Source organism: Phaethon aethereus (assembly GCF_964289735.1).
Source record: "Phaethon aethereus genome assembly, chromosome: 5".
Taxonomy (NCBI): domain Eukaryota; kingdom Metazoa; phylum Chordata; class Aves; order Phaethontiformes; family Phaethontidae; genus Phaethon; species Phaethon aethereus.
The window spans coordinates 23,116,957-23,189,045 of record NC_138579.1 but is presented as its reverse complement, the minus strand read 5'-3'; positions in this window follow the sequence as shown (position 1 = coordinate 23,189,045).

Here is a 72,089-nt window from a genome sequence, read left to right as displayed (position 1 = left end):
AGGGCTGTCTGGCATCTGGCTTCCTCAGATTCACACTGCTCATGTGGGTTTCTGGGGTTAAAAACCTAGGGCCTGTTATTCTAACTTAATCAGGAGATTTCTATGAATGATAAAAGGCCTGCTCTAGAGCAAGGCACATTTAATGAGAGCTCTCAGAGAGTGAACATCCTATGTATACAACGTGCTGGAGATCTAAGCAGGCTTGGGACCCTGAAGTGTCAAACTGCAGAGTCATAAGGCAAAAACTCATGTTTTGCTTAAGTAAGTTTAGAGCTAACAGATAAAAATCCTAGAAGGACCACAGCTCCTTGTACCTGTTTTGTACACTTTTTCTCCTCTAACAAAGCCCTTTCTGCATCCCTTGAATGGCATTTAAAATTAAAAGCAACAGAGAACAAGGAAATCCTTTGTGATTTTGTCATTGTCAGTTCAAATGCTTGTTATAATTGGCATTCACTACTTGAGCATATAGCTAGCATAAGCAGCTAGATTGTGAAAAGTGTTACTATTTTTACTATTGACATCCGTCTAGAACTTTTCATCTTGAGAAATTATACTAGGTACATCTACCTTATTGCCTAATGAAAGGTCTGACTCTGCTCTCCCTTTTGCGTCTGAGGATAACTTCTTTTGTGAGCAGCCCCACTGGGACTCTTTCCTGCATAAAAGCAGAAGAAGGGAGATAACTGCAACATAACTGGTTTATAGTGTGCAGACTATGAGCAACAGTTCATTTGCCTGTGAATTATAGTCTCTCCTGGGTCTGAAATTAGCCATTACTGAGTCAAATACAGCAGCAATAAAGTGTTCCAGATTTTCAGTAATGTTCTAAGTGAGTAGTTATTTTATATAGGTGGATTGTTAAGCCCACTGTTCAGAACAAGGGATGGGGATTTGCTTTATCCCCTGGGAATTCAAATGAGTAATTTTAAGTAAGAAAAAGTAATTGCTCCCATCTGAGTAGAAGCCAGGTCCTCTACCATTATGATATTAGAAATTGGAATTTTCACTGGTAGAACACAGAAATGTCCTCTTAACAATGAAGTGAAAACTCCAAGGCTAACTTTTCGAAGATACCTTGGGCAACTGGAATATTACCAAACCATTGCCCTGAAACAGGGCAGACTGGCAAACACTGTAATTGCAGAAAGCAAAGGGAGCTAGTGCAAAGAGGACTGTGAGGAGGTGATGTTAAATACTAGAAGTGTGTTTATCAATCCTAGCATAAATAAGAGAACTGTATTGGGGTCCTGAGGAGCAGATTGGTGAAAAAAGGAGATGGAAAGACAGGCACAGAAAGCAAGTTTCTAAAAGACCAGGAGCTTTAGGTAATAATAGAAAAGCTTGAGAGTTCATCAAGGAAACTCTTTACTCCCACACCTGCCACTTGTGATTTCTAACAGAGATAAAGGAAAAAAAGTGTTTGTATGAGAGAAAGATGTGCTGGAGCTGATCAGGAATGTGTCAGAAGAAGAAAGCTAATCAATTACAATTAATGACAGGGAGATGTAAAATCTTTAAAGCCACCTGGGAGCTCTCTCAGGGCTGAAAGCATCAGAAAAGGGGAACTTCACCCCAGAGAGCAATGAAAGAAAACTTACTGCAGACCTGTGGGCTGGATCAGGCTAAATCATAAATAGTGACAACTGAGAAGAATGCAGAAGTCTGCTGTCTTAAAAATACAACATTGCCAAACAACCACTTGTGTGCCCTGCTGCCACTGCTAAACTCAAAGTAGAAAACATGATTCAAAACAAAAGTGAATCATGCCTTCAATTCTGTGAGCCCTCTATTGCCTCTTTCCTCCCAACACAATTCCTGTGTCACACAGATGAAGCTGTCTCTAATAGCTCGGCCTTGTTCGGTATTTTTGGAGGATGTAATCCAGGATGAAAACAGTGGTTGTTGTGACAGATGCAGTAGGTATTCATAAAGGATTTTCCCAATTTAAATGAACCCCTGGTATGGCAGAAGATGGGGAAGCTGGTTCAGCAATATTTTAAGTAACAGCTAATGAAAAGGAATGCAATGCTTTTTCTGAAAAGTTGCCCCAGAGTTATGGCTGCCTTGTGATTCCTTTTTGTTCTTAAAATAAATTTTCAGAGAGATGAAACTACATGATGTATATGGGCTACACTGTCAAACAAATGCAAGAGCTTCATTATTGTGCATAGTTAATTGAGTCAGTCAAAGCAGTGATTCATGTATTTTAGCTATATACAGATATATATAATTATGTAGGAACTATTCTATTCACCGGAACTCATAATGGCAACATTGATCTCCTTGGAGTCACCTGGGGTCAACAGCAACTCAAACCTCCTAACATTTTTGCACACATTCTGGTCTGCTTATCTCTTTCAGTTGTCCCAAGGCTGACTTGCTAAAATTCCTTTTATGGGAGAACACTACCTCTGAAACCCGAAATTTCTTTGGTGCTGAGATTTTTTGGATTGGTCTTTGCAAAGCTGCTAAGTATTTCTATCTTCATTGTGTTTAAAAAAGTATATCTACAGTTCTCAGCTAAGAGGAATTTTATTAACTACTGGTAAAATCCCACTGCCCGCTTGGTAGTAAAGGAAAACAGTAAGATCACAGACTGACAATAAATAGTAGTCCCTTTTATAAATATAAGTGGCCATGGTTACAGACTTCCACTGTGAATAGAGAGAAGCATTTGTATACTGCCTTAACAACAATCTCATTTGAGATTGAGCAATATTTCTTGAAGTAAATCACTGGCAATCGGGAAAAATATGCCCTAAATTGTCACTTTTCTATTCACCGTTCTTGCACAACAAAATACTAACCATGATCCAAATCAAACTCCTCTCTGTCTCATTTATATGGACAGCTTCTCCTCTGATGACAGCAAAACTAAAAGGCCCTAGTATATTATGCTTGGTCTACACTTGACTGAGCCTTGCGAAGAAACCCTCACCTATCCTTTCAGAAAATTGTACAGGGCCATATTTCCTCTTTTCCTTATAGTCTCTGTCCCAGGGAAAAGACCTAATGACAGTCCATAGCCGTAGCTCAGTTATATCAGTGTTGGTAACACCCTGCATTTTTAGATGAGAAACTGTGTAGTAATTGCAGATGTTCTGCCAAGAGCACATGCTGTACTTGATGACATATAAACAGATGATCAGGAACAAGCAATAGCAACAGTATGTGTGAGGCTGATAAAAGCTGTATCATAAAGCATAAGAATTGAGCTGGAAAAAGAAACAGAGAAGAACAAAGTGCTACAAGATGTAGCTAAAAGAGAGATAAAAGAATTCCTCCCACCTGCATAGTCCCAGGGGAGAAAAAAGCAAGAAAAAAAGTTGGGCAAGGGGAAGGGAGAAAGCTGATAGAAGGTTGGTGAGCTGGATAATAAAAATTATGAAATAAATTCTGGTAAAAAGGAAGAGAATGGGAAAAAAGTGACAAATTAGCATGCTGAGAAAGAAACCAGTGAAATAATTTAAATTTTGCACACAGCATGTATACTGATTTGACAAGAAACTGGTCTGTGATTCTTTTTGCATCTTACCATTTGAGACCAAACTGCTTAACTGTATGACATGGTACAGCTAAAAAGAATTTTCTTTCACATACTTCTAGGTGTTGTTATGACTGTTGTCACTATGCTGCATAGCCACAACAGAGAAATCCTGTTATTTATTAAGATTACAGGGTAATCTGGTTCTTAGTGTACCTTGTACATCCTTGTCCTATGCTCTCCTGCATTTTCCAAATGTGAACCTCAATGGGTAGAAGGAGGTAACAGGTTTGTGGAGATGGCACTGAATCTATCTGATATTTGGTTTTGCTGGATCATAATTTCTCAGAATGCCCCATTCCAGTCAATAGAAAATGTTACAGAATGTGACCATATGTTTAGATGGTATAAACCAGGGGATAGAATATGAAGACAAGCTAGCAGTGTCAGGCACTGAACTCTGGACAAGACCTGTATTTTCACTTAAAAAAAAAGAAAAAAAGGCAAGTTCATTTGTGGTGAGAAAAGAAAAATACCTGAAGCCCTAAGGCTAATTGCTAGTTGTAAAGTGCAGTCTGCTTCCCTCACCATACTGAGAGGCGCTTCAAATTTATTACTTGCTGTGTTGCTTTAGGGGCAAATTTGTGAAAGGGGTAAGAGCTTGAAATAATTCACTTAATGGACTCTCAGTCATTTAACCAGCTAGTTCAGATGGAAGCAGTGCTCTGATTAAAGGGGAACTGCTGATACAATGAATGACTTCCATGAAAGCCAAATGGAAATGGCTTGGAGAGGAAGGAGGGGAGTGGAATAGGAAAGATGAAGGTGGCAGCAAGATCACTCTAATGCAGACTACAAAAGGTGACAGACCAATCTATCATGGCCTGTAAAGTTAGAATGACTTTCTGGAGAAGACTGTGAAGCAGTAGAACATGACTAACAAGACTGTAACAATTCATGTGTTCAATGATTCAACTATATCCACAAATAACATTATGGACAACTCAAGAGACGACAGGTCTTCTGCATCTATAACAGCACACACTGTGTTTCTTTTGAGAGACTACAAAGCTCCCTTTCTCACTCATTTGATATATTCATACCTATGTGGAAAACAAACCCAAAACGCAGAAAATAGCTAGATTTTCCTGTTTTCCAGTCTCATCTTTTTACCCTTTTTCTGGTTTGTATGATCTGCAATGTTCAACAAGAACTCAGGGTAAGGACACCTAAGTGAAACTCCAGTGGGTAGTTCAGAGTCTCTGCTTGCGGTTGCCCAGCTCTTCAGAACCACATCCAGAAAAGGAGGCAGGACATCTTTCTGCTGCAGAGGCCTGCCTGACCGGTGGGAGCATCTCCTCTGTCAGTACTGGGTTTCTGACTAATAGCCAGACAGTTAGGGTTTCATATATCAAGGGACAACAACATGGAGTTGCAAGCCTCCTCCCCTTCCTCTTGCTCTTTCTTTCTTTCTGAATACACAGACAAACATATAAGGGGGAAATTTTTCACAATGAGAGTGGTGAAACACTGGCACAGGTTGCCCAGAGAGGTGGTAGATGCCCCGTCCCTGGAAATATTCAAGGTCAGGTTGGACAGGGCTCTGAGCAACCTGATCTAGTTGAAGATGTCTCTGCTCATTGCAAGGGGGTTGGACTAGATGACCTTTAAAGGTCCCTTCCAACCCAAACCATTCTATGATTCTATGATTCTATGATTCTGTGATTTCTATGATATATACTTGTATATGTTGACGAGTTTCTTTCCAAACACACAGATGTATATATATGTTCCATGTGTGTTTGTTTAATTAAACAATTTAAACTACTGCTTCGATATGACTATCTTTAAAGTAATTGAGACAGAATATAGGGATGCTTTATCTCTTTTCTGTTACACTTTTGGTTCTCTATTATCTATTTCACTGAGTTTACATGATTAAATTAGTCTCCTGCACTTCTGTTAATTCTGATTCAGTAACGTACGAGTTCTAGACTTCATCTTGTTGTCTACCAGAGTGGTAAATTACTGCTGCTTGTTTCACTCAGTTTTAAGAAAATACTTGTTCTTCCTTCTGACTCTTAAGAATGCAACATAATATGGACCTAGCAAGATATTGTTTCCTAAAATAATGACCTTTTTATGTACCAAACAGAGTGACCTTTAAAAAAAAAATCATTTAGGTAAATAACATCTTTTGAAAAATGTGAGATTTCTATGTCCTATGATTTTGCTTTGTTTACATTTTTTGTGAGTACTAAATAACACAGCCTTGATATTTTTTGTGAAATGAGTCCATCTGCAGAGTCTGACCTAGAACTTGAGTGGTCCTATATTCACTGCTGCTAACACCAAATTGGGGAAGAAGACAACAGCTCATTTGTGAACATCCTGCCTGTAGATTTTCTCTGTGTTACAAGACATGCATACACTTTTTACAGTACCCTGTCTATAATCTTCCAAATTCAGCATTAACCAAAGTAAGGTTGTGTAGTGACATCTGTCAGGTCAAGGATCTCCTGCATTCAGATTATTTATGAATATAACAGAGACAGAACATGCATATGTCTTAGTATTTACATCTTCAAGGAAGGTGAGGGACAGAAAGCTGTAAAGCTGTCTGCTGTTGTCGAACTTAGAGTAAAACTCCTCCACTAAATAAAATAACCTTGAGCTTTCAGCATCATCTTAGTTATTGTTTCTATATGTAATTATGAGCAGCGTGGAGATCAATCTATTTAAAGAACAAAAAAGTAGTGTAGAATCCAGAGAGAGGGGATATTTTCAGGTTGTGTCACACTGGAAGCAATTTAAATCCATCTGTGGGTTTTTAGGTTTTGTGCTGCAACCCTCTGTTAATTGCATTCTCAGTGGGAGGTGACAGAGTTGTTTCCATTCCCTTACACACTTCTGTCCTTCATCCACATCCCAGCTCCATTTAGACTCAGCTAAATTTAGTAAACAACTGTATTTAGTTTTCTTCACCTATTTTTACTGCAGTAAGTGATTTGGCAGTTTCAGGCCTTCCTTTCTCCAGGCACCTGGATGCTACTTCAAATGCAGTGACTGTGCTTGAATGGATCAGATAGGGCTTTTAAGAGCTTGATAAGGTTGTCATTCTTCATGCAAATGAGAATTTCTCTATTACTGACATGCTATTTTTCGTCTATGTTTCCAGAGAAAATGCTAGGATGTTGAGGAGATGACTGGGTTACAAATGAGTAGTTGACATCTGCACCCCCCTCTCCCCCCCAAAAAAATAAAAGAAAAAGAAAAGACACAGAGACAAAATAGCTTGGCAGGATAGCAACTTTATCTTTCCTACCTACAAGGATATCTCTGTTGGCTAGAGATGATATGTTATTTTAATTATCTTTTGACACATCACCCCAAAGGCAAGATGGGGAACTCAGTTACATGAATGAAAATGGGGAGCAAATTGATTGAACTTGGTAGTCGTAAACAACAGTGTAAAAGCAGTCAAAATGAGAATAGGAGGAGGGATTAGGGAACCATCCTCATTCTGATATAGCCTGACAGACTTCACTGGTGACTTGTGGCTTACCATGACATCAGTGAGAGGAGGAGGAGGGTCTGGATTTATTGAACAGATTTGGAGGGATAAATTTGCTGAGGAGAAATGGGCATTCTCAAAGCTGATCCTTTCTTTTTGCTCAATAAATAAATGTCTCTCAGTCATCTGAGGTAAGTGTGGGGAAGTACTGACATTGACTTCAATGCAGAGAAATCTGTAACCACTAAGTCTGTGTGTTTAGGTGCAATGATGAGCTAAGTTGTGAAGTTCATTAAGACACTCAGTCTTTCAGTGATCATTATAAGTCCCTCTTATGTTTTACATCATAAGTAGAATATAAAATATACCTAATACAGTTGTAACTCACTCTAATAGTTGTGCCACAAAAGCACCGATAGAACATGTAAAATACTAAAAAATGTTTATTTTTACATAAATGAAATGCAATCTTTGGGAAGAATTGCACCATAAATCCCATAACTGTCATGTACTAAAAACAAATCTCTGCTGAATTTAAGGGCATATATGTCCTTGTGCCCTGACACCATCTAAATGTGCCTTCATGTAGTAGTTCCCCTTCACAGATTTTCAGGAGATCAAGTTTCAGGCTGAATGTTGGCTAATCCAGCTACAAAAGGGAACAAGAGAAAAAAAGCTACCAGAAACTGTTGGCATGTATCAGCAATGTTGTGTGAACCTCATGGAAGTGGTCTGAAATGGAACCTGGACCAGCTCCTAGCTCCCTCCCTTCATTGCAACAGAGCTGGGAGGTGGTTCCAGGCCATTGTCCATCCCTACTGAGTCACAGCTACTGCTGCTGCTGATCCATTACCACTGGTGGTATCTGAATAAACTAATTTTGTATAGTCATCAACTAGAAAATATATCAATACCAATAAGAAAAAAAAACCCAAAACATTTGATATACATGCTGTCTCAAAAGAGTGTGTTTTTGGAAGATATAATGAGACAGCTATAAAACATATAACATGCTGGCACCTTTTAGATTTTCTGGGTCTTTTCACAGAACAGACAGTTGCAATATATTGCCTAAGAAAAGTGATGTGCCCAGGAGAAGTGTTTGTTTTTAAGGTGTTGACAACCCTCGGTTATAAGGTCGGTATTGCATCAAAGATAAAGGCCAGCGTACAATGGCTACAGATAAGTCATGTTCCTGCGGAAGTTTTAAGGTGTTGAAGTGAATTAAGATAATTCTATATTGTTTCTGCTCTTACTATTTAAAAATAATGTTTGTTTGCATTATAGGAGTAAAAGAACTTCACTGAGTTCCCAGTGTGCCCGGTGTTGTACAAACTTATAGCACAGGTACAGTCCCTCTCCTTGGGTCTTGCAGCTTACATGGTTGACACTCAGGCACACACACATTCAAAAGAATGCAAAACCCCAGAACCAGTCAAATAGGATGTTTTAGGAACAGGGCCAGAAAAATAAAGGGTATTGACAAACTTTTCTTGAAAGACTGTAGGATAATTTTCAGCTGAACTGCTGTGTGGGAGATAATACTTCCTGATCCCTGGTGACAGTCGTTGAACTTGTGGATCACAAAGATAGACATTGTCATTTCTGTCTTCCCTAGTATAAATGGAAAGGCTCTTCTTTTGGCTGCTGCTATCTCTTCCAGTTTGAAATGCAGCTAACCCTCTACCGGGGTAACGAACCAACTGATCAACTAAAAATACCTCATTCTGATGTGAAAATGTTCCCTGCTGAGCAGATTTCATAGCAGAGTATCAAGATAATAGAGGAGAGAAAAGGACAAACTGTACTTTAAGACAACAAAAGCATTTAAGTTCATGCTTTAATTTCAAGTAATTTCATAACCATATGAAGTGCTGTTGTTTCTCAGATTTCTTTCATCTAGTTCACTGATTACATTTTGTCTGGCATCAAGAGTATTTCACATTAAATTCCTTACTCTTTAATTGATGCAACACATCTTGTCTCTCTTTCTCTTTTTTCTCCTCTCTCTGCTGAGATTGGTTGACAGAATCATAACAAAAAAGTAATCAACACACACTTGAGAGAGTGAAAGTATGTCAAGGAAGGTAAATCGAAGCACTAAATCAGGAGCCTAAATTAAGAGAACTTAAAACCTTCTATAAAATGCTGGAAGATGTGGGGAAGGAAACATTTATGGAATTAACCTGCCTTGCTATGGGTGATCCAGAGCTCTACAGCTTTTCACACTTTGGTGTGTCTCTACCCCGTAATTAGGGTGGAAAGGAGAAAGATTGTTCTTTATGAACAATTAAAATAAAAACAATTATTAAACTGTGCATATTTTTCTTGTCATTATGCATTAAATGAGCAAGCACCAGTTTATATCTCCTGCTCACCTTTTTTCTCTCTTTTCTCTTGTTAAAAGGCACTAAAAGTCTTTTATTATACATGGAGAGATGGGAAGATTAATTACAGTGCTTCTAAAGTGCTTTGAGATCCTGAAGTGAAAGACGTTATTGCACCATGGCAAAAGAAGGAGATTCCTTTTTTTTTTTTAATTCCCTCTTCTGCTCACTGCTTTACAAAGTCTCTTTTATATTTGTGACTTCATTTCACCACCTGCCTGAAAGGGGGTTGAGTTTCACAGAATCATAGAATCACACAGAATCATTAAGGTTGGAAAAGACCTTTAAGATCAAGTCCAACCATCACCCAACACCACAATGTCCACTAAACCATATCCTGAAGTGCTACATCTACACGTTTTTTGAATACTAACTCATAAAGTAGAATATAATCTGCTGCAAAAGTTTAACACTAGAGATAGTTTTGTAACATATAGTCAGAATGAGAGATCTATTCTTTGATCTTGAATAATCTCACATTGTATGTAAGGTTCCCAGTATGAACTTCTGGAGCTTCTGAACCTAAATAATCTAAAACTTCTCTGGTGGGCTGCTGATATATCTCACAGTTATGAGATATTGACTCTGATCAAAACGTTGGCTTTATGTGACTGGAGCTGATAGGCTCCAACATCAGTCCTAGACTGGATAAAGCCAAGACTCTGGACCTTAATGTGATCTTTCACCTCTGAAATGCATATTCAAAGGTTTGGATGTGAACAAGCGCAAGGGAGGCCAGTGCCATCAGCTAAGTAGAAAGTTTGACTTCTCTTCACAAAAATGCAAGTACTTGGCTTTGTTGCTCTAGTGGCTTTTAAAATAGTTTTTGCTGTTGAGAAAGCTGCTGATTCAGGGCTCAGATACAAATTATTGAATTATTGAATTATTTTTTTTCAATTAAATGAGGTGTAATTGAACCCCAAGTTTATATTTTTACTTCTGTCTCCTGTAAAAATGGGTAGGTAATTTTTCTAAAATACATCAGATCTGTATATCCGAACATCCCCACTTCATATACATACATAGTCCTTTGAATGTTTGTAGAAGAGTCCTTCCTTTCCTCTTCAAAATGAAGGATGTTTCACTAGCTAGTCAGGACATGATGCAGAGTTCCTGTGTTAGGATTCCCTTCACAGGAGGGTGATATCTTCCATGTTGAACAACATATCAGTTACCATGGATAGTTATAGAAAAATGCATGAGCCTTTCCAGCTGAAAGAAAACTGCTTGCAGTGTTCAAACACTTCTGTCCTCCCATCCTGTCCACAGAATAAGGGGTCTGTAACACATCTATACCAGGATATTGCAACACCATCCTCCACAAGGGACAGGGGGAGAATAAAATAACTCATATGGTCTTACATCAGTCCATCACCAGTGGAAAATGTGCATTCATCATCTGCAATTTGTAATCATTTGCAGTAAGCCCAGCTGCCTCCAAGCTTGAGCTGTATGCAGTCAGCTCCTGCGATGTTTCTTTCTTTACATGGCTCTCTTCTACCTTGCTAAATCATCACTGACTTATGACAGTCCCTCAGCACATGAGAGTGTGGCAGCAGCAGCCACTGAGTCCAGCTGTGATTAGAGCTGTTTCTTTGGCACTTCACTGTAGGTGGCAACAGCCTGTAAGTCAATCACATAGGTGAACCCTTCAGCTGGCCAGAATGTGAGTAATATGTTGAGATACATCTAAACACAGAAGTGATCACAGCAAAGCATATCCATCTCTATGAAGAAGCTGAAGGAGCCCAGCAAAGCAGGACAGCTTGATTCATACATAGGTGTTTTCATACACACTGGCATAGCCAGCAGCACAGTCCTGTGTGCTGAACATCTAAACCAAGGATGAGTTTTCAGAAAATAGAGTAAGAATGAGGTCTCTTCTTCTTCTACAGTTTTATTTATTTTCTTCTCTATTCCCCAAAGAAAAGATGCACTTTATCGTAATCCTAGACTGACCTAAGACTTATTGAGAAAAAAAAGAACCATTGTTCTCGGTAGTCCTGCAGACCCTACTCCAGACTCCTTGCAATGTAAGATCAGGGCAAGACACAGTCAGTGACACCTCCTTAAGACAGGGAAAAGTATTCATCTGCACAGCATGTGAGCAGCACACTGTGATTCCAGTGGGCACATACAATGTGTGACTTGACTTGACCAGAGCTTAACAAAGCCATGGGATGATTTGTGGACAATAGTAGAGTTCCACAGAAAATATCCTAACTGTAAACCCCATGAGAGAAGTTATAAATCAAGATAAGAAATTATATTCTTTAATGGGCTGGCTTAAAAGCTCTTCAGACTCATTGTCTAACATTATACTACAGCCTATTCTATTACAGTCTTTGAGCCTTTTTCACATGTGATATTTTAATGGGGAATGTTTGTCTTTTTATTTTTTAAGAAATATAGAAGAAAGGTCTTATGTGAGCAGATCTGTATCCTAACAAAAACAATCAAAACTTGGTGTTTTCATACCAAAAAATTAATTTGTCCCTGCTGTTTCCCAGCATAATTTTTTGTTTTCCCTTTTCATCTGGGAGTTGTGTTTCTGACCTCCATAAGCAGAACCAGGACAGATCCTATGTTTGTTCTTATGCAAATTGTTCCATTGAGCAGCCCTGAACCTGGGCTGCTTCTGGGCCCAGGGTCTTGTGCCTCATAGACCTGAATGCCAGACAGGCAGTCTGCAAGCAAGTTGCCTATACAAATTATATGTACAATTGGCATGTAAGCTAACAGTCCTTTCAGAATATTACCAGAAGATAAGTTGCCTGGAAGAGGATGAGTTCAGCACAGCAGACTTCCTGTAACAGTACCTCAGAAATATCGAGCATTTGATATCAGGGCAAATGTTTTTCCCCTGGGCATCCTCTGTGAACCATATTATACTAATCCCAGCTGCACTCCTAAGGAGTAACAATGCAGGGTCATTCTGAAGAATTATATTTAAAAAGACAAAGAAAATATAATGTAGTGGTGTCAAAATGTATTTAACATACATATTGTACTTTTGTATTTCTGTTTTCAAGATGATGTGTATGTTTTATGTCTAGCTGCCTATGAGCCATCCCACCATCACTTCTTCCTACTTCTTTGAAAGAAAACAGAGTAAATATTAACTCATTAAATAATGCAAAACTGATTAGGATGTACAACTGGGGAAAAAGTGAGCCACAGTCTAAGAAATGATCCTTATAAATCTAGAGTTACTGCAAAGTGATTTGAAAAGAGTGGGATTTATTTCTTTTGCAAGCAGAGAAGTCTTCAATGTCTAGATTACAAAATAGACGTCCTATTAGCTGGGAACCTTCTCTAATTTACAGTTGTCAAAATCCCCGACAACAGTTTGATCTGTTTTAAATGAGATACAGATGGTTTCAGAATTGAGTTTGAATTTAGTAAATGTTAAATCTTGTTTTGCCATTTCATTCACTGATATACTTGTTTTGATTCAGTTCCTACCCAAGAGTCCTTGATCTGTCTGCTGTGAGTTTTGCCAGTGTGAAGAAACTCATGGCAAGACAATAACTGACATGTAAAATGGGGGGTTATTTTATTTTAGTGTAGTTTAACCTAAAAGTTGATTTAGAAATAACTCATTTAAAAATTAACTGCTTATTGTGGGTTTTTTTAATGAATATTTTTAGATATCGTCTGTCGAGGAAGACATTCTTTCAGGATTAATAATAACACATTGTGTTTATATCTGTTTGCTTGTGAAATATTTTGAAGCAGTTCAGAAAAAAATTTCTCAGCAGGGAAGGTCTTATCAAGTAAGAACTGGAGTGGTAGAAAAAAAACCTTGTAACAACAGTGGAAAATTAAGGGATGCATAATCTCTCAAGCTGCAATTTGATTAGGATATAAAGACACCCACAGACCCTTACACACACAGACAGAAAAACAGAGTATTTTTAATTTCAGTGGCAACTCATGATATAAATCTTCAGCAGTACTGGAAAAAGTATATTGAAATATGTTGATGCTCTAAAAAAATAGACCAAATGTCTTTCAAAATGGAAAAGAATTTTCCCTTGAAACTGAAACAAATCTTGGTGTGTTTGTATCTTCTGAAAAGCCACTGATTTTCAAATTCATTTAAATAGTACATATTGCATACATTAGAACTAAATTGCTAAACCAGACAGTAAGTTCATTTCCACATAGTCCAGAGACATATGTGCTCAGCTGACCAAATGTAAAGTGTAAGTGTGCTTGCCTTCATAATTTTTGAAAACTTGCAAGGCAGTCATAAATTAAAACTATATAACAATAATAATCTACATAAACTGTAGGAGACCTTGTTTCAAATAAATAAATTTAAGCAAATCATAACCTATGCATATTTATTTCATGAAAAAATGAATGACACATAGGTGAAAACGTAATTTATCAGAATTTACTCGCAAATTTTCTTCTAGAGCATTTGTCTTGACTCACACAGGATTACCGAATATCACTTCCTTTAGACAGCACAGTATTAGGCATATCTTGTTCCTTCTCTATTGACTATTGGTTTTTATCACAGAGAGCATTCACTCACTCTACCCCAAAACATCAAATATGGATATGTTCAACTGCATGATTTTTATTTCAGATTAAGGAAAATAATAAATACTTTATAAAAATACCAAGCAGTAATTCTTCACGGGCAAAATAAAACAGAGAGAGAATCTCTCAGTAGCATTTGTCATGTGACATGGATCCCAATATGACAGGTGGAGTTTTTGATAGTACTACTAGCCAACATTTCTGTCTGTGGAGAAGATAATTTTTTTTTTTTTTAGGTATGAATGCAGTTACAGGGACAATTCTAATACCACAGAGAAACCATGAGTAACTGTGAGGCTCTGAACTCTAGTGAGGATAGTCCAGAATGACATTCTTTTCAAGGCATAGCCATAGCAAGAAATACCACATGCCCAAAATGGTTTCCCTGAACCGTGGAAAGTAGCATTTCCCCTCCATGAAGTAAATAAGACCAAAAGTTTCAATCAGAACTACATCTGACAGTGTTTATTCTGAAGAACAGGTGATGTGATCTGGTTTAATATCTCATATGGCATTTAAATCTCACTGATTCTGTCCAGGAATGTCTACATGTTTCTAGGAGCCTCAAGTAGATATTATTTTAATTCTGATGGGCTGGGTCAGTGCAAGAAGACTGTAGACTGTTAAAGCACGTAGTATGAGCACATTAATCATGCCAAACTCCGCACTGGAGTCTCCACATCAGGGACTAGATTTTTTTCACTGCAACGTTAATTTTGTTTCTGATTGAAACCTGTGTCTCCAGAGAACCTTCCTCAGCTTTAACCTTTAATAACTCCAGTGTTTAAATCTCTCTTTCCTCCCCTACTCTGGGGTTGAGAAGGAAGTCCAGCAGATGTCACAGTGTCTGGTGCTTTCACAGTAACAACACTACGTTGAAAAGTATATGGAAAGAGCAGGAACAAGAACAGCATGTTTCCATCTTCTTTTTACTATAAGCATGTGATTAAATGAGAACTTAGAAGAGTCAGAGGTTCACTAGACGTTTGCTAGATTGCTGATTGTATGGTTTGCTGCTTCCGCCTCATTCTAGCCTGGCATCACCTGAAATGCAGTCTGAGATGTGTGCTCAGAAGCTTAAGTGTTAGCAGTTCGGTTATCCACGATGTGGGATCTAGCAGTCCTAGGTGATAGATCAGAATGGGAAGAGATCTATTACTAAGAACAGATGGCTCACAATTCTGTGCCCAGTCCTGACTGGGCTTACTTGGTATAGAGCCAGTGATGGGAATGATCATTTCTGATTTACAGTGCAGTATACACATGCAAAATTAGGCTTTATTGATTTAGTTTATTGGAATTGGTTAGTTGGGAAATGTTTTATACTCAGGTATGGGAAATAATTACTTTATTTAGCCCTGTTATAGAAAAGCTGAAGTTAAATTTGAACACAAGGCCATTAGTGCTCTCAATTAGAGAGAGATTCTTGTGCACAGTCCCCCATACAGCTCTGAAGGAGTTTTGTTTAGTGAATGTTAGGAATCTGTGGGCTCTTGGCTTTTTGCTGACAGTCGTGTATGGCAAAACCCAAGGGGACTACTCAAAGCTTTGCGAGGGAACTTCATAAACAAGAGTCCTTCATAAATGTGGGGCTTCCATCTCAGCAGTTTGCAGTCTCAGATACACATATTTGCAGGTGCAATGGTTGAGTTGATTCTCCAAAATGATCTGCCCTAAGGCTAATAAATTAGGTGCAAACTGATCTATAAATGGTCTTAATTTTCTTGTTCTTACAGTGATGATATTTCTAAATAAAAGCATATTTAAATATAATGGTTCTTGAGATTATTTGAGTTGGTTTTGCCTTTAACTAATCCTTATTCTGCAGTAATATAGATGCACTCTCACCATTGTGTGACCATAGTGAGTTACATTCACAAATTTGAATAGGCAAATACGAAGACAATTAATGTGACCATAAAATTTAGAGGCAAATCTGAAGCTCTTTTAAAAATTTTCACATGGATCAGTCTCTCTTTAAGAAGGAAACAAAACCTACCCATTAATGGATGAAGTAATTCCAGTGGCATTTCACTGCACCCAACTGTAAGAAAGGCTTGCTTGTTATTTAGCAAATGCTTTCTTTTATTTTCAGCTCCCAACAGTGTATCCCTTTGGGCTTTCATTAGGGTCTCTAAGAGGGACTAAAATGCTGAAATTATGTGCCTGAAAATTACAAATTATCAGAGAACTTCTCCAGTTCAATTTTCTGCTGTATTCAATGCAGCTGGAATGCAGCAGAGACTGTATTCTGATGTACTCTTCTCCCTCAAAAAAGTGGATTGGAACAGAAATTAAATCAATGGCAGCAACTGCAGTTCAACTCTGGTTTCTATCTATTTGAACTTTGTCATAAAAATCCTAGTACAACCAGCCCTGTAACCTAAGATGTAAAAGCTACAAAAGAGACAAGGAAGAAACTGTGGAAATACGTTTTTAGATTGGCCTGGAGAAACCTGCTTTGTGGCTGTATCTAACTTTTGGAATAAACTGCCAAAAGTAGTAGAGAAGTCAAATTTGAGCATTTGAATGATAAAACATACAATCAGTGCAGCTATAAGTAGCTGTATTATGTGGATGGAAAAGGATGTAAAATAAATGGAGCTAAAGGCTAACATGAACTCATTCTTTAAATAAATGTATAGAAGGATCAGTCATAACTTTGCTCTATGAAGGCAATGGTTAGGCTGGAATACACAATCCTGCACTCAGTGTGGACAGTATTTTGGCTTGTTCAAGTAGTATCAAGTATCAAGCTTGTTCAAGAAAATCAAGTAGTAGTACTGCCTGTACAAGGTTGATATTTCCTTTTGACAATATTTTATTTTGCCTGTGATTTCCTTCTCCAAGTCCTTATGCATGTACTTACAGAAGGATTGGGCCTTTAGTTTGTTTGCTTGTTTGTATTCACATTGGACACAGAAACATTGAACAAACCAACCAAAAATGAAGTGTATGTGCGGATCTGTGAGGATGATTTAGTCAGTAATTCTATCACTATCTTCAGGGCAATCCCATAGCTGTTTAGGTTCCATTGGCTATACTGAGTAGGGATCCGTTGACAAAAATGTGACCCAAGATACCTACAACATATAGAACAACTTGCATCTAGACATGTAAATTTATATGTTTTAGTCTCAAACTGTATCCTCTCACAGAAGACTAAACCACAGGCAGCTGCAAACTGAGACTATCTAGTTAAGTTTGTGGAAGTGTTGAAGCAGACATGGCTTCTATCAACATGGCAGGAGGAAGATTACCTTATCTGACAAACGCCTCCTGACAGGTCAATCCTCAGTTGTTTTATCAGATCCCTACAGTGTATTAAGATCAATGAGTGAGAGACCTTCAGCCAGCTCCAATGAGGTGATGCGGTAAATGATTTTACCGATAGATTTCAGCACCAGGACAGAAAGGCGCCTTGAGTAGATATTTTGCACAGACGAGCCTAGTATAGCATTTATGAATTAAAGATATACCTAAGGCATTTGACCTATCATTTCTCTTGACTGCCTCTTTAAGTGTAATGTCATTCTTTGTAATCACTGATTTTAATCATTGTTGGATTTTATAAGAGCAGTAATATCCCTTATATAAACATTTGAACAGGACTGCATATAGCATAAATTTATTACAGCTACCGCTGTGCAAAAGCAGCATGTTGGTCTTGGTTAAACAGTGAGACAAAGCATATCCCAGATATCCATCCATCAAAGGAAATACAGTTATGCTTGGGATGACCTTTTCTATCGCCGTTTAACAGGGGAAAGACCAGGATGGATTTCAGGAGTTAAATGAACTTGGAACTAATCTACTGCAGACCAAATCAAAATTTGACACTGTTATCTAACATCTGAGCAAATGCCACCTGAGAGAAATGTATTGAAGATATACAAATATACAAATTTGTCCCTGTGAATCTAATTGACTTGGTTAGGAAGCTGGTCTAACTGGAATTTTGGAATTTGCAGATCCTGCTGATATTAATATTGTTATCAATAATCCTGTTTCTTTAATCAACAACACTGCTAATGTATAGGGAATAACACGGTCTCAGATTCAACAGGAGGTAGACTAAACAGGAAATATTTGGATGACTTTAAAAGCCCTTTGGGAGAAAATATGTATACATCTTATGTATCCTTTGTCTTGAATGATCTCTATCTTCTGAAACACCTTAATGTAAAGGTGCAGGATCCGTTGGTGTTTAATGAGAAAAAAAAATCCGTCTTGGGAGAGAATGAAACCCTCAATTAGGAATGGAGTCTGTAGCTTACTAGTGTTCAAAGTGCAAATCTCCTCACCTCTCTTAGTCACACAGAGAATGACATTTTGTCTGGTTCTTTTTTAGCTGAGCTTTTGTTGACTTGTGGCAGAAGAAAAGTAAAGAAAACAAAGACGTTCTCTGAGCTCTTGAAGAACTCTGACTTCTCCTCGAGGCTCAAGCCTGTAAAGCAAACCTTACCATACACTGAGCTCAATGGATGTGCTTAAAGCATTTCCCCCTCTATTTTATAAAATGTGTTAATCTGATGTTTCTGAAGCAAGTAATTGAGTATGTTAGTGAGCAACTGGCTCTGCTTAAATTCACCTCACTTTCCCGTTACAGTACAGTCAGCTTTTCCTGTGTTTGAAGCCACATACGTATCTGTCAGTGCTGGATATAATACCTCTGGCTGTTCCACTTATCCCTCCAGAGCTCTGCCAGCACAGCAAGTCTGCAGCAACAGCTCCAGCAAATCCCCTCCCTCCAGACTTTCCATCTGAATTCCCAGCCATGTCTTCTGCAAAGAATTGGTTATCTCCTGTTCTGTCTGCAGATGGTGAGATGTAGGTAACTCTCTGTTGGAGGGTAGAATGAGAAGTCATATTTACCTATTATGTAAGGAAAAAGAAACCCAGTATAGTGAGTCCGTAACCAGTAACCGCTGAAGTCCCATAATTTTTCTTTAAAAAGAAGAGAATTAGAACTTCCTATATTCTACAATTAAATAGAAATTTAATTTCTGTATTCTACGATCATTAACTGTCCTGTGTTTTGTACAGGGAATCAATAACCATTTATTTTTCAAATTGATGTAATTTACGAACTTAAAGGTAGAAACACACATGCGTGCTAACACATATGTCTTCCCATTTTCCTGGAAATTTTGCTTCTTGTTCTATAATGTTGTTTCCTAAAATTAAAATATTCCAAGAGAAAAAAAGTAATAAAAGATTACTAAATTTTCCTCTGGAATGAGAAGCAAAAGTTCTGTAATCTAATTATTAAGTGTTATTTCATTTGGTTTCCACACAGAACTTGATAAAACACACAACATTCCTGTCAGGTGCCAGGCTACTGTCTTAAGATCTGCTTTTTTCCTGACATCTTCACATGATGTCAACGTTAAAATTTCTTTTTGTAAGCACAGTACTTAAGTTCAAAAAATCTATTAACCAAACTTTTGTTATTTTATACGCATTACAAGAAATGCAGCTTAACAATGAATGAATAATTTGCCATGTTGGGTGAATGAGTGTATAATTAGTCAGGGCTGGAAAATATTTGGAAGAGCTCAAAACAACTATTGCTATTCCATATGTCTCTGACTTGATTTTCTTACCTTAGTACTGTTACTGATTTTAACCTCAACTTGGTGGATGCAACCAATTAGGATGGTCAATAAAATGGTAGCTCAAAGGACTGGTCAGCTTATTTGAAGAGCAGAGACCTTGATATGTTTTTAGATAATCTGAAATATGAATTGTTAGTTGAGTTAATCTGGTGAGTGGCTCAGTAGTATATAAGCAGTGAATTCCAGTGGGATAATGCACATTGGAAAAACGAGATTTGAGGTAGAAGCAGAATGACTGATGTTAGGCTGCTTTTACTTGTCCATGGATTGTAGGAGCATAATCTGTGCCTAGGTGCCATTTTCTGTCTCTTCTCAGCTGGCAAAATCACATGTGTTTCCCTTAAAGGCTATCAATATTTTATGTTTGTTTCTGAGAGTTAAATGCCCCTATTTGTTCTGCCATGTATCTCTCTCTCTTTTTTCTTATTTGATATTAAAAATTCCGCACAACGATGTTTTGCATGGACAATTGCACAGTTTTCTGAAAAGAATGAATGTACAATCATCCCACATAACATGATGTTAAGGGCAATGAAAGTATTGGAGTCAGCATACGCCAGAAATAAATACAGAAAAGTCTGTGTTCAAAGTCAAAAACATGTTTGGAGACCATTTGACAATTCAGCAACAGGATGTAAGGCTCCTTAAGAGCCAGTTATATCCTAAACATCTAATAAGCAGAATAACAGAAGATAAGTAGTTTACTTGGAATACACATCGAGATGGTGGGAAAACTTTGTACGGACTCCTGGATATCGCTGTACAGGTAGCTCCAAAGTAATTTAGCAATGTTCCTTACACCCTGTAATTAATGATAAGTATATATGCTGCAGAATTAAGACATATTTAAAATAAAATAGATACTTAGGTGTTTTGGCTTTTTTCCCTTTCAATTTTCTCAGTCGTCAGTGTGCACTTGAGTCACATATTCGATTTTTCTTCTTCTTGTGTCAAGCAAGCAACTAAAACATCTTTTATTTAAAATGTTACAACAAATATTGTCTAGCACATTTGTCTGGTGTAGAAAATACACTGGAAGCTAGTGGTTGGTACTTTAGGTGCCTATGTCTTGTAGATGAAATCAGTAGGATTTGTGGGCTATTCTGAAAATTGATTTGCAGGAGACATAAATCCTAAAGCAGAGTCCTTAACAAGTTTTCTTCTTCCTTTGGATTAATATCACAGACATCACTGTATAGTTTTAGCAATCGTGAAGCTTAGACACTTCCAGGATTCTATTTACTCCCAAATTACATCATCATGTACAAGCTGATGACACAGTACTTGTCACATTAAAGACTACGTGCAGTTAATGAGTCTGTAACAACATAGACATCATAAATGATATTTCATGTAATGAAAACTTTCAAAATTCTGCTTTCTAAAGTGGAATCCAGGATAATTAATGAAGCTTAGTTTAGGGGTCAAATCTTCCTAATCAATAACATTAGCTGGATTCAATTTTTCATCCTGCTCACTTGCCCAGCCCTTATGCAAATGAAATTGATAGAGAAAAATTGTGGTGATTAAACAAAATTCTCTCTGCATGTGAAATATGTAATGAATGGGCACCCTGGTGACAGTTGTAACCATTGCTTTAAGTCTCCATTAAATACAATTTGAGAGATGGATTAAATAATGAGCATTGTTAATGGCTGATGTCGAAACCATGCTGCACATAACTAATTTTAGATACCTCAAACTGGAGATCAGAAGAATGAAAATAATAATGAACTATAGTGGAACTACTTGAGTTTCTGAGAGCGTGGGAGGAGTATACGATCCCTCCCAGTGCAAAAAGGATATGGATTTACAGCTGATGATTTTTAGGATAATTACACAAAGAACTCCCTGATCAATGTGTTTTTAATGCATTTGTTCCTATGCCATATGTGTCTGTCCTGAAAGATGAAAAAAATGTACTTAGCTCAGAAATCTACAGTGCGTCTACTGTTCAATGAATATGTTCTTTGTTCCTTAAGAAAAAGAAATATCTTTTTATTTAGTTTTCTTCTTCCTCTTTTTCTCTTCCCTTTCCAAAGAAAGTTTTCTCTGATTCATTGCAACCATAGACATGGAAAGAGAGGTGTTCTAAGATACTCCCATTTGCTTTTCATTGGCCTGACGTGAGTTTTCTGTTCAATCTCTAGTAATATCCAACTAGAATATTACACAAGGTGGAACTGGGTGCAGGTATGCTAGTGACAGAAGAGGTGAGAGGTGCTCAGTGTTTCTTTGGTCATACAACATGAAATGTGTACTCCATCAAATTTCATTTTGAACCTTTGCAATCCTCCTCTTTCCCTCATAAAATCACCCCAAGAAATAGATGTCGTCCAGACATATATAAACATACGGGCAGCATGTGAAAGACTTGTCTGATTATAGCAGTTCCTCTTATCTTTTGCACATTTGTATATTTTAGCATTTTAAAAGCTTGGTCTGACCTCTTGGAAAAAAAATCCAGAGAGCAGTGGTGCTTGGTTTAAAATCTTTACCAAATAAGATCTTCACTCTGGATTTTATCACATCTTCAGTAACCACAAATATGGGGAGACACAAACTAAGAAGAAAAGGGAAATTGTATCAGGTGAAATATAAGGTTCATTTGAACTTATTCCTCTCTCCATGTGAGGAACAGAAGATAGAGGAATTTAGAAGATAGAGAAAGCCTAAGGGAGAATGGCATAAAGCTGTTGGAGGGAGAATCAGGAGCATCTGTGAAGGTAGAAAAGGAAGAGATTTAGCAGGGAAACAGAGTAGATTTAACAAGAAAAAGGAGAATACGTCAGAGAGTGAAATAAAAACACAAAAAAAATGTAAACGAGGTAATGTGTACTCCACAGAATGCTGGTTAGGATACTGCATCATTTGCATCATCATGTCCCCAAAGTCAAAAACACAGAGGGCATGCCTGATTTTTCTAAAGTACTAAAGTATTCCCAGATCCAGTGGAGCTTAAGACTTTATTACAAACATTTTCAACAGCTCTGATTACAGATAATTGAAGCTGGTTTTTTTATTACATATAATCAAAGTGATCGTGTTAGAGTGAAAATTCTCTGAATTGGCATTGCCTGACCTCGTTTTCTGTGCTGTTTTTTTGTAAGCAGGAGAATGTAATTTATTCTTCCATAATAAAACCTTCCATTTTAAAAATGTTACTGGCCTGACCACTTATAAATAAAAATAATCTTAGTAGAAATGATTGCAAGACTCTATATGCAGCAGTGAAAAACACAATTAAAGACTTTTTCATTGATATGGCATAAAATTTCCTCCAGTATATGGTTTTCATTGTGCTCATTGTAATGGGCCCTGATTTTAATTGAGTTCTGGACAATATCAAAACATGAATAAAGAATAATAATATGACTTCTATAGTAATGTTCTTTCTGTATACTCACAGAAAGAAAGTCTCATAGAGTACATCTTAGGTCAGAGCTCTGCAACAGGCATTGTATTATCATTGTCGAAAGCATTTCTTTCCAGACACTAGGGACAAATAGATAGACAGTCCTAAGATACATGGATGATCCGGGTTTGTCTATGTAGTTTCAGGCCAGCTCTGAATGAGGTTCTGTCAAGACTAGATTCAGAGGCGTCAGCAAACATCGAGCTAGGCTCAGCTTGGAACAAACTCATATGCTTGGAGATATCTGTGCACAAGCCTATGCAGAACACATAACATTCTTAGTTTCCTCCCATGTATGTAGAAAAGAGCCTGAAAGTGGTGATGCTATGATTCTCATGAAAAATAATTTAAACAGTTCAGGTTTTATGGAAACATGCAGTAATCATGATAAAATTCTGAGAACTGGTTGCTCTGAAATCTAAGACAAGAAGCTTGAGGAGGAGAAGTCAATGTACTTTATAATGCAAGAAATTACATCTTGATGTGGTAAAAAAAGATGCTGAAAATATTTTAACTAGCTCTTCAAATAATTGTGACCTCTTTTTGCTTTGTTCTAGTAAAACATTCTGAAACTAACCTTCTTTATTAATTTGATTTAGAGGAATTGCAGACTTCTAATGAAGAACATTATTATGTTCAAAAATTTCTTAATAGAACATTTCAGCATGCATACCACTTAGGGCACCATATTTCTCAGAAGACTACTGTAGGGCTGTATTGGTGCACACACATTGAACTGCATGTAAATAATGATTTTAAGTATGCAAGTCTCTCAGTATCTATGCAACCAATGCTACACCCAGAATACTGTTATAAGCAAAAATATAATACACCTTACATGTAGAGCCAATAAATTCCTGTCCTAATTAAAATCCTAATAATCTAATTACAACACAACAAAAGCTATTAGTAATCTAACTGCAATAATACTAGTAGACCAAATTTATAGAGAAAAACCTCCTTAATAATAATATTTTAAAAATGGTTATGAAAGAGAACTTACCAATACCTATGTCTTTTCTAAAAACACTCTGGATTCTTAGGTTGACAATACCAGTGTTCCTGGAGCATAGAGTTGGTGGGGTGCCACAGGGAGTTGTCAGCATCCCTAGTTAACTTCAAGGGCTGTTGTCCATTATGCAGTAGCTACATATATTTGCAAAAGCTGAAAAGCTAACCACTTCAGGTTATTTCAGCTCAGGCAAATCCTACGACCTTACACTGCCATATGAGTAGAAGGCCTACAGCCTTCATTAGTATTGGCAAAAACTGTATTTGATGAGCTACACTAGTAAACAGCAAACATATCACTTCTATCCCACGATGTCCAACAAGCTTTTTGGTATAACGACATTAATAAAATTTTCATAAAATGATTTTTCTGAAGAGTAACAAGTATATTTACAAATGGATAACAGGCTGCAGCTCCTTTGGAAATGTGATTAAACATGTTAGTTAGAGGCTTGAAACTCTCTGAATCGTAGAATTCAGGAATTAACTGAAACTGGGGAGCGAATGCTCTTTTAACCTGGAATTGATACAGGTATCTAAATTCATGTCTTCCTGATATTCTTTCTGACAGAGATTCCAGAAATATATATCTGCTACACTCAGCTCATACTTATTAAATCTGTTAATGGCTGATGGAGAAATCAGCCTATTAAATATGTTTTCCTATTTGGCACAAGTACAGGTGGAGTAAGTTTTTCTTCATGCACCTTTGTACCTTGTTGCTTTCAAAGAGTAGATTTCACAGAATCACAGAATCACTAAGGTTGGAAAGGACCTTCAAGATCATCAAGTCCAACCATTAATCCAGCACCACCTTGTCCCCTAAAGCATGTCCTGAAACACCACATCCACATGTTTTTTGAACACTTCCAGAGAGGGTGACTCCACCAACTCCCTGGGCAGCCTGTTCCAACGCTTGACCACCCTCTTGGTGAAGAAATTTTTCCTAATATTCAATCTAAACCTTCCCTGGAACAATTTGAGGCCATTTCCTCTCGTCCTATGACTAGTTAGTTGGGAGAAGAGACCAACACCCTCGTCGCCACAACCCCCTTTCAGGTAGTTGTAGAGAGCGATAAGGTCTCCTCTCAGCCTCCTCTTCTCCAGACTAAACAAACCCAGTTCCCTCAGCTGCTCCTCATAAGACTTGTGCTCCAGCCCCCTCACCAGCTTCGTTGCCCTTCTCTGGACACGCTCCAGCACCTCAGCATCCTTCTTATAGTGAGGGGCCCAAAACTGAACACAGTATTCGAGGTGTGACCTCACCAGTGCCGAGTACAGGGGCACGATCACTTCCCTACTCCTGCTGGCCACACTATTCCTGATACAGGCCAGGACGCTGTTGGCCTTCTTGGCCACCTGGGCACGCTGCTGGCTCATATTCAGCTGGCTGTCAACCAGCACCCCCAGGTCCCTTTCCACCGGGCAGCTCTCCAGCCACTCCTCTGCCTGTAGCGTTGCATGGGGTTGTTGTGGCCAAAGTGCAGGACCTGGCACTTGGCCGTATTAAACCTCATACAGTTGGCCTCTGCCCATCAATCCAGCCTGTCTAGATCTCTCTGCAGAGCCCTCTTACCCTCCAGCAGATCAACATTCCCACCCAACTTGGTGTCATCTGCAAACTTACTGAGGGAGCACTCAATCCCCTCATCCAGATCATCAATAAAGATATTGAACAAGACCGGTCCCAGAACGGAGCCCTGGGGAACACCACTTGTGACCGGCCGCCAGCCGGATTTAACTCCATTCACCACAACTCTCTGGGCTTGGCCATCCAGCCAGTTCCTCACCCAGTGAAGAGTAAACCTGTCTAAGTCACGAGCCACCAGTTTCTCCAGGAGAATGCTGTGGGAGATGCTGTCAAAGGCTTTACTAAAGTCCAGGTAGACAACATCCACAGCCTTTCCCTCATGCACTAGGTGGGTCACCTGGTCATAGAAGGAAATCAAGTTGGTCAAGCAGGACCTTCCTTTCATGAACCATGCTGGCTGGGCTTGATCCCTTGGTTGTCCTGCAGATGCCCTGTGAACACCCTCAAGATGAACCACTCCATGATCTTCCCCGGTATGGAGGTCAGGCTGACAGGCCTGTGGTTCCCAGGATCCTCCTTCTGGCCTTTCTTGTAGACAGGTGTCACATTGGCAAGCCTCCAGTCTTCTGGGACCTCCCTTGTTAACTAGGACTGCTGATAAATGATGGAGAGTGGCTTGGCAAGCTCCTCCGCCAACTCTCTCAGTATTCTTGGGTGGATTCCATCAGGCCCCATAGACTTGTGGGTGCCCAGGTGGCTTAACAGGTCCTTAACTGTTTCCTGCTGGATTATGAGGAGTTTATTGTGCTCTCAATTCCCGTCTTCCAGCTCAGGGGGCTGAATACCCTGCAGATATCTGGTCTGGCTATTAAAGACTAAGGCAAAGACTGAGGTGACCTACCTATTTTATCCTTTATGATAAAGAATTCTATCACTTAATATTCATCTACTTAACATATGTTTTGTTCATCAATTCTTTTCTCTCTCACACTTTCTGAGCATTCAGAGTGCTATATCTTTTTTATTCTTAATCCTGAATCTTGTACTCTTATGTTCATCTCAGTTGGTAAGAAAACTCATAGCATCATAGAATGGTTTGGGTTGGAAGGGACCATAAAGATCATCTAGTTCAAACCCCCCTGTCATGGGCAGGGACATCTTCCACTAGACCAGGTTGCTCAAACACCCATCCAACCTGGCCTTGAACACTTCCAGGGGTGGGACATCCACAACTTCTCTAGGCAACCTGTTCCAGTGCCTCATCACTATAATTGTAAAAATTTTCTTCCTTATATCTAGTCTAAATCCACCCTGTTTTAGTTTAAAACCATTACCCCTTGTCCTATCACTACATGCCCTTGTAAAAAGTCTCTCTCCAGCTTTCTTGTAGGCCCCCTTCAGGTACTAGAAGGTTGCTATAAGGTCTCCCTGGAACCTTCTCTTCTTCAGGCTGAACAATCCCAACTCTATCAGCCTGTCTTCACAGGAGAGGTGCTCCAGCCCTTTGATCATCTTTGTGGCCATCCTCTGGCCTGCTCCAACTGCTCCATGTCCTTATGTTGTGGCCCCAAAAGCTGTACGCAGTACTCCAGGTGGAGTTGCAGGAGAGTGGAGTAAAGGGGCAGAATCACCTCCCTTGAACTGCTTGGTCACGTTTCTTTTGATGTAGCTAGGGTACTGTTGGCTTTTTGGGCTGCAAGCGTACATTGCAGGGTCATGTTGAACTTCCCATCAACCAACACCTCCAAGTCCTTCTCGGCAGGGCTGCTCTCAATCCATTTCCCATCCAGTCTGTATTTCTGCTTGGGACTACCCCGATCCATGTGCAGCACCTTGCGCTTGGCCTTTTTGAACTTCATGAGGTTCACATGGGCCCACCTCTCAAGCCTGTCAGGATCCCTCCAGTGTGTTGACTGCACCACACAGCTTGTTGTCATCTGCAAACTTGCTGAGGGTACACTCAATCCCACTGTCCATGCTGCCGACCAAGATGTTAAATAGCACCAGTCCCAATACCTACCCCTGAGGAACGGCACTCATCACTGGTCTCCACTTGGACATTGAGCTGTTGACTGCAACTCTTTGAGTGCAAGCATCCAGTCAATTCCTTATCTACCAGGTGGTCCATCTGTCAAAATGTATGTCTCTGCAATTTAGGGACGAAGATGTTGTGTGAGACAGTGTCAAATGTTTTGCACAAGTCCAGGTAGGTGATGTCCACCAATGCTGTAACCCCATCGTAAAAGGCCACCAAACTTGTCAGGCACGATTTGCCCTTAGTGAAGCCGTGTTGGTTGTCACCGATCACCTCCTTATTTTTCATGTGCTCATGGCAACTCAGCCAATAAATGTCTGCTGGAACTATCTTTGAATTTACTTATTTCTATTCTTAGAGTATCTGGGCTGATGAACAGGATAAGAACAAGATGGCTTTTTTATAAAAATAAAATAAAATCGATGTTGTGAAGAAGTATTCTATGCTGATTACATCATGAAGTTTCCCCTGAGATATCACAGGGCACTGAAACACTGTTTACACTTAAGGATATTAGCACTTTCTCGAGTATTTTCTTTTTTTGAGCCCTTTAAAGATCTTGTTTGGTCTTAGTCAGTTAAAAATATTTTTCGTCACTGTGCGCTGAAAAAATGCTATGTAAGTGGTTACTGGACGTGGATGTTGGTATACCTAGAAGAAAGCTTGGATGCACCAAATCTTTCTTTCTTGAGAGTGCCATCCTGAGATCTGAAGAATTATGTTAGAGTTGAGAAGGCTATTCCTTTGTGATCAATTATTTTCTGTAAAAAAAAGTGAGCTCTAAATAAAATGAATTTTCTGTCAGTGTAATCTTGTGATATGCTGGCTAGCTTTGAGAGGTCATTCCTACAGAATTCCAAAGCTGGACATCTGACAAATTCCCACGTTCATCAAAATTAGTAAGAGTTTCCTTCTATTAACTTCACAGAGACCAGTTTTCTCCCACTAGTTATTACTCATTATCCTTTGTTATTTGCATTGCAAGAAAATCCAAGTTTTTTGATAAGTCCTTGAAGAGGTCCATTAGGAAAGACACGCTATTTATTTGTCTGCTGTTTGCATTGTCTCAGAAAGATCAATGATTTGCTTTAATATCTTAATTTTTTAAATTCTTTCTAATGTAAATGCATTTATGCAGAACTTGACGTGCCTCTGTGAAATGTCTTCCTAGAATATGTTATCGTAAGAATCCCTTCTTTCTCTAGTATGATCAGGACTAAAAGCAATAAATACATAACATAGCATAAACAACATATTATACATAACTACACATACACAAAGCAATAAAAGCATGACATTTTAGACCTTCATGGATGCTTTTATATTAAGCTTTCATAAGAATCACATAAGAAACTAAGACCAGCAAAGAACAGAAACTGGATTCTAAATGCAGAGAATCACTTGTTCAGCTGAACTGACACACTATTAAAGTTTGAATTGACCTAGGGCAAGTACATTTCCTAGAATTCCATAAATAAATTAAAGGTGAGGAATCACTGTATAATGAAAGTCATTTAATTAACACGTCTTACCAGAAAAATGGGACATCACCTAAAATTCATGGATTTTTAGCTATGATGAGATAATAAATGCAATGAAAGAAATAAATGAAAAAACAAACACATAGTGGAAAGCAAACCTCTACTAATGAACTTTACATGAGAAAGAAACTAATAAGATAACAAGATTCTAGAACCTGCTTCTGATATTAATAAGAACAGAACAAAAATGGACTATATTAATATGATTACTAATAATATAATTTCTAGATATAGGGACAGTGTGAGATAGACTGATCTTAAATAAATTCATCCTCCTAATTTCATGCAATACAGTCTTTGTTCCTTATATCAGATAATTTAACCTAGGTTTAAAGTCTTTTTATATATATATAAATGCATATTTATATGTCCATATGAAGGGGATGTTTACTCTGTCAGGAGCTGTCGTGAGCAGGGCAAGAAAGTTTCCATTCAGTTTGATTCTACTATCTATTCTAAAGATCCTACCGTCTATCAGTGCTGGAGTATAGGACAGTACATTACCCTTGTTCATACTATCTGTTTATAATCTCAGACCTTTAGAAGAAAGCAGTGCAATAAAAACATCTGAATATAATCCCATGTGTAATGTAAAATATTACATTCTACTTAGAATGTGTGTCAGTAACAGCACACACGTAACTGAGGTAAAGGAATAGACTAGGTAAGACCTTGAACTTCCTTCTGGATATCCTTTGCTATAAAATGAATGCAAGTTGAGATTTGAATAAGATATGAGAAGAATAATTGTTTTTGTATGGCCACTAAGAGATTTGATTTAGTTTTCAACTTATGGTCAATGATGCCTGACTGCTATAGCAAAATCTTAGCTCTATTGTTGACAGTGTCCAAAATCCTGTCAAGAATTTTTCTGGTGCACTTGAAATTTTTACATCACCGTTTCTGATACAATGAAGTGACTTTTGTTGATGGTTTAGGTTATGAGTGTACAAGTGACTGTGAAGTAATCACTAAGAAACTATGAACTATTCTCTGATGCAAAGAACCTATCAAAAGAGATAATTCTAAAGTAGAGTGTTTGGTATTTTAATGAGATCACACTTGTTATTAAAGATCTAATTTACTCCAAAATGAAAGCAAATTTAAAGTTCGAGAGATATTTACAGAGTAGATTCTTCTCTTGCCCTTGATTAATGATGTTCTTTTGACTTTTCTCAAGAGAAAGAGCTGGGACTATCCTACTGCAGCCAATCATAAAATTTTACTAAATACCCATAATATTGTACAGTATCTAATCATATTATTGGATCGGTTTTTGTTCGTAAGTATGAGTACATGCTTTCAAACTATTTGTTCTAGAAACTGGGCTTTTTCTGATGACAAAAAAGCTTTTTAAAATTTTAATTGGTGGTATTTATTAAAGAAAAACTGGAAACACCTATGATACTGTTTTTTTATGAAGGAAAAAGCAAGAAGCAGAAAACAGTGTCCAAGTGGAAACAACTGCTGTTCTAGGCAATACTGAGTAATACCAATGACAATACGATTCATGCCCAGTAAGTGTGGACAGTGCCAATTCCCATTACTGAAGAATGAGTTGACGGATAAAGCAGAACAGTGGGATACGCTCCTGAGCCTATTTTCTCCTCCTGTTTCTGTCACTGACATATTCTCTAACCCTGAACAAACTGTTCAACTTTTTTGTCTTAGCTTTTTTTCTTTTTTTTTTTTTTTTTTTTTTGGTATGCATGTGTGAAGTGGGTGCTGTTTTATCCCCTTGCCTGAGACAGTAAGAACAGATTTGTAGACACATTCAAGACTGTAGTGTACTTTCATTTGTTTCTATCTTCCTTGACTCAAAGAACTGAGTATGTCTTAATCAGGGTTTCAGTTAAGGTTCATAGCAGCAAGTTTAGCATAGTGAAGTATACAGGGCTGGGATTTGAAATATTTAATTGATGTCTGTAAAGAATTTTGGGATCTCTGGAAGAAAGACCAATAGCACTGTTACCTGCCAGCAGCTCACCTTGTGCTACAGGGAACACGAAGTGAAGCCATCAGTGCAGAATGCTATACTGACAACCCAACCTTAAGCACTGCTGAAATAGATCTAACAATCTTACAATTGTCTTTATGTTAACACAGATTGAGTGTTAGCATAGACCAATGCATATGCTTCCTCATTGCTCACCTCTGAGCTACACAAACTTTTAAACTTCTAGATTCCAGTTTTGGAAACTCTTTTGCTTATACACAGGATTTGCAGGGGGTATCGTTAGCTTGTTGAAAGGGAACTGCTTTAGCTAAGGAACAGTTGATACAAAAGTAGGACAAAGTGAATGCAAGCAAAGATATTCTCACTATATTGAAGGTATTGCCAAATATACATATTCTAATAAGGTCTACCTTGCATTACAGAAATACATGTAGAAGCTATGTCAGAGATAAAATGTTGCTAGCATAGCACTAGTGCTACAAAAGACAGTAGGTATCATTTAAGAAGAGAGGAACTGTCTGACAAAATCTTGTAACTTACACTGAAGAGAACAGCATTGATTTGTTTAATTAGGCAAATCAGCAAACAGGTATATTAATCATTGATGTGAAATATCAACTATGTTATGAATTTTTATCTTTTTCTATACATATATATAACATAGGTTTACTAGGAGATATTTCTAGTGTCCTTGTCTTTCACTGCCACAGTCATCTTCATCCCCTAAAAACAATAACTTCGGCTGCAACAATATAAGCCCGTAATCAGGTTTCCTGATCTTATTTGTCCCTAGGAAGCATGAGCTGTATTTCAGATTTTCTGTTACCAACAATGTAGCTGGAAAATGCCAGAATCAAGGAGCTGTAGCTGACTTTGAAGCCTGCTCTTCACCTCACAGATGGTCTTAAGGACTTGAAACAATCTATTTTCCCTCTTCTTACCTTTTCAGTGCTGAGTGCTTTCACTCAGCATTGGGAATAGCCCTGACAGAATCATATTTACATGCAGAATAAAAAAAAATTACTAGTTTAAATACTTTTGTATAGATAGGAATTTTTAAAGGGGATAAAACCAACATTCTTAATTTCAACCAATTCAATGCAACTGCCAGGCAATGGATTCGTAAGTCATTTCTGAAGTAAATCCATGTAACCAAGAAATCTTATATTATTTTCCCTTTTCCTCTTCCTCTCTGATGCCATGCTTCTAACTTCTGTCCTAAATCAGCTTGTGGCTTTCTTGGGACAAGGCCTACCTCATACCATGGTTAGAATTACTGAAGTATACAACACATTACTTAACAAAACTGTCCCTGACTTTGTAGTGTAGATAATTATTAAGAGTAGCCAGTAGGCTGCATAATAGCAACTTTCTCTTAAAAAGCAAGTAGTCACTTTTGACTTTTCCAAACTGCTACTTCATCATAATGAGAATGCAAACCAGAATGTAATTCAAAAAGGACAGTGATGAGCGGGTTAAAAAGGATGTGCTCCCATTTAGCTGCTGTCATATGTTAGAGGAGAAAGAGTGAACAGTCTTTGCAAATGCAGCTAGTAATGTAGATAAATAATGGATGTAGCTAGTGGCCTGAATGCATTTAGAGAATCCCAGCTGCTCCACTCAGTGTTTAATAGGCTAGAGGTGCAATTTCTTGCTACATAAATATTCGATATAGTCCTACAGCCTTGCCACATAGGTGTAAACAACAATCAGCATAAAGAGGGACATAAATGTTTATTATAGGCTTCATTTTAGCTAACAGATGCTCAGTGAAAAGGCTGAAAGTTAAGGTTTTGGGAAAACTTATCAATCACAAAAAATGCTATGAAAGCAGCTTCATATATACGAGGATTTTATCTGCAGGAGATTTGTTCTGGTTATTGCAAGAGCAAGCCAGTTAGTAGCATACTTACATCAGTGCAGATATCTTGTGGTGGATAGAGAAAGCTGCAGTTTGGGATGATATGACTTTGATTCTCTATACTTATTTCCTGGAATTTTCCAAAACTCTCCCTTCATATGCAGCTTCACAAGAAACTTTACTTATGCTTAGCTATAGGGGAAGTAATGAGGATATTTTCACAAATCATAATTTTAGTGCAAAGTGACAAATTTGCCTTAACAAGCACATGTTCAAGGAACAGTGAAGTGAAGTGAACATTCACTTATGTTCCTGTTCAGCAGTTCCCGGTCCAGCTCCAGCAGAGGAAGAATGAACTACAGCTTAGATGCATATTGTCTTCTTTGATACCTGCATACTAAGGATGACCTTTATTAATTTTATTAGAAGTAGAGCTAGGCAAGTGTATATGCTAACTAAAGTGTTTTACCTGTCTGTCTTTCTCTTCACCTATAACCAAAGTCTCTTAAATTGTCCAGAGGCACAAGTAAGTTACTTGCCTTCTGTTGTAAGGAAATACTCCATAGCTTTGCTACTCAAACACGTTACCCAGTATGACTGTTGGTGTATGAGATCAGTATCTTATCTTGATGATTCAGCAGATCCAGAGTTGGTGTCAGGGGAATATTCTCCCTCCTAGGAGGAACTCATTATTCCAAAAAATATGTTAAATCTTGATAGTCATATTTTTAAAATAAATAACTAACGTCTACACTAGGAAGCAAATTATCAAAGTGCTAGTTTCTGTTAACCACCCCTTGGCTCAATTTGAACTTGATCTTTGGGAGCTTAACAGTCTTTTCTTATTAAGATTTATCAACAGACCTGTTGTCTGACTACTGCTCAGATTTTTTATGCAAATATACTGTTCAATCAATCAGTAATTCCTCACACATGGAGAACTACAACAGAGACTGTAAGGAGCAAAGGTGATGAATGAGAGTGAAAAAATTGATTTTATGTCTGAGCTCTGTAAAATTATTATTCATTTGATTATTTTTTGTTGACATGAATGTTAGTATGATTTCGTTAGTAGAAACATTGAAATAATTTCAGTGAGGATTTTTCTGGACTTGTGAGGTTTTTGCATGCAGTGTGTGACCTTTTACTTGTATATTTTTTCCTTCTGGGTTTTATTTAGTAAAGTGTATGTGTGTGTGTGTAAAGAAAGCAACAACCCTGAAAACCTACCTAACACATAGAATTTGTTTAACAAGGGCATTGTTGATAAACAGTATAGAATATAGTAATGTTGCGGAAGCTGTTGATTTCTCTTGACAGTATGCCCTGCATTTGTTGGAATGTGCTTTTAAGACCAGGTCATAAAAAAAAGTAATGCTGCCCATTTAAAAGACTGTCTGTTATATACACAGAGTTTTTTCTTAATTTAATAAAGTAAGCAAAGGAGAAGAAACAAAAACAAAACAAAACAAAAACCTTTCACCCTTTTCACTCTTTTCTTGCTCATTCTTCTATAGCACTTTTAGTCCAATTTCACTTCTTTCCACATTAGGTATTGACATCTTGCTACTCCAATATGTATGTAATATGTAATATGCAATATTAACATGTGTAGCATTAACCAGGCCCACTAGGGAAAGTTCCTTTTTCCTAATCCTAGAGAGAACAGATGTATGTGAATGCTTCTAAATTTAACTGATGAGTACAAAGTTTGCACTATGTCTACATGCTTTCTAGAGGTTTGGTGCACAGCAGTGGCAGTGGCCAGGCACTGTCAGGAGCAGCAGGGACAGACTGTTCACCCACTAGCAGCAAGAGCAGTAACAATGTCTGGGTTTTATGTATGCATGTTGCCCCTGTGCAGTCTAGGACACAGAATTCATGCTGATGATCTACACTGTTTTCCTACTTTCACAATTTTATATCCATGTTCTCTCCTGCCTTGCTCTCCTATGATATAAACATATAACAGGACACCAAGCCATTCGTCCTGCATCTTTTCAATAAACACAACCATCCCACAACCAGGACTTCAATCCTGTTGCCCAAATCTCTATCACTTTCTTGCTACACTACACATCTTTTTTTCAGGCACACTCCTTTCTTTCGTAGAGGGTGGTATAAAAAATTCTATACTTATATTGCTGATAGAGATGGAATTTTGGATCAAAAGCTATAAACCAATTTCAGCCAGTTTATTCTGATGTAGGTTCTGAATTCTTAATTATTGTCAAGAAACAAGGTTGCAATATGGCGGTCGTTAGGTGTGTCACAGCAACAGTAGACCATGAACTTAGGTCCTTCAACATGGAAAAAGCAATAGCTTTTGTTACATCATCTCATGGACATAATATCTTAAAATAAGTTTTTCTTAGCATGTATGGTTCTGATAGTTTTAGCTCTTAAAATTAAATTACCGATAGCCCTTAAAAATTAAAGATCAGTCCAAGATAATGGCGCTATGATTCAAATATGAATTTCCCCAAAGGTTTCAAAATTTTGAAGAGTTCAGATTATGCCTTTGGTTGAACTTCTTACAGAGTTTCTGGTAAACCAGGGAGCCTGGTCTGGGTCTGAGTGCCCATGAAGTCAGCCTGTACAGCACTGTGACTTTATTTTGGTCTATTCAAAATCCAAATAACGTAAAAGCATGCCTTTAAGCTATACTTAAAGATTTGGGGTGTTTTTGTTGTAGCTTCTTTAGAATTCTATAGAATATAAAAGGTTCCTGAGAAGGAATAGTTTCTTATTTTTTTGAAGTCAAAATACATTTGTACTTACTTTAATCTAAGATTTTAGAAAATTCTCTGCTCATCTCCCAAACCAGACTAGTGTTGTTGGGGTGGTTCACGAGTTTCTTCTCTTCTATGACGTAATTTCTAATAAAACATGCACATCTTGTTTACATTGTATGGAATAGCTTAGTCTGTCAGGTTGAGATTTCACGACATGAATAAATTCCCGTATGAAGCATGAGATCACCTTCAATCTAAAAAGCTAATACAGCCAGTAATAATTGTTTAGTTGGTGTAGGATTATGCAGTGTATATAGCTATAATAAATCATACACATTATCATTATCCCCTCATGTCATCTTCAGCTAATGTTAATACCTAATCAATTATACCAGACATCAGTCTCTTCCCTCAATTCTCTGTGAAAACAGAAAAAGTAATTCTGAGCAACCCAGAGCACCCTGATACAAACGTTATTTGAGTCCAGGAAATGTACTGATGTTACAACATTTTTATGTGGTTTTACACTTGGCATTTGTAACAGGTATTTCCTGATCAATATATATAAACTCTCAGGTTTTCCCAGCTAACTTTTTTGTTTTGTTTTGTTTTCCAGTTGACTTAATGGTAACAGTTCATTCTGTACAACAACATTGTCAATCTGCGATAAGATGCATGAAAGCTAATGGATTTTAAAAGCATTAAGAGTGAACACGGTCGAATAACAGCCAAGCAATTTAGTGTTGAGTGGATACTTAATTTCATTGCAAAGTGAGGGGTGCTATGTTCAATGTCACTGAGATCTCACTGTCAAAATTAGATGAATGGACAAACTGAATATGAATGAATCAGTAATTTTTCGTGGATGAAAAGTCTCTGCCTCTATTAAAAGTGTTTCTGATCACTACATTATTTCTCCACTGCTATTTAAAATTCAGATACGGTTAATTAATAAGGATTTATTTTATATATATAAAATGTTTTTACATGAGTATTTTTAGATTAATTTCAAAAAATGCTTGTGATTTTGTGATTCTAAAAATGTAATGGATGAGAAGTGAAGAGTATAAATTCTTCACACAGCTACAAACAATCTGGCCAGGAACAGTTATAATTTAGCTTGTAGTATGGCATGTACAAGGCAGTTCTGGCAGTGGTTCTGTTCTCAGGAGAAGCCATGACTGAGTTTAGATGAAGCTGCATCTCACCTTGCATTCCATGAACTTGCTTTTTTCTACTTCTAAAAATAAAAAAAAGCAAACAATAAATAAATTTTAAAAAATGTGGTAGAAAGTCAAGTCACAAGCTATTAATACTGACCACTTTTTCAATTCTTGACGCAAATACCAAGACTGGCTGTAAATATTCTGACCACGTTTCTTTGAAGAGATCACACAATAGATAAATTTGTGAGAATTTACTACAGTGTTGTTTTCCACATGTGTACCCTACAGGCAGGGTTATGTTGCTTATGTGACAATCAGTTTGGGACCAGGAACGATGGAGCAGCCATTAGTTCCTCTCATAGCCCCATATGCAGTCTCTCCACCTGGGGACTTCTGGGGTTAAGCCTAAGCAGGCAGGAGAAGGTGATGGTGGAGGAACCATCTTCACAGCTCAGGAACCAGGAGGACTTTCTGAGATGGCCGCTTGCCTCTGCTTCCCTTTGTCCTCAGTCTTGCATGAAGTCCCCACCCCTGCACTGAGCTGGAGAAACAGTGGTAAGGAGAATACATAGGACGGCAGGGCATCTGGCTGAACACAAGGCTGCAGAGCAGAGTGGTAGGCTGGTCACAAATAACCTTGGCACTAGGTGTCACAGCACAGACTCTCCAGGCCACACACAGAGTCTTAGTCTTCTCTGTCAATACAGGTCAAGAGGCAGATTAGCCAGTTATTCCTTATTTTATATGTCTCAATGACCAAACACTCGATAAAGGTAGAATAACTTGTTCTGTGTATGAAAATGCTTTCATAATAACTCCAAACCATAGTTTTTCCTTTGTATCAGTGGAACATCTTCTCCATCCAACAAAGAAAACTTAATGCAAGAGCAGTTGGATTAAAACCAGTGACATGACTGAGTGCTTGCAGTTCTGTTGCTCTTTCTGGATTTAGTCATCATTAGCCTCATTTGGGTCTGATTTCCTGAAGAACAGCCTGGGAACCAGTGATGGTCAGGAATGCACAAGCTGTGTGAAAAGTGCTTTTATATTTTGACCTAAAAAATGAATAGAAAGTCCAGGACAGAGAGGAGATTAAGATGATATGGTCCTAAATTGTTTTATGTTGAAATCTCAGAAGAATAACTCTAGAAATGTCAGGTCCAACTTAAACTTAAATTCTGTCTCTGCTTTTATGTCTTTCCCAATATACAATCCTGTCTACAACCTAATCTAAATATGTGTGGTGGTTTGACGTTGGGTAGGTGCCAGGTGCCCACCAAATCTGCTCTATCACTCCCCCTCCTCAGCTGGACAGCGGAGGGAAAAATATAATGAGAAGCCACCCCTGCAACCACCACTGCTACCAAAACCTTGCCATGCAAACCCAATACAATATGGCAAAAATCAGTGGTATCTTCTCCAGAACTTTAGCCCATGAACTGGATCCAGATCCCCTACTCAGTCTACCTCCAATAAAAATTTCAACAACAGAAATATAAGAATTTTTTTTTGCTATGATCCCCTCTTTCTGCAACATCAGAAAACTGTTGAAGATTGGGGTTTAATGGGTTTATTTTTTTCTTCTAACAGCACATTGGTAAAACAGAATGCATAAATATATGCATCATGGTATTCCATGTTTCAAGCCAAGCAGAATTTGCTACATTATAAATTTCTGGTCTTTCTTCTATTGCTCCAAAAGACTAAAAAACCTCTTTAATATTCTTCAGTCATCCCTGGCCCCAGAAGTGAGCATGGCAATGTGTTACTGACACAGCATCTCCCCTGTTTTCCTTTACCCATTTTTTCCTGTGCTGCTTGTGGTAGATGCACTCCGCAATCTAAGTTGACAGCAATGTCCAAAGTAACCTCACTACCCATTAGAGTAACTTCTAAAACATTCCATAATCAGGCATAGAAAGCATGTTCTGTGGCACTCAATAGATCCACTAAAGCTTAAGTGCTTCCGCTGCTAAGTGCAGCCTTTGTAAAGTGGAAAAAAAAATCCCAAAAACCCCTTTTTGCAACTGAAAAGCTACTGTAAACACGCTGGTCGTTAGAGTTGATGTGTAGTTTCCTTTTCACACTTTCAGCTGCAATTAAATGCTGCTTTGAAACTCTTCAAATCCATATAAAGGATAAGTATGTTATATTTTGAAGTCAGTGATTTAAATACAATGGCAAAGACACAGATTAAATAGAATTCCTAATTAAATATTACCTGATTACATAAAGGAAAGTAAGAAGGATAACAGGCTGTTTTAGGAATGAAACTATTTTTGGTCAAAATATTTGCTGGCCATTGCTGGTTTTATCAATGTTCTTGCTGTGTGGACCCATGCATTAAAAAGTTTAGGAGAACACTTTTTTCTCTAGAATCAACAACAGGTAAATGGTTTGTCTTTAGTGTGTTCGGATTAACCTTTGAAGTTGCATTTTGTTTCCCCAATGCTTTTTTTCAATATTTTAACAAGATTCCTCCTGCCTTCCTAGCTAGGAGTCAGTCTACTGCCAAAAGCTACCCAGACACTGTCAAAAACAGCATCTGTGTTCTTATACTTTCCACTCTTTTGCCTTTTTGTTGCTGTTGCCACACCTGTGTTGGATCTTGTAGCATTGTTTAGGCTGGATGAATCAATTCATCTTTCCTGTCTAATGGCAAGCTAATCTTTTTGGTTGTTGGAAATTATATTTTCTATTAGATCAGGTGGTTGAGATTACTCACCCTGCAGCCAGGTAGCTGTGAAGGGAGGCAGGGAGCAACAGAATAGCCAACATCTTTGGGCATAAGCCTCATTTAGAACAAATCAAGTATATTTACATATATTGTGGGTATTCACTTAAATATGTGGATTATTTACACCTATAAACGGTTGATACACCTCCACTGTCACTGGAAAGAACTGAACTCAGGAACTTTGGGCTATTTCATCTTGGGAAGCTGTATAATAAATATAGAGTATGAAATATGCATAGACAGCCTGTTGGTGTTATGATCAATTCTTGGGTTTGTGTGTTTCTCTTGCAGGGACAATAACCATGCTCAACTTATGATGTTTGATATATTTGAAAACTTAATCCGCTCTCTATTTGGGTTGTGGGTTTTGTTTGTTTGTTTGTTTGTTTTTTAAACTAAATATAAATGAGTATTTAAATAATTGGTGAGAGACAGTAAGTTCTGTTGCTAAGTTCTATTGATATAATTGGTAACATACTGCTTTACTTTTAGAGAGGTGTCTGGCCTAATATCTTCCTAACAAACAGACTGGTTCTGAAAAACATACAGGTGGGCACAAAGAAAATGTAAGGAATTTTGAACCAGAAGAAAATAAGCTGCTAGAACTCTCCTTGGCAAATATTTAACCGTTGATCTCGACCAGTATAACTAAAATGAGCCTATAGTGATTTGATTTTTTCTTTTGCTTATCCAGTTTGGTGTCATGTAAAATCTGAATACATTTGATTTCTAGTTATTAGATCATTTACTTAGGGCCAGAATGTTTCATAATTCAAGATAGCTCTTGCTGATTTACACAATTAAAGCTGTAGATAATCAGTTGTCAACATCATGAGATTTTTTTAAGTGCGTTTGACTGCATCTTTTAATGTTCCTGAAATCATAGCTAACTGAAACCAGAGATATCTGTGACATTTTCACATATATTTTACCCACTGGCAAGCTACATGTTAAATTAAGAGGAAAAGCATGGATTCAACATTTGCACCGCAGACATACATATTTTAAATATTTGTGAAATAAAACCATAATCAAAACTGTTATTCGTTGACAATTAATTAAAAACCAACATTACAGACCTTTCTTGATCAAATGAAAAACTATGCACAAAGCAATACAATGTGGATATAAACCTTGACAACAAATTCTATAAGGTTGTAGTGCTTAACTACAGCCTCCAACTAAGCACCACTTGCCATTTGGTAACCTACTAGATAGGACTCTAATGGAAGTTTTCTGAAAAGCTTTCTTCCACTAAGAGATTTCAACCAGCTTTCCAAATGTCACATTACACGATGGAGGAAGCTGAATGTGTAGTGCTCTGGCTGATTCTCACCTGTACTGAGACACGGAGCTTGAAGAGCAATTTACAGGTATCTGCTAGTGTGAGAAGAACCAAACTCTGAAACTACCCACCTGCACAAGGACGTTTCTTTTTTGACATGTTGCCTGAATGTGACTCATTTATTAAGCAATATTTTCTGCAGCATCAAAATTTTTTTTGTTAAAGCTTTTGTAACAAAAATGAACTTTTGATTGAAAAACAGTAAATGGCCACAAAAACTGTCTCTAAAAATCATCCAGGTTAAGAAATAAAAACTTACTTTTGTCCATATAAAATGCATTTAGCTTAAAGTACAGAGATACTTGGAGAAAATATGGGTTTGCATTTTTCATTTTATTTCCAACTTATTGTTGCTTTTACTCTAAAATAAAATCTGAGGTGGAGGATGTATTGTTACTGCTGTGGGTATTGCTTCATAGTATTAAAAAGACTTATTAGAGGGATCAGTGCAGAAAGTTAATACATGATTTTCACATGTCTGGGACTTTAATTTTCCACTGTTTTTTATCACTAAAATATGTGCAATCTAGTTAATTGCATCTGATAGGAAGGATTTGAAAGACAAAAGAACATGCTAGGTTAAGGCATGTGTTCCAAGTTTAAGAGGAAGAATGGCAGAAAGCTCAGATATAAGAACAAGAGAGAAAGGTGATAATGACTTTAGCAAACAAGCTTTCCACTAGCCAGACATGATTCCTGTTATATGTCAAATACATTCCACTCACAAACACGCTCAGTCCTCTGCTTACATTTTCTTTGGCCTGAAATGCAATTGCATCAATGAGTCTAAATGGAAATTTGCAGCTCCTTTGTTCTAGGCCTGCGTTAGTCCTTTTAGACTTACTGCGGTTTTAAAGTCCTGTTTAGTCAGGCTCAGTAAGTGTGGCATAATATGTTCAACCCAGCATGGTATTCCTAATAAAAACCCTCAAACTTTAAAACTTCAGCACTGAGTATCATGCCTAGGCTGGATGCAAATTTGCTGAGTTAATCTTTCTTAATTCCAGGACAGCTTTGTGCAAGATGCTATGTGAATATGTTACAGAAGTTGCTACTTACTACTATTTTTTCCCTCACTAACTCCTGAGATTTGGGAGTAGAGGAAAGGTCAACTTCAGATGCCCACGTAACTCCTCTTACTACTCTGAGAAAACTTTGTACAAATTGTGGTGCTGAGTCCAATCTGAAATCCAAACACTGTCTTTGCCTCAGATACGGAGTTTTGACCTACCTCATTTGAGTTTCTTAGCCTGAAAGAGAAAACTATATTCATGAAACTTTATTCAAAGCTGTAGAAGTTGAATTGGATAACTTCTCCAACTTTGCATCTGATCCTTCCATTTCTTTGGAGCAATTGCTCTATTTAATTGCCTCATCAATTCCTGACTTTGGTTTCCTGGTTTTAGTCAACTACACTTCATTGGAATAGCTGCTAAGGCAGTTTTAATCTAGCCAAACTCAGTTTGAGCAACTCCCTTACTAATGGTTTAGGAAGCTCTGCAGAAAACACGGAACAGATGGTTTCTGTATGTCCTGTTCTTCAGTACAGATTGTGAATATGTAAAGTGTTTTGCATCTGTGATCCCCATTTCTTGTAACAATCATTTAGGGCAATCATGACAAAGACTTGATTGTACCCACTTAGTGGAAACTGTGTCCTTGGCTCAGATATCAGCCATTTCATTTTTTCCAGGTTAAAGCACTAAGGGCAAAACATAAGGAAAAAATGATTGTTACATGTATTGAAAAAGGCCTTATTGATTGGTAATTACATAGGTTGGTACAACGTACATTCAAGTTGGAACTCAAGATAGGGGTTGGCAGCAAATAATTTTAAACTCAGTATTTTAAAATGACAACTGCAAAATCATTTGATTTTTTAAAAGAATTGTGATATTTTTAGATATAGGCCAGTTTCCACTATATAATGGTACATTTTAAAAAACTGGCTCCCTCAGGCTTGTGTGCTCAAAGATATTTTAATCCTTTTACAACCAAGACAAGTGTGTTGGCTGTTTATTTCTCCAAATATTTATTTTTCAGCAATTTATATACAAACCTACTAAAATTTTATTGTGTAGCCTGTAAATTGATACAAATCCATCTTGTAAAATTAGAGCAGAACTATGTGAATCATCAAAAAAAGTATATTCCGAAGCAAATATTAATTTTCCATATTTTTTTTTCCTATAAATGTTGAAGTACTTGATCGCTTTTACATCTGAAAGTCCTTAAAGGTTTACCTACAATAGTTCCTTAGATTACATTTCATGTAGTACATTTGATTGAAAACTACACTTTTAACATTCACGACCCAGGTTAGCCATGCGACTCACACAGAAGACTCTTAGGGGAAATTCAGTGAATCAAAATTTACTTGAGAATTATGAAGTCAGATTCCTAAACAAAGTTTTTGGCAAATATTTAGCAAAATAGAAACAGCACACCTGTAGAAATTTGTGCCACTCCCCACCCCCCCAAGATAATTATCTACAAAAGTCAGTGCTTACCTAACAAGGTTATTGCTGTTTCACACATACCTAAAGATGATCAAATAAGGTAGGGAAAAGAAAACCAAACTATTTTTACTTTATTTTTTTCTTTAGCACCATTTTTACTAATGTTGCACTGCAAAAATTTTACTATGTGAATTGATAGCAAAGGTATATTGGCAAAGTTTGTCTCTTTCCCTCTTTCACCAAAATGAAGGTTGTTCTATACACCTACTTCTGATTTCATAAGACTGAAGTTTCTGTCCTTCTAGCCTTCAAAAAGATAATTAATGTCTGTCCTAACAAACCTTGCTGTTAGGTGTGTTTCTTGATACCTGTGCTAAAATTCAGTATGTTCAGTTTTGCCTCACTTTCTTTTTACTCCTAAGACTTACAAAAAACCTCACAAAAACCAAACCATTCTTCTCATCTGGCAATCACACCATAAACTGGAAATAATTTATCAAGGTGTAATAATCCACTGCAGATTTTTTTGGTGTTACTTGATATTGCAGAGTTCCACAGAAATTACTCTTCAGTTAATTTAATCATATCAAGGAGCTTCTGAAGCTGTTCTGTTCTAAAATAAGTCAGAAAAAGATGATGAGGGTTTTTTTTTTTATTTTTTTTTCCATGTGTTTGTATAAAATCAGTTTTGGGAAGCCATATTTCTCTATTCCTTAATAGGTATAACTCCATGATTTCTAAATCTGATCTCCTGTGGTGAATTAACAGAGTAGAAGTATGTTGTATAATGTTACCTAAAACTGCACTAAGAGGTTCATCAAAAGATTTATTTTGCAAATCAACTACACTGTGATTAACATACTGATGGAAATTGTTGTTTATCCACACATTTCTAGCACTGAGGTACATTCAAACTGATATTGCATCTTTGGTCAAGTTTTCACCTTAGGCATCTGGTGCTTCTAAAGGTACTCATTAGTGCACCTAATAAAATTTGCGTGCTATGTTATGTATACCATAGGGTCTAAGATACCTAGAACTGTACATCACATCCTTTAATGAAAATAAGTTACATGGGCATCTGGAGATGATTTTTCTCCATTCTTAAATCCCTAGAGTTTGGGGGGGGAAGGGGTGGGGTGGCAAACGACCACCATTGAATTACTCTTTCACAGCATTTAATCAATAGTTACCTGTCTAGCAGACACATGCAATTTAGTTGACTGCCAATTTTCAGCAAACATTACATCCACAGTAAAATCATACCTCATTTCAATGCTCAAGGTTGTAGATGTACCTAGAAATCTTTTTCTTGTCAAAGTCGTAGTAAGCCTTGAATTGATCCTTTGTTTTCATGTATAACAGCTGCTATATGGTATTTAATCTTCCTCTAATTTGTAGCTAGAAAGGTTTCCTGTAAATTTGACTGCAAATCTTCCCCCCTCATGCTATTTTGTGTCCGTGCATATGTGTAGCGCTTTTCAACAGGGCAAGCCATGTTCTTTTCTGTTTGAATGGGGTTGTTTTATTATTTTGTGGTATTGGGAGTCCAGCACGGATCAGGAAATGTTTTCCATGGTGCTGCTGTGGCCTTTATTGTCCCGGTTGAGATGCTCTGGGACTAGTCTGCAGTGATACTCTGCTCAGGTCAATTTGCTTATATTGATTTGGATTCTTCAGTGTACCTAGAAGTACAGGCAAGTGCCAGCCTTCTAGGAAGTTCAGTCTGGACTCAGGAAAAAATGACTGTCTCATCAGTGATTCCTTTGGGAAAATAGATTTGGCATCCCTGTATCTTCTTGTTCCCACAAACCAGAAGAATGGACTCTTTGGTTTCCCATTTAGAAATTGAACATTTCCTTCCTCTACCCTCCCAATCTGAGACTGACCTTAGATTTGCTGTCAAAGTTTATGTCCCTCCAGCTTCTCTTTGTGCATGTCCAGATAAGTACCTTTAACTTTTTTCATTTTACATGAAGTGTCTCTTCTGTCTGTCATGCAATAAACCTCTGCAACTCTGTTTTTCTTAGTGTTTTAGTTAACTGAAAAATACTGGGGGAAAATCAACCCTGAATACTTCAGAATCAGCTCAAAATTAAGACCAAATCCATGCTGTCTTCTTTTTTATGGGCACTTCAGAGGAAATTCAGAAAAGCCAAGAGAATGTGCTAGATCCCGTAGGACTGCTGGTTCTGCATTTTTTCATTAAACAATCAAACAAAACAATATTTGACCAAAGCAGTTCAGCCCACTCTTTTATTAAAGCAGAAAAAATAAAGGTTGCCATAAATCATAGATAGCTTTTGGTTTGTTTTTTTTTTTTAGTATTGAAGTTTATTTGACCAACCTTAATGACAAGAATGTTGTTTGGTTATGTAAGATCATGGAATTGTATAATAGCATATTCTATATTTGAAACATATTTGGTAAGCTATAAGTTTGATAAATTTAGATTGTGTGTACATTGTACATATCTGTGTTTTGACAGAAATACTCCTAGCTAATATATATATCACGTAGTTTGTATGCAAACCTAACCAGGCCAGTTCTGCGTGAGCTTTGAGATATAGGATTGAGCTTTGGGATTGATAGGATAAATCTTCCTCTCTTCTCTCTTAAATTTACCCTGGTACTATCTGTGTTAAATTCTAGTCAACAGAAACACACCAGTAGATATTCTTGTGGCTTGAAATCTGTCTAGTTTGTAAATTTATCATATGAAAAATGACATAATTAGAATTAGTAGCTTGAAAAGGGAAGTTGCTGTTGTAAATTTTAATGTTCATAAAGCACTATGAGGTTGTTATGTAGAGGGAGACTCTCCCTCAAACAGAAGTGATTTTTTTTTTTTTTAATTTTGTTGTCAATCAAAAAGGAGCCATTTTGGTGAATGACTCAATAATTTTTCTGTTTAAAAAGTCATATTCCTTTTCCTGCTCAACTGGTAGAGTTTCAGATGATAATAGAACCATTCCAGGCAATAGATGGAATTAGAGTTTGAATTTTATATCTTGCATTTAAGATTCAAAGTGCTTTGCACTTATGCATGATAAGAATGTTCTTAGCTGGCATATATTTGTAGCTCCCAAGATAAAAAACAGCCTTTCTTTTTAGTTTTGTAGGAAAGTAAAACTTGACATGAAATTAAATCATCTAGATTACAGAGAGACACAATGGTTATGAAACACTGCAGTACAGTGGTCAACACACTTGGCAAATTCCAAAATGAAGTCGGATTGTTTAGCACTCGATCTGCTCCACACTTTCCCAGCTCCCTTCCCCTTAGGGGAGGGCGACAAGGCATTGCTACTTATTTGTGTTTTGGTCTATTTAATCAAGATACTGCGGCAGCAGGAAATTACTTTCTTAAAGTAGTCAGCTTGGGCACACTGGAAGGATTTACATAAGACTCAGCAAGGAGCTTGAATGGTTTCCACTCTATTGGGGCAGCTTGTTAATTCTCTTTCTTCATCCAATCATTTGTATAATTTTTCAGCTGTTGCACTTTGATTTTCCTCTGTCATTTCTTCAGATCTGTGAATATTTTCCCTATGTCTAAACTTTCACTTCGGGCTTATCTTGCACAGAAATATTTTTCTCCTCAAGTTTGTTTTTATAAAGAAAGCAACAGGTAAAGCTAATGCTAATGTTTATCACTCCTTTTAATCCTTCTGCTGGAAGAATATAAAAAGCTATGTTCATTTAGAATTGTAATTTATATATGTAGATATTGGACTTTGGTCATGGGTTTGTCTACATGACACCAGGCCTGCTGAAAACAGATAGGGTACACCTGTCTCAAAGGAGGAAAAGGATCTTTGCACAAGAGTTAGCAGTGCTCACTGAAAGAGCTTTAAAACAGATTTGAAGGGGGAAAGGGATAAAACCAGGGTCACTAGAGATAAGCCTGGAGATGATACACCAGTGTTTGAAGGAGTTGTGGTGAATAGAATTAAATCCAATTGGTGGTCAGTCACAAGCGGTGTTCCCCAGGGCTCAGTACTGGGGCAAGTTCTGTTATAACTTTACCAATGATCTGGATGAGGGGATGTGTCCTGGTTTCAACCAGGATAGAGTTAATTTTCTTCACAGAAGCTGGTGTGAGGTTATGTTTTGGATTTGGGATGAGAAAATGTTGATAATGTGCTGATGTTTTAGGTTGTTGCTAAGCAGTCAAGGACGGTCTGGCTTTTCATGCTGGCCTGCCAGTGAGAGGGCAGGGGGTGCACAGGAAGCTGGGAGGGGACACAGCCAGGACAGCTGACCCAAACTGGCCAAAGGGATATTCCATACCATGTGACATCATGCTTGGTACATAAAGCTGGCGCGAATAAGAAGAAAGAAGGGGTGAAGGGACGTTGGGAGTGATGGTGTCTGTCTTCCCAAGTAACGACTACTCGGGATGCAGCCCTGCTTCCCTCGTGATGGCTGAACACCTGCCTGTCCATGAGGAGTGGTTGAATGAATTCCCTGTTTTGCTCTGTTTGCATGCGCAGCTTTTGCTTTACCTATTAAACTGTCTTTATCTCAAACCATGAGTTTTCTCACTTTTACTCACTCTTCCAGTTCTCTCCCTGTCCCACCGTGGGGGACTGAGTGAGCAGGGGCATGGTGGTTAGTTGCTGGCTGGACAACAGGATCGAGTGCACCCTCAGTAAGTTTGCAGATGACACCAAGTTGGATGGAAATTCAGTCTGGAGAAGAGGAGGCTGAGGGGAGACCTTATGGCTCTCTACAACTACCTGAATGGGGGTAGTAGCGAGGTGGGTGTCGGTCTCTTCCCCCCCAGTAACAAGCAATAGGACGAGAAGAAATGGCCTCAGTTTGCTCCAGGGGAGGTTTAGATTGGATATTAGGAAAAATTTCTTTGCTGAGAGAGTGGTCAAACATTGGAACAGGCTGCCCAGGGAGGTGGTGGTGTCACCATCCCTGGAGGTATTTAAAAGAGGTGTAGATGTGGTGCTTAGGGACATGGTTTAATGGTGGGCTTGGCAGTGCTAGGTAAAAGATTGAACTTGCTGATCTTAAAGGTCTTTACCAACCTAAACGATTCTATGATTCTATGATTCTATGGGCCAAAATTTGTTTTTTATTTGGCAAATCATAGTCAAATGTCCTCAATCCTAGTGAAAATAGCTTATTCCATTGAAAGTAGAGACCCTTAATCACCTGGGACTCATGACGCCTGACAATAATATAGAAATTTCAGGGAAATGAGGGAGAGCCTTGTTTTGGAAATTAAGTTGTTGTCAACAGAGCTATGAGATGGAATTTTTTTTCTTTTGTCATTTGTACATTTCAGAATATAAATTATTGGTTTTATGGGCAACCCATGATTGTTCTCAGTCTTCTATGGGAGTAAAATTTCACTGGTATTTACATTTACTTTTGTAATAGAATTAATATTTTGTTTCATTTAATCTAATTGTCTTTTTAAAAGTCAAATGACGTTATTCTTAGGTGAAGAAGAAATAGTCCTTTTTGAGGCACTTAAAAATAACATCAGTTATAAAAATAACTTATCACTTTAACACAATTGGCCAAAAAGCTAAATTTGTTCTTGATTATTGTTCATAGTAATTATCTTTTTCTTCAGTGGCACTTTTTTTCCATCACCTTTGGGTGAACTGTGAAAAACATGGAAGTTTTAGTAAAGTCCCATGTGATCTGGAGATGACTGACTTCTCCCTAGGTCTTACTCTGTTCATGCGGATTAGTAAAATGAGCTTATAGTCACCTGTTTCACCCCATGTCCTCTCCTCTCTCTTCAGATGTTGACCTTTTTGTCCTGCTCTCAGCAGCAGTCCACATTAAAGCATTTCTTTCTCCCTCATGCCACCCCACATGTTTAAGACATTCTTTGAGGCAAAGTATCTACCTTATCTCTTTACGTTCAAATCCATATTTGGGTAAAAACGTTCCCCCCACTCAGACAGTTAAATTCACATTTTGTGTTTCAACTCAGACTTAAAGGTATCAATTAGATTAGTCATATTTTTGTTGTTGCTGAGGAAAAATCCTTTCAAATAAATCTGAGGAGTTTTTTTACCCTTTTTTTTAATACATATGTTAAATGACCTTATGAACAAGTGTGTTACACTTTTGTCACCCTCATACTTTGAGTTAATAAATTTCACTAGGAATTCAAGATAAAAAGATTTTAAAAGTTAGAACAAGCAAAGGAGTTTGCAAACTATATATTTATGGAACAATGCATTTTCTCCTGTGGTTTTTTTTCAGTTGGCAGTATCACCAAAGATAACATTTCTATAAGATCAGAATGTGAACTTTTTTATAGATGAAAGATTCTTTTTTACTTCTAGTGTTTACATGTGTCACATTTTGCTTACAACATGCATCTTTTATAAATGAAGGTTTCTGATCTTTTGCCTCTCCCTGTTCCATCTCCCTTTTTGTTGCCTAGTTATACAGCAGAAATTTTTACCCAAATTTCACATATAATTTATGTGATAAATCTGGATACTACAATGAGACCCTTTCTTATGATATCTGGAATACTAAAAAGTGGCATTGCATTCACTTATTTCTATAGGACTAAAAAGCAGATGCATATTTCATGTAGAATCTATTTTATAATCAATAAGAGAAAGACACATTCGCTGAGTAATTTGTCTTACCCTTATGTGACAGGGATGAATAACTGTTCAACAGTACATATCTGTCTCCAGTGATAGCTTGGATTTTTTTTTTTTTTTGTTTATGCAAAACATTTTGACCACTCCTGAAAAATCAGCTACTGATAAACACAGCAATCACAGTTAGCTAAATGAAAAAAATGAGTGGAGGAACACTTCCTATTTTATTTTATTTTATTTTATTTTATTTTATTTTATTTTATTTTATTTTATTTTATTTTATTTTATTTTATTTTATTTTTGTGCTTGACACCTGTTTTAATCTTTTTTAGAGCAATAACAACATGAAATATGAGTTATTTTTAATAAGATTTGAAAACACTTTCCTTATGTGTATTTTGAATCAATAGAAGATTCTAATAATGGGTACCTTGATCTCTTTTTTCTTAAGCAACGAAATATTGATATTAGTTTCTTTCTTTTCCAGAGTTCTTTGTCCTTCTCATACAAATAAGAAAAAAATTGCTATGGACACTATGCGTATACTTTGAGATAGGAAGAGCTTAGGAAACGCGTACTATACATATATGTTATTTATTAATATGTCCATGTTTAACTTCTAAATATGTGTTACCAGTTGGAATCTTCAATTCCAATTACTAATGTATAGAACAGTACTTTTAGTAGTTAAATTCACTCAAGATTTTCTTGGTAAGCACTAAAGATTAACATATTTACCTGAATAAAACTTTTGGGCACTCAGTTAAAGACAGTGAGGACATCAATACTTGCGCAAAAAAATTAGAGTTAAATGTTTTATGAAAGACATCTGTTCACATGCAAGAAGTCTGTAGGCTGTTGGTGGGTTTATGATTAAATGTGTGTTTATATCTTTATACTTCATTCCAAGTAGAAAGAACCACAGTTTCAGCCTTTGGCTTTACTGCCATAGAAGTAAATATCAATGGTGATAAAATGCTAGCCAAAATTATTTTTGTGTGTAAGACTAAAGCTGAATTTCCACAGGCAAAGGCTTCTGGACTCAATCCAGTCCAGTATTAAGGAAATAAATACCCACCCAAACAATAAACGTTGTTCCCTGAAGGAAAGTAGTTCTTCCCTCAGGCTATACCAGGTGGAGAAAAAAATACTAGAATTTCAGCAACACTCCTCAACAGACAAGAAAATTATGGCCGGGGCAGATTTACTATGTAAAAGAAGATCCCAAAGACTTGTGCAGGTGAAAGCAAGTTTGAAACATCATTTTGCTCTGAGATGAGCCTGAAAAATATCTCTGTATACAAATCTCTGTATTTGTACAGCTGCTTTCTGTGGGATGTGCATGTGTCTGAGTCTGAATTTTGCAGCTGGTTCTAATATGGAGAAAGAGTCAATTGCTAGTTTCCTCCAATCTAAACTTCTGGAGAGTTTAAATCTGATCCAAGAACATGTTCATTGATACCTATATAGATCAAACTTAGTCATTGAGCTGATAGAAGAAACTAGAGCCATTAGTCTGACTGCTGGATGCTTCTGAATGAATTTGCCTCCAGCCAAGTCACTTATAGACCATAAACAGATTGTGAAACATAGACAATATGTTTTTAAGGATGCTACAGTTGTTCTTCATTTAGCATTTTTATTTAGTATAGCACACATTATTTTATTAAGTTCCATTCATGGGCGTTCATCTTGAGTCTCTTTGGATCCCAAGATACGTTTTCATGCTCTTTAAGCACCCCATCTGCTGTGGGATTACAGTGTGGGGGTTACTTCTTCTCTTTGAACACATGCACTATTTTGTATCTTGGTTACCTTTGTGGTCTGCTTATCAAATCTCACTCTTTAATATGATGCATGCTTAGTTCTGTCACCCTGGCTCCTACCTGCCACAGCTTCCTCAAGACACACATCTTCCCCTGAGCCTATCGCCATGATCACTTACTGGGGGAGGGCGGAACAAAAAAACCAGCACATTATCATATAGGCTACAAATCTGTGGAACTACTAAAATAATAGTTATTGGGTTAAATTTAGGTTTTCATGACAATGTGACTAAGAAAGACATATTTACTTCAGACAAATATTTTTTCAGTGCACTTGGCCAGCCAGTAAAATATAACCAGATTTAACAAAACAGCAGGGGGTATTCTGGTGATGCTGTTTTGCCCTGTAACTAGGCTGCCAGAAGGTGAGGAAAGGCAAAGGATAGAATAAGAAACCCTGCCGATAACCTTGACAGGGGCTGTTGTGTTTCCCCAATTCCCCTAATCCCAAATCCTCAAGCACATGTCATCCACACTCCTGAACAAACAAGACCCTGAAATCCTTCCGAACATTTCTGCTTCAGCAGGGGATCGTTTGATCAGCCATGCCCACCACTGGGTCTGTCTTAGTAACTACATTATCTCTGGGCCAGAAGCTGTTCTGCTTATGTCAAACTCATCAATCATAAGATGAGTCTTAATGCAAAAATAACAGTGTCCATGAACAGAGAATGCTCTGAGGTCCATTAGTGCCTTGCTGATCATAGGTGATGAGGTATCTGAAAATAAACAAACATTCACTCTAAAAGGAAATTGTTTTTTTAGGATGATGTTATGGCTGAGAAGAGATACAAAGGATGAACACTTGCAAAAATCTCCTCTCCAGTTTGGTCCTCTCCTTCCACCCTTGAGAAGAAAGAGAGAAAATGAGCAAAGAATTAATTGAGATTATAATTATAAAACTTGACAAGAGACATTCCTCTGCATCTTATTTTGAGATGATGATTTCTTTCAAGATGTGCTCCACTTAGGATAGACCTGTTCCATTATATCAGTGGAGAATTAAGGTAATCTCCTGCATCTTTGTAAAGGAAATGACAATTCAAAATTATTGAATTAGTAAAGTTAGGAAATTTTTTTTTCTCATTAGTTTAAGAGGGAGTGACTGAAACATGGTGGTTGATAAAGAGCAAATAAATTAGATAATCCTATTCATTTTTTCTGGGGAAGGCATCTGATGAAATTAAGAAGTGAAAAGCTTAAAACAGGTAAAAAGGTTATTATTATTTTGTTACATTAAGCTGTAACCTTGCTGAAATAGGCACACTTTCAGGGCTGAGTGTAAAAAGGGCTCAGAAATTGTACAGGGCTCATTACTTATGTGGATCTATAGTTTTGTTAATTTTTCTTTCTCTATTGGATAAATCTTACAGACATTATAGAACAAGTACACTCCCTACAGTTGGCTCATAAGGCGAGGTTCTAGGAGATCTTAGAGCAGTCACAAATTTCCAATGATTGACTAGTGTTCTTATATGGGCCTATGGTATTCAGAGTGTTTATATAATGCCCTGATTGTGCACAGCGCAGTAATTAAGTGCAGAGATCAAGTATTTAAATAAGGTTAATGCTAATGCTTTGCTGTTCATTGTCCTGTGTTCATCTCAGCATTAAGGATCAATTAAATCGCTAAGTGACTCAAGAACCATGAACTGCAGGGATTATTTTATCATTTTATACTTAGCATGTGTTACAAACACCTTTCCTTTTTGAATACAAGTTTCTTGAAAGGAAGATGAGTGTTGTCAGAGCTAAGTGCACTCAGGTGAATATAACAATTATAAAGGTGAGGGAATAATGGCTCTTATTAAAGACAGTCTTTAGGCAACCATCTGCGGTGTATATTTCCCACTCACATACACACACAGATCCACCTCTGGACCTATTGGCCCAGCTCTACTAGCACAGAATATTCTTTACTCCAAGATTGTTTTGAGTACAGGATCCCATAAGAATCTCTCCAGGTACTCCTATCTTTGAGTGTTACCCCAATTAATGGTCCTGGAATCTGTGGTTTAGTTTTCTGTCAACATGTTATGAAGGAACAAAATTTTCATAGATACGAAGTGGTCCATGAAGAGTGAGGCTTTAAAAGACACACTCACATTGACAAAATAGAAGGGACAAAATTCAAAGTTCTAAGTGACTTGAGAATTGAGGATCATAAAACTCTGGTGGAATGTGCAGGGTTGTTGAGCTGGAGGATGTTTATTTGAATGCCATTGAGAGTTTTTATTAGGAAAGTGTGAACCAGTTAAGATTAAAAAAAATAGTATATTTGCATTCCAACTCCACATGAATCAGAACCATATTATTCTGAGCTTTAAAGACATTTAGTTAGTTATTTAGAAAAGATGTCTATGTTGCAATGCACAGTTCTAAAGCCTAATTTTTTTTTTTTTCTGAATGGCTGTGGTGGATTGACCCTGACTGGATGCCAGGTGCCACCAAGCTGCTCGATCACTCCTCTCCTCAGCAGGACAGGGTGGGGGGATAAAATAAGATGGAAAAAACCCCCTTGTGGGTCAAGATAAAGGCAGTATAATAAAGCAAAAGCAAAGGCCATGCATGGAGGCAAAGAAAAACAAAAGATTTATTCTCTACTTTCCATCAGCAGGTGATGTTCAGCCACTTCCCGAGAAGCAGGGTTTCAATATGTGCAATGGTTGCTCTGGAAGACAAATGCCATAAAAAATGAATGTATGTGTGTCCCCCACCTCATTTCTCTTAGGTTTTATTGCTGAGCTGACATCATATGGTATGGAATATCCCTTTGGTCACTTTGGGTCAGCTATTGTGGCTGTGTCCCCTCCCAAGATCTTGTCCACCTCCAGCCTACTGGTGAGGGGGTAATGCTGGAGAGACAGCCTTGATGCTGTCCAAGCACTGCCCAGCAGTAGCCAAAACTCTGGTGTGTTGTCAACACCATTCCATCTACCAACACAAAGCACAGGCCTAGGAGGGCTGCTATGGGGACAATTAACTTCATCTCAGCCAGACCCAATACAATGGCATAATGGCTTCTATGGTCTGTTGATGGATGTCATATACCTTACCATGTCCTACAAGTCATGGTATGCTCTGCCTCTCTGCTGGGGATGCCCCAGCGGTTTCTGTGTTCCAGTTATTAAAGATAAGTTCAGGAATATTCAACAGAAGGGGGGGTGGGATGTAACATGAATTTTACTATAAGGTAGGACTGTGAGCATGTATTACACAGAATTATTGCACAGAATCACATATTATTTGAGATCAGAAGGGACCTCTTGGAGATTGTCCAGTCCAACCTGCCACTCAGAGAAGGTTGCTCACGGCCACATCCAGTAGGGTTTTGGTTATCTTTTAAGGATGAAGACTATAACCTGTATGGGCAATCTGTTCCATTGTCTGATCACACAGTTAAAAAAGAAATAAAAAAAAATCTTATGTCTAAATAAAATTTCCTGTATTTCAGCTTGTGCCCGTTGCCTCTCGTCCTTTCTCTGGGCACCACTGAAAAGCCTGGGCTTGTCTTCCTTGCTATCCCCCACCATCCCCATCAGATATTTATACACATGGATAAGATCCATTGTGAACCTCCTCTTCTCCAGACTGAACAATCCTCGCTCTCACATCCTTTTTTTGTATGAGAGATGCTTCAATCCCTTAATCATCTTTAGGGCCTTTGATAGACTTACTCCTATACATCCACTTCTGTCTTGTACTGGGGAGTACAGAACTGGACATACTACTTCAGATATTCACTACTCATCAGTGCTAAGTTGGGAAGAAAAATCATCTGTTTCAATCTGCTGGCAACGTTCTTCCTAATACAGCCCAGGATGCTTTTAGCCTTCATTGTTGTAAAGGCACATTGATAGCTGTTTTCCACCAGGACTCCTGATTCCTACTCTATCAAGTTGCTTTCCAGCCTGTTGGCCCCCAGCCTGTACTGGTGGCTAGGGTTACTCTTCCCGAGGCTTCCCATTGTTGACCTCTCGGTTTGGGAGAGAACACTGATGGGACAACTGACCCAAACTGACCAAAGGCGTATTCCATACCATATAACATCATGCTCAACAACAAAAACTAGTGGAGAGAAAGAGGAAAAGAGGAATATTTGAGTTGCATCATTTCACTTCCCAGACAACCATTGATGAATCCCTGCTTTCCTGGAAATGGCTAAACACCTGTGTGTCAATGGGTTAATTCCTTATTTTGTTTTGCTTGTACACACAACTTTTTCTTTACTTATTACACTGTTTTTATCTCAACTCACAGGTTTTCTCACTTTTACCCATCTGATTCTTCTCCTCATCCCACTGCAGGGGAGTGAGTGAGGGTCTGTGTGGGGCTGAACTGTGGGGTTAACCCACAACAACAGTTGTTGAGGAGAGAGCAGTGGATATTGAGGTCTACTTAGACCTCAGTAAGACCTTTGACACTGTCTCCCATAGATCCTCATAAAGATGCTGATGATTAAGGACTTGAGCATCTCTCCTAAGAGGGAAGGCTGAAAGAACTGGGACTCTTCAGCCCGGAGAAGAAAAAGCTCAGGCAGAATCATATCAGTGTATATAAATACCTGAAGGGAGGGCATAAAGCAGATGGAGTCAGACTCTTTTCAGGGGTTCCCAGTGACAGGACAAGACACAATGGGCACAAATTGCAACACAGAAGGTTATGTCTGAACATCAGGAAACACTTTTTCACTGTGGTGTTGACCAAGCACTGGCACAGGTTGCCCAGGGAGGTTGTGGGTTCTCCATCCTTTGAGATATTCAAAAGCTGTCTGGACATGGTCCTGGGCAACCTGGTCTAGGTAGTCCTGCTTGAGCAGTGAGGTTGAACTAGAAGACCTCCAGAGGTCCCTTCTGACCTCAACCATTCTGTGATTCTGTCACTCCATGATTCTGGGACAATATTATGCATTCATTAAAGTTCATTTTCCTAGGTGGAGTGATAAGATCTTCACAATTCCAGCTGCATTAGTGAGTCTGAAATAGTATTGTGAGGCAGTTAAAGTAGATTTTCACTTGTCAGACCCATCAGGTGTCACATAAGGTTTTTGTTTTATCATGAGATGAATAGATGATGAGATGGTATGACAGACTCTAGGTTGGCAGGAGGGGACAGCTGAAGCTTCATATGTGTCCTGTCACCTGTGAAGCATTCTAGAATTAGTTATTTTTCAAACAAAATCCTTCTTAAACCCTTTTTAAGCAAAAAAATTCTCTCACTTTGCTCTTAAATTGGGACCTTTGACTTAATTAAGTGAAACAAACCAAAATGAAAAACCAGCTCAAGGAATTTGGCATGGATTTGGGATGGATTAGAAAGAGGAGGGTACAGTGCTTGAATGAAAATGGTTATGCTGGTTTAAAGGTCTATGGATTTGGTGACTTTTTCTTCCCTTTTTAATTTCATGGCTTGGATTTGGCACACACATGCATGCATGCACATGTGTGAACACACACACACAGAGTTGACTGCTTAGAAAAAAAATCAATCACACCGCTCCGTTTCCACTTAATTCTTTCAGAGATGGGAGTCAGGGAGATTATATTGTTTTCATTATGAGAAAATGCAAGAAGCTGTTTTAAATTATTTCACAGTGGCACCAAGGATGTCTAACCTGCAAAATGCATACTGTTCAATGTTGACTAGGTGAGGCTGGAATACCTTCTTCTTAGTTCATAACATACTTCATTTGCAGAAAGGGAGTAATCTGCTTTCCCATACCTTATTCCTTCAGTGGAATTCTGTCTCCCATGAATGGTGAAAGTTTAATGGTTGTGAGAATTTCCTCAATCTTTCCATCCCTGTGAGAATAAAGCACTCTTTGTATTTTACAATTACAAAACAGATTGGAAGCAAACAAAAGTTGTCAAAACATGTTGCTGTGACTTTTTAAAAATTAAGTATATTAATTAATTCAGCATGACATTTGCTCCAAAACATCAGCTAATTAGAATAAAAACCTGAAATCAAAATAAGATGTTTTCATTGACACAAATTGATTCTTCCTCTAAATTTCAGTTCATGAAAGTTTTAAGATTTTGAACCTCTTCACCAGAGCAGGACTAACACCTAGACTCAGGAATTCTTCATTTGGACTAAAAAGGTTTTCATTATACCAAAAAGAGTGAGATTTACTTCTAATTTTTTTTTTTTTTAAGTATCATTTTTTTTTGCTGTGGTAGGAGCTACTTACTCCATCCTGGGGTAAGAACATTCAGAATGTTAAATACTGTGCAAATGAAGTGAAATAAAAATAGAAACAAAGTAATCTTTACCGTAAACAGCAAGTTACTTTTAAACTATATACCGTGTAACGTGCAAGATAGTACTTAGAAAAATATCTAATCTGTCTGTCTATAAACAAAGGAAACATTTTATTAGAAAACTATAATTTACCAAATTCAGGAGTAGGTTTAAAATGTATTTCTTAAAACACATTGAGTATAGGGCCTTGAACCATATATATTCAGCACAGTTTCTTTGCTGTCTCCAGTTTGGTTTCCCAATTGTAATGTAAAGACACTATCCACAATATAACATAGCTAGCCTTTCACTAACCAAAAAGAATAATTAATCTAGATGGACAATGAGGAGATCTATCAAGTTACTCTACCTGTAACTTGAAAATGCATTTTGAATTGTAAATGATGGTTTTATGAACATTATTTTAGTTACAAAGCACTGTCTATATATATGGCACTCCAGCACTTGATATAAAGTGTACAAAATAAAAAAGTCTCTCTCCCACAAAGGGCATGCAGTCTAAATTTAGATACTGTTGCATGAATTTTGCTCAAGGAAAAAAAAAAACATTTTCTTTTACATTTTATGACATTGAGTCCACTAATGCACTTTTCCCTCCTTTTTGCTTAAATGTTATGACTAGCTGAAGGATTAACATTAGAAATTGCCGTGAATTCAACTATGCTATTTCATCAGTAAGAGGGATATAATAATCCATAATCTTGAGACTTTCTGCTCAAATGTATCAATTCCTTTTTCTTTTGTAGAGCTTTTTATTTATTTTTAACTTAGCATATTCATAACTGTCACACAGAACCTGATTCCAAAAACACTTTTACATGTGAGAAACAGTATCAATTTTCTTATAATTGTTTCTGTCTACAGCATGGGTTTTTTTCTGCCCACGTTTCATAATTTCTTCACGAGTTTGTGAAAGCCATATTGATATCTGTTGTCCATTCTCCATCAGAATCTCCAGATTATTGTTTCTTTCCCCAGACCTACTTATTTTATTGTATATTCACTTTTCTTCAAGAACCTAAAGGGATGCTGCAGTCAGATTATCTTCCTTGTCGATTGCTCTGATCACATCACTCCCATCTTTATATTTTTTCACTGAATCCCTATACCCACCATGTCAAATTCAAGCTCCAAAGCTCTCTCCGTGCTGTCAGCATTACCCACCACCCTTTGTCCCGTTTTTGTACCTTCCACATCATAGGATTAATATGCAATTCTTGGGAAGCAAATGCAATAACTGCCTGTGTGTATTTGGAGAACGAGGACATATACTTGTGAGGAATTGACATGGTTTGTTCACAGATGGTGAAGGACTGTGTTCTTTGCTGACAAATTTTACAAAATACAGTATAGTTTCTGGAGAGGAGATAAAAGATACTGCAAAATGCCTCTAAATGAGGTGAAACTACTGTGATTTTATGGTGCTTTGCTCTATTTTGATGGGTACCACATCCATCTCTAGGAATGCCCATTGCTGCAGTTAGCTGACAGAGTTTGCTCAATACAGGTTTTCAAGTCTTAACTGGTCTTGGGATTTTCCTACTAGCCACCCTGGCATTTTTTTAACAGATTGATTATCCTGTTGCTTGTGTCTTTTTTGTATGCTTATAATTGCAAAAATTATACATGTACAATTGGAGAAAAAAAATAATTGTTCTTTCCATGAATTTATGAAAAATATATTTGTGAGATTAACACAAAGTGTTAAAGATATATTAAAAATAAAAAGCAAAAAACAAAGATTTGTTCTTGGTTCCAGGGAAAAGCGTTCATTACCCAAGCAGTGTGGGAGTTTCAGGTTTGGAAAGGCAAAGAGAAAGAAAAAAATACAGGGAAAGAAAAAGTTCATGTTCAGAAATGGAAGACAGAAACAGCTGGTCTTTCTAATGAAATAGGTTATATAATTTATTCTTTTTTCTACTTCAAACTAATGTCACAAGTTTGTTAATTTTGCTACCTTACACAAATTATTGGTCTACCAGTAAATGAAAATATTCTAATGCTACTGGAAACTCTTGTCACTGTAACCACCTGACTTGGCACCATTTGAAATGTAAAGCCTATTCATGTGAAGATTTTCAAGTTGAAGATTTCGGATGTGTCCAAACTTCCACATACTTTTGTGAAATAACTTCTTAACCAGTTCTTGCTTACCACTAACACTTAATAGTTCCTTATGTCACCAGGTTTCCTTGAAATACAGCTAAGAAAAGTAATGTGGCTTTCTTTCTGTCTTTGCAGAGAAGTTGTGTAAGATGCTGTTTCTGAACATCTTCTTCAGGGATTAAAAATAATATTTGATAATGCAAAATATATTAAACAGAAGTTATGTGTGTGCAGCTGTAAAGAATAAGCCAGAGCAACTGAGTTTGAAATTCAAGACACTGAGCTTTTCAACATATGTTTCAACATCTCATAACATATTACTTACAGAACAATTCACCTCACTCTGTTCCCATCATAAATAGTCTTATAAGATGAAAATATATAAATCATTTAGCTTTCAAGATTTTCAGATGTAAACCTTGAAACATCTGTGCATTTATGGTTTGACTTGCAGTTTCAAAGTAAATCTGTTCATGAAACTTACACTGCATTGCCTTTATTTTATTCTTACATGCACATGTATGTACATATGTCTACACAAGCATATTTCTGCAGTAAGCTATTCTGCTTTAAGCAAACCTGCAAAGGTGCTATATAGTGATTCTCTAAAGCACAAACCAAGAGAAGAAAGAGATCTCTAAATAAGGAAAATAATCCCACCTATTACTCAGCAAACACATGGACTCATTTAATTTCTTAGTGTTTTTAGTGCATACATCCTTCCCGTGTTCATAATTCTCAATATTTCTGTCAATAAAATTACACACCAAAAAGCAAAGAGAATATCCAGCAATAGTAGCTATTGGAGAAAAACTGCTGGAAAAAATTTGTGAAGAAATATGAAGTAACTCAAATGAAAAAATGGAGTCTAAAATATTTGTATTCTATTAGGAAGAAAGAGTATACTGTATAATTGTGAGCAGCACAACTTGAGTTTTAAATACTCTCAAGAGATACTTAAAAAAATCTTTAAAGTTGAAATTGTCTGTAGAAATTATTCTGTACATCCTTTAAAGTATAAAAGTTGGATAATAACACTATATCAAATCTGTTTTATTCTTCATTTTGGAAATGCTTTAACTTTCTTCTCTGCCAAATAGTATAAAAATATTTTAAAATTAAAATCTCTTGTACAGTCATGAAATGGTGAAGATAAAGAACAGAGAATATTCATTACTGAATTTTTCAGCCTTAACTAAATATTTAGTTTTTATTTCTATCTGACAAACACTAGCTGAAAATGATACACCTTAAAAAATTTGTTTGATAAATCTGTATTTTTTAACAGGAAAGAAAACTAGAAATTTTCTGAGTATTTCTGCTGAATTTTCAGATAACCGTCTAACTGAAAACAACTCAGAAAATAGGATTGTCAATCTACTGTTGGAGACCTCTCTACTTTTACAATATTTATTATTAAGATGTTGTCCCTTCTTTGTTTTAGTTACACTTCTCTCAGCTTTTGCCCATACCTGGTGTGTTGCAAAATTTAATCACTTTTGAGGTGATCAGCCCCTTTTACTGTGAGTCCACTGTAGTCAAAGACGACAGTGCAGATGCAAGGATATTTGCATTGAGATCTCTGCCCTTCAGGTGAGGTAGAATCTGTGCTTACACCCTTGCAAAATTCTTAATATCACTCAGCAGGTGACCTGCTCCTCCGTTGCTGACGCTTGTGCTTGCTTGACGTATGTCTCGCATGTTCTCCTGTCCAAGGCCATGTTGTTTGTCTTTGAGGCAGTCTAAGCATACAGGCAACTTGGTGCTCTGTTCCATGAATTACTTTTCTGAGAACAGTATTTCCTCTTTTTTAATCTCAAGTTCACTGTGTAGGAGCTGTGTAGGTACTCGTATATTGGCCCCGGACATATTTATCTAGCCCATTAGCTGCTCAGAAGTACAGTCAGCAAAGCTGACCATCATATCACTTACAATGAGGGATTTCTGTTTAAAGTTGTCAAGTTGAAGGGTATATCTGCTGCACATCATTCAATTCTCATATCCATATAACCGTATTGTAAGCACATATATTTTATGTACTTAGAAAGGTATATAAATATATACCTTTACCTTGGTGAGATTCCACACTGGCTTTTTTCTTGCCTCATAAACTGGAAAAAAGCCATCCTTACTTGCACCTATAATATTCTTTACTGTAAAATCCCAGTGCCCACATCACTTTTAGCTTATTATTTCTTTGATTTATGTGATAGCATTTGAATACAAAGCAGATAACTGGTTGAAATACTCCATCTCCATTGTGGCCTCAGGTTTTAGACTAATGTCTTCATTCAGATAGTATATTATAATTTTTGTGATGGCTTAAAACCGACAGTTGTAAAGACAATATATTATCATTATTACATAGTTTGGGATGAGTAAAGAAATCTATACCCTCTGCCAATTGAATAAGTGTCCTTGCTTTATGGAGGTGAGTGACTTGTCTTTATATTCTTAGCAAGATTTCAATCTTTTCTTTGACAGAACAAGCTGGTATACACTGTACAGCTTACACCCGTAGATCATTAACGTAATGTGCAGCAAATTCTTGCTGGCAGCTATTGATTTTAAAGGCGTACCATAGCATCATATTCCAGCAGAAGATCATTTCAGGCTGATAATAATATGAAAGTCCGGGACCTTCACTGCATACTAAGGTTTCACATTGGTGATAGTTGGCAAGATGAGGCAAAAATGAAGGTGAGTTGTTTTAACAAAAAGAATCACAGTTTCTTTTATTTATTTTTCCTTTGTTTATATTCATGTTATCTTTAGTGCAAAAATCAGGATCCTTTGAAAGTACAATTAACATCTGTGCATTCTTTCCTAACAAAACTGTCAAAAAAGAAGCAGGGATTTGCTTAAAAAGATCACCGTGTGCACCCGACTCTCTTGCACGCTATGTCATTCACACGTCTAGCAGTTTGGCAGTCATACAGGATGTAAATGTTTTAACTTCATATTGTCAAGTTAATACTATGATTTTGATGTAATTCACCAAGTCAAATCCAGTCCCAACTCCTACACTTCTCCAACAGGATTAAAGCATGGTGCATCTAAAGTGTGTATGCTGGGACTTGTGTGTGGTTAATACTGCGGCGTTCATGCAATTATATTTCTTCTAAACATCTCACTTCTTTGAAGTGTTCCATGCTAAAGCATGAGCTTGTTTTTTTCCTCCAAGCAATGGTTCGTCGTTTTGCACAGTGATTTTTCAAAGTGTATACAAATTGATTTGTAGTCATTCAGGGAACATATAGCCAGCTTCTGGAATGTAAAAAAACCCTAATATTTTAACATTACAAGTCAGTAAACTACATGCACTGCTATTAATACAGACAAGGGTAATTTTACAGTATGAAACAATTATTTTGTACTAGTTTTCCCCTCTTTTGGAAATCTTTTTAGGAGTTTTCTGTATAGTCTTAAATTTTCCCTTCCTTTCAGTCACTCTGAATGCCAGTTCCTTTAAGCTAGAGCACTGACGAAATATCATCCATGTTCTATTATGCTACTTGTTGTTATGAATGAAAATCCACGTCATGCCTGTGAATATGGAGTACAAAATTAATTAAGGACCAATGGATCTGGATTATGTGCTTCCTTCCTCTTTCAAACAAATTGTAATATGTGGGCCAGTGCTGGAGATGCATGTACAATTTCAAAGCAAGAGAGGAAATTAGGACATGCAGATGTTCTCCTGGCTAGTAGGTGGGATTTAGGTGGGCACTTATTTCTGAGAAGAAATAAAAATGGGTACAAATTTTGATCCTTTGTATTTCTCGATAATATTTGAATCTCATGGCTGGGGGTTCTGTGACTCTTCCTCTAGACTTAACAATGGAAGTTTTTTTTCATTTGCTTATTCCAATAAGAAACACAGAATAATCTTCAAAGAAGATCATAGATCTTCATATAATAAATTTGTCAGTTTCACTGCTTTTCTAACATGTTTTATGGGGAAGGAATAATGAAAGATAAAAACTCAGAAATAAGATCCCTAATAATTTTATTTTTTTTTTTAGGTATTACAAGGGAGTTACTCCTAAAAAAAACTTTGGGTACTTTTAAGCCTACAAGGTTTTTCTAGCTTGCATGGTTGTGTTTGTTAGGTCTGTTGGGTTTTTTTGTTTCTGGAAAAATTATGGTATGTTTTAATGTCATATATCTATGAAATTGTCTGATCAAGCCTTCCTTTTTCCATTTAGCATACACTGGATTGTTCCAAAGAATATATTTTCTAGAGATTTGTATAATCCGTTTTTAAATCATGTAAGCAAGAGGAAGTTTCAGCAATTTTCAAGTAGTCAGTAGTCCCCAATTAAAGAATATTTCCTGACATTCTTCTGCATCATTTCATTGATCTTGAGCCATGCTAAAGTGTATTTCTCTCCAATGAGTTCATAGTCTTATTAAGTTTATCTTCTTGCTGTTCAGGCAAAACTGTACTTATTTTTTCCTTAAGAAGTCACTCTGCATCAAGACCATTATTAATGCATCAGTAAAGTTTCTGACAATGGGTAGATATCCAACTTTTTGCCAACAAGCATTCAAATTTAAAGATTTGGTTTGTCATAACTAATTTTCATGGGCTGTCAGATTAAAAATCACAAGAACCAAAGTCGACTATATTGTCAAAATGGATAAAGTCCACTGCTATGACTGCAAAGTAGAGCATTCAGGCCTCCATACATATGAATTACAGTGTCTTCTGAAGGATAAATGTTTAATCCTAGCAATTGTGTCAGATAGGAGTTCATATAGTGGCTCTGAGGTCAAATGAAGATATTTATGAATCAAAAAATCAAGGCATTTTCAGTTTCAGAAAATGTATTTCCTTCAGTTATGTAACTCAGTCTCAAGTAGGTCACGTAAGAAAATATGTTTTCAGAATACCTCCTTGTATCTTTGTCATTTGAATATCACTACTTGTTGAAATGATCTAAGGAATTCTGTTTGTTTCACAATACTTTGCCTACTAACCCCTCATATAGTCATACAGTTGACATTTTGAAACTTTTGAGAACAAAGAAATAAATTGGATTGTGTAACAAAAAGTTGCAAAAGCTATCAAAAAGTTGACAGTTAAAGTGTCATATTACTAATAGGGCCCATTCTGCCTCATCTGTAGGATTTTGTAACAGCTGCACTTTTGGAAGAGAAGGAAATGTTTTGACAATTAGAGTAAGCAAATTGCAAAGGGAAATATGGAAGTAAGTTAACAATGGAGTTCTTAAATAGAACACGCAATTTCTAATATGGTCCTAATGCTGTTCAGCCTTCCATTAACAAAGACCTCTGGATAGCCATAGGCAAGCATCAAATATACAGTAGTTTATAATGGTAATTCATACAGTAATAAAGCAAAAAACATAACTGTGAAATGAAAAAAGAAGACACAAGCTGAGCTTGCCTCTAGGCAAAGCCTTGGTTTATATAAACAAATTAACATCGAGATTTTACTTCATTGATGTATGCACAACTAACTTACAAACTTCTGTCCTTGTCTTTTCTATACGATTCAGAATCAGATACTGGTTTATCTGGTGTGTATAGTCAGGAATGTGAGTAATGAACTTTAAGGTATGCTGAAGTATTAATGTCATTTGCAGTACAAGAAATGTTTCTCATTTTCTGAATGAAAACAAACTGATGTGAATATACTGAATACACTGTGGGAAGGTAAATCTGGTATATTATTTCCAGTAGTTGTGGATACAAGAATTTTACTAATAATGGCCTATGTAAGCTACGTAACATTTAAATAAGTTCTTTTACATTCAAGGAAGCTAGTTAAATTGACGTTTTTGTTTTGGTTTTTTTGTTGTTATTGGAGTGGTTTTGGGTTATTTTTTGGTTGGTTGGTTGGTTTTGGTTTTGTTTGTTTGGGGTTTTTAATTTTTATTTCGGACAGAATAAAGAGAAATGTTTGGAGATTTCAGTTGTCCTTTGAATGACTTCTAGAGTAGTTACTTGTTCATTTCTAAATAAAGGTGTTCAAATCTTATCCTGGATTTCCCAGTCCACTTTCTGTAATGCCAATATGTGGCATAGGCTTTAAAAACACAAGCCTGTCACACAGTGCCTTGCAAATGATCCTCAGACATGAATAGGTAGGTTCAAAAGAGAAGACGGTTCAATCCGCTGCCAATTAAATTTCAGACCCTGTCCTGGTTTCAGCCAGGATAGAGTTAATTTTCTTCCTAGAAGCTAGTGTAAAGCTATGTTTTGGATTTGGGATAGGAAAACATTGATAACATGCTGATGTTTTGAGTTGTTGCTAAGTAGTCAAGGACAGTCCAGCTTCTTGTGCTGGCCTGCCAACAAGAAGGCTGGGGGTGCACGGGGAGCTGGGAGGGGACACAGCCAGGACAGCTGACCCAGGCTGGCCAAAGGGATATTCCATACCATAGAATGTCATGCTCAGTATATAAAGCTGGGATGAAGAAGAAGGAAGGGGTGGAGGGACATTCAGAGTGATGGTGTCTGTCTTCCCAAGAAACCATTACACGTGATGCAGCCCTGCTTCCCTGGAGATGGCTGAACACCTGCCTGCCCATGGGAAGTAGTGAATGAATTCTCTGGTTTGCTTTGCTTGCGTGTGCGGCTTTTGCTTTACTTATTAACCTGTCTTTATCTCAAACCATGAGTTTTCTCACTTTTACTGTTCCAATTCTCTCCCCCCTCCCATTGTGGGGGAATGAGCGAGGACTGTCATGGTTTAACCCCAGCTAGCAACTAAGTACCATGCAGCCATGGTGAGAAAACTCATTAACTCTATCCTGGCTGAAACCAGGACAGACCCATTCACTAAAATTGCAAATTGTCATGTCATGATGTGAAAGCTTCAATAATTCAGTATCCTTTCAAGTTACTCAGTTATAAAGCATGAGGTTTTAAAGCCTTAAGAATCTGTATGAAAAATTCTGTATTCATAGTTAACCCAACCATCTCCTTACTCATATTAAATGCATTGTGAAATTTAATCACTTTTATTCTAGAAATACACTTGGCCAAATGTATACCTGGCTTTAAAAAATAAATATTACTCTTTGTTATTAAATCTTAAACATTTTTCATTCTTTGCATTCATGACCCACTGTCTGCCTGTCTTCTGAAAGAACAATTCATCGTGACTCTCCTGAATCAGGAGTGTGTTTTCTTGGTCATAATTATAAAGTTTTCAGTGATGGGACACACCTTCTCTGCAAGGGCTGAGCATGTTTTTTTCAGAAGGCATCCTCTATGCACAAACCATGCAAATACCTAAGTCAGCTTCTTCGACCGTAAAACAGCAATGGAGAATTTGCAATATGCCATCTTCTAGAGGCTTTATGTTGTCACAATGAAACAGGCATTAGAGTTGCCTATAGAAAGTCAAAAAGTAAAAGGAGTCAAAGCCCAGAAATGCTCCAAAATTAATAAAATACATATTCAACAAGCAGAGAATGATACTGTCCAAGTCTTGGATTGATGAGCAAGTACACGTACATATGATTTATTGGTAGGCTTGGTGTTACTCAACTAATTAATTATCTGCAGGTTTATGGCTGAATTTTCTATCAAACTGATGAATTGAACCTGGGCATCTATTTTGTAAAATCGGTTCTTCCATAGTTAGAGACCAAAGAAAAGAAGGTTGCAGCTGTCAGGAAGAAAGGATGCACTGACAAATGCATTAAAGCTGACTGCTCTGAGATGAATGAGAATGCATGATGAGTGCTCTTTGATATAGTTGTGGCTATGCTAGTCAATGACTTTTAAACTCATATCCTGTTCTGTAACACTCCTTAAACTCAGATTTCTAGTGTGGACAATCTCATCTGTTTGATCACATGCTTCTCTTGGGACAGTAGTCGAGCTCATTATATGGAAACTTGTAAGATTACTAAGGAGACAAAATGAATATAATTTCATGTCTAATTCCCTACTCACAGCTGCAGTGATCTAATTCGAATGGCTAGTAAAGATACAGGATGGATGTGCATGAGATGCTTCAGATTTCAGTGGTAAAAACTATTTCTGGAAATAGGACTTGACTGAATAATTTTGGGACAAATTATACTTGGCAGAAGGTATTACTACCTTAGTACTAGTAGATATTGAATCTTTGGGGCAGAAAACCTCACATAAAAATATATTTTAAAGACTTTTGTGTTCATCAAGTGGGAATAACTGAAAAAGGAAGCACTTTCTCATTTGGAATTGCCCTATGGATCACAGCTGGGCTGTTCAACTCAGCTTGATAGCAACAAGGGCTTGCATCTTAGAAATAAAAATTTGCATTTCCAGAGACCTGTTTCATCAATCACACTCTAAAAGTAATTGAAGAACATAAGGAGGAAAATTGTGCTAATATAAGAACTTTGACAAAAATAAATTCATGCTACTAACATATTGTAAAAATGTGCTTTTTCAGACATTTCTATGAACATTGAGTGTTTATTAGTTTTAAAGGAACTGAGATCAAACTACTTGGAATACTGAATCTTTCCCCTGCCAAGTCATCTCTTCTTTCTTTCTGAGCAGTTTCTGGGCAATGGTTATCTGAGATCAGCATTTCAATATCCTTTGATACATTGTCCTCTATTTCCCTCAGTACCATGTAATTCAGCAATGTTCACTAATTATTCTCTAGTTACCTTTTCAATTAATTATATATGTGTCATTGTTGATATATAAACATTTACGTGGATTTAAATGTATTAAGTACAGTTAGTGAATATGAAATGTGTTTCTACCCGCATGAGGTCTAGGCCTCTCTGTTCCTCAAGAGTACTGTTCATTGCTCCACCATAAATTGTGATGATACCCCAAATAAGAATTTTCAGGTACTGTGGACCAAAGAAATAAGGATTTTTATTAATCCCCACATATCATGGAATCTTGGTAGTATCAAAGTCTCCCAAGAAAATTATGATCCAAATTAATTAATAAGGATGTGTTCATAAGTATGGTCATGTTTTGTTCGGTGGTTTGTTTTGTTTTTTTTTTAAATAAGATATGAAGGAGGGGCATGGAGTTTCATATTTTTCTAATGAATTGAGATCTGAAATTGAATCTACATGTGGAATTCATCAAACAGGCTTTAGTGGCACTTGCACATTTCCCCTTTTTGTTACTGTTTCATATTAAGACTGGAGGAAGCTGGGGATGATTTTTCCTGTAATTTATGGGATTTGTGTCTATTTGCAACAGTTGTAAAAATACTGTATAAACAGAAACATCATAAAACACTCATAAAAAAGTCTTCGAAAGCCAACAAAAGAACAGACTTTCCATGGCAGCTAATGGTACAAAGGTGAACTATCCCCCAGATGTGATGGCATTAAAATTTGCTGTATTTGTAACACTGTTTTATCATGTATTTATGATATCTATGTAAAAAGAAAGTAAAAACTTTATAATAGGAAATTTGATGTCATGATATTTCCTGATTATTATAAAGAGACACTCAAAATTAAGGAAGATAATCTATGATGGAGGCTATGCAAACTCATTTAGAAAGGATGATTTTACCAGACACGTTCCTCCTTATAACTGAAGAGTGCTTTTGTTATAAGTGGATAGTGACCTTCCCAAAAAGGCAAACAGTGTTTCAATGGAATCTCTGAAAAACTTTCTATTTATCAATTATATTTTTTTCCCGGGTCTAAGCTTTGTGCTGTTTATCTTCTCTTCACTTTTGAAAAATTATATGCAAGGCAGGACACTAAGTCTTAGGGTTTTTTTAATTTCTTCTCTTTCTTCCACTGTCATAGTCAAAGATTTCTATTTATGACACTGCAACAGTCTATTACAAAATAACAGTCTGAGTATTAAGCTTTATTAATTTCTTCTTTTTTTTAAGGATGACCTCTTTGTATTCTACCAGAAGGATAAGAACACAGAGTTTAATTCAACAAGCACTAAAAAAATGTTACAGAATTCTCTGATTAGAAAAAGAAAAAAAAAAGCTCTCATTTATACATCAGATTATTGGAAAAAAGCATAGTAGAACAGAGGTGGAAGAGAGTGAGGAAAAAAGATAAATTTATTCCTTGACTAAAACACGTGAAAACTAATAGCAATTGGAAACACAAAGAAATATATGTCACCTACTGAGTTTGTTAAAAAAATATTATTGGATTTCTACAGTTACTCTGGATGCTTGGTATCTTATTTGCATCCAAGTGAATTTTAAGATTATTTTAATCTCTTCACATAACCATTCTTGAGACCTTTATTTTCTTGAAAAATTTCCTTCTCTTCCTATGTGGAACTGCACAGAACTTCATAAAACCAAATCTCCGGATTGACCTGGTGAGGGATTCTCAGCAAAGGGGTCTGAATGTGGTTCTGAACCACCTCCAGTGTGAGGATGACTAGAGTTGAAAGCAGGAATAACTGTTTTCTTAGCCAGTTTGCAAATGGGTTTTATTCCTGGATTATGTGGATAGTTCAGATTTGGTGGAAGTACTATAGCTATGCTGACAGTTTTCAGGTTTGTATATCTGGACAGGCTGCTATTTTTCCAAGTAATTTTGGTCACTGCTGACCTATTCAACCCCTGTACTCATGTACCAATTGGCCTTCCATCACACGAATGTATGTTTTTTTCTGTGCATTTGAGTTGTTCTCATTGTAATGCTGGTTGTCTCCTGCTGTCACAGTTCTCTTGTTCCATTAGTACAAATGTCATATTTTTATTGAATGACCTTTGCTTAATCTATTCCTACACCTCCAGTGAAATTTAACACAATATGTGAATATTTTGTGTGTTTGAAAGATAGGCTGGAAATATATGCTAAGGATAATAGAATTGCCTCCATTTTTTCTATTTTTCTTTTCTTAAACAACCTCAGAAATAAAGCTGTTGCATACATAGAAGACAGAATAAAATATATGAAGTAACACCATAGTTCATTTTTCCTAAAATGACATATTTCAGTGAAAAGATGTATATTAAAAAAAATATTCCAGCAAGTTGAGACAAAATGTCAGCGTCATTATGAAACTGGCACAATACTTATACGTGAGGCTATCTTTTGGTTTTGGAGATAGTTATGACCTTTATTTTTTAATGTCCATTTGATTCACTGAAATTATTTATGTTGCTTATAATCAGTATTTTATGGTCTTGCTAGGTGTAAGAGAATTCATAGTTCCAGGGTTAGGATCAGGGTTTGAAAGGACTGGAATTAGTTTACATATTTCTGGATACAAATTGTTTCAAGAGATTAGAATACTGGAGTGGGGCAAATAGTAGGTTTATATGAGCTTTGTCACTGCAGAATAGCCTTCATGAATGTCATGTTATTCAAATCTGGGATTTACTGTTTTAACATTAAATTCTGGGACATGGAAACACAGATTAGTTGGAGACCTTTCATACAGATGTACCTAAGGATTGCTCTAGACAAAAGCCATTACTTTCCAGTAGTTCTTAAAAACAAGACTGAAAAAGGCTTGTGACCCTCATTCATACTCTTGCAAAACATGCCCCAAACACAGGAATCTGCAGAAAGAAAACTGTGAAGAAATTCGATGTAGAGACCAAAGAATTAATTCATCAACCAGACTGTCATAACTAGAAGTTTTCCCCAATTGCATATTGATTGCCCTTGCACATAGATACCATATTTATAAGTCTGCTAGTCTGTTCTTTATGCATACTGTCATTGCATAAAAGCCTGTCACCCTTTGAGATGTAGATTTAAAATAATAAATCTGAAGAGGAATGCAACACCAGTATTTCGCACTAGAAATACACCTAGCCGTAAATGGAATGTCTGAAAGTTCTCCATTCTTATTCAGCTGAAAAAAACATTCCAGAAACCTGAAAGTGAACAATTATGGAGACTTCCTCTAACACCTATTAAATAGTATTTGAATTATGAACAGAATTGATTTCTTCAGTTTTTTGCTTGATACTATTTATGCTATTTTTCTGTGAATGTTCTCA